The sequence below is a fragment of the Spermophilus citellus genome (assembly GCF_964194105.1).
Source record: "Spermophilus citellus genome assembly, chromosome: 1".
NCBI classification, from domain to species: Eukaryota; Metazoa; Chordata; class Mammalia; order Rodentia; family Sciuridae; genus Spermophilus; species Spermophilus citellus.
In genome coordinates, this window is record NC_138182.1 from 39105454 (window position 1) to 39176837 (window position 71384).

Consider the following 71384-nt stretch of genomic DNA (forward strand, 5'->3'; position numbering starts at 1 on the left):
AATGCAGGTTCCGTGGCAGCCAACCCACCTGCTCTGGCTACTTGTACCAAGAAGGATAGTGGCACATACCCAGAGGCCATCAGGGAAAATCACTCATAATGACGGCAAATGTGTCCAGATGATACTCAAATTTGATCTTGAAACCTCTCCCTTTTATTGAACTTACATCTCCCTTTATGTGACCACTTGTTGCTCCATTCACACTTGATAATGAGCTATTCAATGAAACATGTTGAGGGTTTTCTTTTCTTATTAGAGTACCATTATTCAAAGAATAAAATTGTTATTCAAAGATTTTCAACATAAATACCACTGAAAATGAGTCCCGAGAAGAAGAAAGTATCCTGTTGGAGAATAGAAAGACTTCTGGTTTGATAAATGGAGCTGAAGTTGCTCCAGGATTAGCTGGTTCTTCCGGTTCACAGGAGCCAAGATAAGCCGCTCTGGCCTGGTCAGGATTTCTTGTGGTCCCTGTGCCCCGCCCCACCGCCTCTGAGCTGGAGACACAGGCGGCTGCGGGATTTCAGCAGAGCCTGCAGGCTCTTCCAGGCCTCGGGCAGCCCCTGGCCAGTGAGGGCGCTGCAGGCCCGGAGATCCCAGCCGCGGTCTGCGAAGCACTGCAGGCCCAGCCTCCTTCTGATCTCCCGCAGCGGGAGGGCGTCTGGGGCCTCCTGCTTATTGGCCAGCACCAAGAAAGGGACACCCGTCATGTTGGGGTCCTTCAGGACTTCTTTGAGCTCACCCACCGCCTCAGGCAAGCGGGCTTCATCAGTGCTGTCCAGCACATACACCAGCACCTCAGTGCCTTCCAGATAGTCCTTCCAGCTTGCCCTGAGCTGAGCCTGGCCCCCAACGTCCCAGAGGATCACTGACTTATGCCCAGGAGCTTCAAGAGGCTCCACATTGAAACCTATGGTGGGCAGGGTCTCCACTTCCTGGTGGCCCTTCAGTTTGTACAGGAGGGTGGTCTTGCCTGCCCCGTCGAGGCCCATCATCATCACCTGGGCTTCTGCCTTGTGACTTCTGAAATTCACAGACCCCATGGTGGCCACTGCTAAGTCCCAGCGTGAAAGGCTTTATACTTTCTGAAGGAACACAAACCCACACAGGCACGGAGATGAGCTTCTGCTCTCCAGGAGGACCCAGGTTGAAAGGGCCAGGAAGTGAGGGAGCCTGGGTCCTCACCAGCTGGCTGATGGCTGGGGCCTGCTTCAGAGGAGAGTGTGAGGCCTCCTAGAAGACACAAAACGTGGGCTCACGTTCCTCAGTAGTTAGAGCAAAGAGGGGAAATGGAGTTCCACTTAGACAGACCTAGTTCAGACGAAATTACAGAAAGAGGACTTCAATGTCTGCTAGTCTGTGGCCTCTGACCTCTCTGCTTCCTTTAAGCCTAAACCCGGAAGTGACAGCTCTGTGGTTTCCTTGCAAGGTGGAGAGGCCCAGCTAGGCCTGCTGACTTCCTCTACCTTGGACACCCCCGCCCCACAGGCCCAGCCTGGTCCTGTCAATAGTGACTATTTATAACCACTATCTGGGGGCAAATTTATGACTCGGCTGCCAACTGGTTTCCTCCACTGACTCACCCAGGCAAATGCCCTCCAGAACACTCCACCTGTTTTTAGAAGAACTCACCCAAAGATAGGAGACCTGTCCCTGAGTTAGGAGAAACATGGGTAGGATAGGAAAAGGGACATCTCACCTCTGAGAGTGTGTATTAGTGGCCTTGGAGGAAAATAAGATGCCTCTCTTCACTCCTGCCAAAGGGAGAAGAGTGAAAATTAAAATTACCTCAGTGTTATCTTTAGATGGCGGCAGAGTTTCTCCTCTGGAGCTCTCTTCTACCATGGAGCTGCTGTCTGCTGGTCAGGCATGTCCCAAGAATGAGACATGAAGGAAGTGCTGTGGCTATTGCAATTTCTCCTTTTTCTGCTTCCTTTCGCTACTGGGGACATGCCACAGAGATGTCTGCAGCTCTTCAGCTCTTAGTGGAATCAGGCCCAGCCACAAATAATGTTTCATAGCAACTCAGATCCTATGCCTGAAGAAGTCTGTAGGTTCAGCTGCCTTCCTATTTATTTAGTTATTTGTTTGTTTATTTTTTGTGGCTCTGAAGATTGAACCCAGGGACTCATACATACTAGGCAAGTGTTCTACCACTGAGCTACACCCCCACCCCTTTTCAAAATTTTACTTTATTTTGAGACAGAGTCTAAGTTGCCCAGGCTGGCCTCAAACTTTGCAAAACTCAGCCTCCTGGATAGCTAGGATGAGGGAGGTGTCCCACCAGGCCAGGCTTCAGCTGCCTGCTTTTGCTCTTCCCCTCATAGTCCTGTGATCTCAGGGAGAGTTCTGAAAGTCTCTCTTCTTCCAGAATATGCATCAGTGTTTATCTGGTACCTGGAGATTCTTCTATTTGCTTGGGACTGTAGAAGTTGTCAGAATCAAAAGGAGTCACTATTGTCAAGACTTAACCATAAATAAATAAATACATAAATAGACAAAGAAGACAGAATGTCTTATCAGACATTTATGCTTAAATATCTGAGAAGAAATATTCACACACACACACACATATACACACACACACACCACCGCCACCACCAACAAAAAACTGCCAGAACCACAAATTCACACACACACACACTAAAAAAAAATAAAAAACAAAACAAAACAAAAAAACTGCCAGAACCACAACCTTACACAAAAAAATACTTCTGCAAGGACAGATCTGCCCAGCAACTATCTACTTAATCTTTGACACCATTCTTATTATTGGTTCTTGCAAGTTTTCTTATTTTAAAATATTGTATGTAATCCTCTGCAGTTTTGCCTTTAAAAACTTCTCCTTGCCTCAACTTGCTTGAGTAAGCACATAGTTTACCATGACACATGTGTTCCCATTGCAATGATCAGCTATTCCCAAATAAATATTGGTATACTTTGAAGAAGCTCTTTCTGTGGACAGAGTTGGAGAAGCTTTCTCTTGTCATCTGCATTTACAGAACCATACAAGCTTTAAAGTACTGCATGAAAAAAAAAAAATAGGCACCGAAGGTAAATCATAGAAATTAAAAGGTAACATTAATGTGGTGGAACTGTGGTGATTAAAATTGTCGCTTAGTTTTTTTCTTGAGTAGTAACATTATGTCTCCCTTGCATAATAGATGACTCTGCCACAAAATAGAATTTAAAAAAAAAATCAGTTACTCAGAATCCACCGAGAGAGCAGAACCACACTCCAAAGATTCCAGGGGCCATATAGACAGCCTACAGGGTGTTGGGAGGTCTCTTTGTGGCATTGATCTTGGAGTCTTAGGGAGGTTCTACCCTCCAAGGGCTAGACAGGCATTCAGAGGGAGGAGCTGGGAACACTGCCGTGGAGATCAGGCCTCCCCAGGTGTGAAGGAGCTTTCCTGAGACCAAGATCCTACGTTAGGCAAGGAAGATGAATGCTAGGAAAGCAGTGGTTACTTTTACCCTGACTCCAGTTGTTCCCAAAATCCTGTGTGGCCTGAGTTCCTGTGTAGAACCAGGCCTCAATCCTTTTAGCCCAAGAAGGGTGGACACCCCCATCTGGGGAGCCTGGGGAGGGCTGCTTCTCCGGGGAGACAACATGGAGCCCAGAATAACAGTGGGCCTTGATCTTGGACCACCTGGGGTGTACATCTGGCCTTTGCTACTTACCAGCTGTGTCACCTCAAGCATGTTCCTGAGTTTCTCTAAGCCTCACCTTCTTACGTTATAAAATGGGATTAATGGCTGTAACAATATACCTAACTTGAGGGTTATTGGGAGGATTAAGTAAATTAAAGCACAAGTACTGAGCCCCAAACCTGGCACTTGGCCCTGGGATGGTACTATTCAAGAAGGAACAGAGAGCCATCAAAATCAGAGTGTGGCTGGTACATGTGGAGTGTGATCACCTTTGAGGGCTTGTGACTGCGGCTTCCAGATCTGGAAAAAGAAAGGCGGGGCGGGGCAGGGGTCGCTGGGGTTGTGGCTCAGTGGTAGATCGCTCCTCTAGCATGCATGAGGCACTGGGTTCGATCCTCAGCACCAAATAAATGTAAAATAAAGATATTGTGTCCACTTAAACCTAAAAAATAAATACTAAGAAAAAGAAAGAGGGGCTCTGAGGGGTTCACTCATACCAGGAGAGACAAGGGTCTTGGGCCCCACCTCTAGTGTCCCCAGGGCATCCCAAGAAGGTCCCCGAGTAGAGAGCCTCATGGTTCAGAGTATGAATTTATAAACATACTTTTGTCAATTCTCATATGTAGCCAGGCCTTTGGCCAAGCCATGACCACCCCGACACATGCACAAAGCAGTTTATAACGAAGACTGCTACTTACCACATCTCCAGGGATCTGTTTGGCTCAACATCTGGGGCTGGTTTTCTGTGCAGTCTACCTGGAGGAAAGGAAGGAGGAGCAGGTAGAGGAGCTCACAGGTTATTAACTAAGTCAACTGTGGAAACCATGTCTGAACAGCTTGTTTGGAAATGATGGGAAGTTAGTGGTTTTTTAAGAGATTATTTATCATGGGACAGAACCCAGTGATTACTTTTATCTTCTCTATAGATAGGTCCAAAAGAGAAGAGTGCAAGAACAGGAACTTTGTTCCCCTGCAAAGTGGTGGAGAAATGCCCACAAAGTTGTCTCGTTCAGCCTCCTTTTCCTGAGCTTCATAGCTGCCCTCACCTTTCTGTTCCTCTTGTGACCACATCTTTCTCTGATCTCTCACTTTCTCAACTTGCAATGCTCAAATTAATGGCTTTTCCCCAAGGACTGTGTCTGTTATTTATTTAAAAAATATTTTTAGCTGTAGTGAGACACAATACTTTTATTTTATTTATTTATTTTTATGCAGTACTGAGGAAGGAACCCAGGACCTAACATGTTAGGCAGGTGCTCTACTGCTAAGCTACGGCCCCAGCTCATTTTACTTATTTATTTTTTATGATGAGCAGGGTAAATGATTTAAGTTTGAGATGTTTGCGGTTGAGAAATCCAAAATACTTGAGAAATACTAGGATAATGATTATAGTTCATGCTAGAGTAGAATCTTGGGTGACAAATTTTAAACAGTTGTCAGAGATGGGCCACACAAGTCTAGCTGATATAAAGCATTACATTAGCTGTGATGGGTGGGTAATTGTGCATAAAAACCTGATCAGTTGTTTATTGCTGTATAACATACTACAAAATATAATGGCTTAAAGCAAAAACAAAAAAATATATATTATTTTCTATTGGGTTTCTTGAATTGCCTAGGTTTAGATGGATGCTTCTTTTTTAAAATATTTTTTTAGTTGTAGATGTCCTCGATACCTTTATTTAATTAATTAATTTATTTATTTTATGTGGTACTGAGAATTGAACCCAGTGCCTCACACGTGATAGGCAAGCACTCTATCACTGAGCCACAACCCCAGCCCCAATGGATATTTTTTTTCCTTAAGTATTTATTTTTAGTTGTAGTTGGACACAATACTTTTTATATTATTTATTTATTTTCCTGTGGTGCTGAGGATGGAACCCAGGGCCTCACATGTGGTAGACAAGTGCTCTACCGCTGAGCCACAACCCAGCCCAACGGACACTTCTTGATTGGAGCCTTTCATAACCCTGTCAGTTGAAAACTGGAACAAGATTTCCAAGGTTGACATGGCTGAATATCCAAGATATTTTCCCACTCACATTGCTGAGAGTTCACCTTGTTTTGACTGGGAGCTCAGTTGGTCTCTCAGTGTGTCTTGGCATTTTCATCACTTGATAGCTTGGTTCTGAGGATATTTGTTGGTTTCAGGGGTTCAGTTCAGGATCAGCTGGCTCCATGGTGTTGGGCCTGAGGTAAGACAGAACATCATGGCAGAAGGGTACAGTGGAGAAAAGATAGGCTGCATGGTTTAAGACAGCCAGGAAGCAGAGAGAGAGAGAACAGAACTGTTTCTTTGAAAACTCAGATTTGATTTATTTATATTTCCAGGCTATCCATACAAAATTCAAAAGATACTAAAGGGTATAGTATCAGGGAAGTCCTTCTTACTCCCGTGTTCTAGCCATGCGGGTCCTTTCCTGGGAAACCACCAACATTGTTGTTTTCTTAGGTGTTTTCCCCAGAGATAGTCTATGCACATAGAAGCTAACAGGAGGCATCTATTTTTCATGGTGAATCCATGGAGGAGGGCAGGGGAGTGATAGTCAGCAGCCCTGGGAACCCCCCAACTTTCCTACCTCCAGCAGCTCCCCAGTGAGTGAATCAGGGACAGAGCCAGGCAGAGCACATCAAAGTTATCTTTCAAGGGTTTTGTGGGAAGAATTAATGCTCCAGTCATCCTAAAGGTTGAAAAATCTCTGAGAATTTAACTACATCTGTGATTATAATTTCTTAGGAAACCTGTGGAGCCCTGAGACATATGTCTGAATTTGGCATGGTTGTACAGGTGCCTTGTGGCTATGGATGACTGTTTACAGTGCTTTTTTTTTTTTTTTTTTTTGTACCAGGGATTGAACTCGGGGCACTCTACCACTGAGCCATATTCCCAGCCCTATTTTGTATTTTATTTAGAGACAAGGTCTCACTGAGTTGCTTAGCGCCTTGCTGTTGCTGAGACTGGCTTTGAATTTATGATCCTCCTGTCTCAGCCTCTCAAGCTGCTGGGATTACACGCACCACCATGCTCTGCGACTGTTTACAGGTTCTTATGTCTATTGTGAGGTTTTTCCTGGGTGGAGAAAAGTGGGGAAAGAGCACAGGTTGACTCAGCTACTTAGCCCAGTGGTTCTCTCAGGCTTAGTAGCTAAAAATACTCACATACTTTGAGAGTATGATTAGAGCAAGCTCTAGGAACTCTGGGGCTGGGGGCAGGGATTCTAGACATCTTATAATGCCCAGAAGAATTCTGCACAGTGAATGTTTCTTGACTTTTAATTCAACTTTTGAATGTCCCAGACATTTATGTGATTTTAAAAAAACACTATTTAAAAATTACCTGATTCCAACCAGGCATTGTATTGTGTACCTGTAGTCCAGTGACTCAGGAGACTGAGGCAGGAGGATCCCAAGTTCAAGGCAAGCTTGGGCAATTTAATGAGACCCTGGCTCAAAATTAAAATAATAAAAAGGACTGGGGGTATAGCTCAGTGGTTAAAGCACCACTGGGTTCAAACCCCAGAACAAAAAAAAAAGAAAAGAAAAGGAAGAAAGAAAGAGAGAAAGAGAAAACCTAGTTAGGTACAGTGATGCACACCTGTAATCCTAGTAACCTGGGAAGCTAAGGCAGGAGGATCACAAGTTCAAGGCCAGCCTCAGCAATTTAGCAAACCCCTAAGCAAAGCCTGCTTCAAAGGGCTGGGGATATAGCTCAGTGGTAAAGTGCCCCTGGGTTCATTATCCAGGACCCCTCCCCACCAAATCTGATTTTAGAATCAAATGTTCTTTTATACCAGTACAAACTATTTTCCACATGATTTTCACATATACTATGCTTTACAGAAATGTACTTAATACATCATCTTAGTCCATTTTCCATTGATATAACAAAATACTTGAGACTGAATAGCTTATGAAATAAAGATGCTTATTTGATTCACATTCCTGGTAGTTGGAGGGTCCCAACAGCATAGCACTTGCATCCTAGTGAGGGTGCCCTGGCTGCCTCACAAGATGGCCAGAGGAGTGGAAAGGGAAATGACTGTGTGTAGTCTTGTTTTATAACAACCTTTTCTTTTTTTTTTTTAATTAGTTACACATGACAGTACAATGACCTTAACATATCATACATTTGAATCAGATGGGATATAATTTCTCATTTTTCTGAGTGTACAAGTTGCAGAATCACATTGGTCATGCAGTCACGTATATACACACAGCAATAATAATGTCTAGTTTATTCTGCTGTCCTTCCTTTCCCCCCCTCCTCTTCCCTCCCCTCCCATCACTTCTCTCTACCCAATCTCCGGTAACGCTATTCTTTTTTTTTTCCTCCCATCTACATACATGTATTTGTATAACAGTGAGGGTCTTGTTGTACAAAATACATGTATAACCTTTTCTGAAAGCACTGCTGTAGTCATAGGAGGGCTAGAACTTCAGCAAGACAGCGTTAATCCCCAGGGCCCAATTACTTCCCTCTAGGCTCCACCTTTTAAAGGCTCCACCACCTCCCAACATCACCACCAGGTTGGGGACCAAATGTCCAGTACATGAACATTTTGGGAGAAAAACCACAACTAACCTGAAACATATGTAAATTGTGGAAATTTTGCACTTTATTTGTTTGGAGCTTTACTGTGGACTGTTCAGAATATCATATCATCAACAGCACCACTTTGAACAGAAGCATGACATTTAAGCTGCTGGTAAGATGCTGCAAACCGGGCTGGGGATGTGGCTCAAGCGGTAGCGCGCTCGCCTGGCATGCGTGCGGCCCGGGTTCAATCCTCAGCACCACATACCAACAAAGATGTTGTGTCCGCCGACAACTAAAAAATAAATATTAAAAATTCTCCCCCTCTCTCTCTCTCTCCTCTCTCACTCTCTCTTTAAAAAAAAAAAAAAAAGATGCTGCAAACCCTGTATTGGGTGCATCATGCTCACATGGGTTCTGCCTTTAGATGCTTTATTAGATGCTTTATCAGTGCAATTGGGTCTGAGCATTTACATATAGAATTATGTGTCATCTTATTAAGTTACTTTCCTCTTATTTGTTCCTTATGTTACATCATTATCCTGATTTTTTTAAAGATTATGCAAGTACTAGGTAGATTCTATCCTTTACAATTTGCATTTCTAGATTTAAGAAACAGACATTGTAGAGTTGGGGGTGTAGCTCAGGTAGGAGCACTTGCCTAGCATCTGTGAGGTTCTGAGTCCAACCCTTCCAGAGGGTGAGGGAAGGATGAGGAGGAGGGAGAAGAAATAGGGGAAGAAAAAAGGAAATGGACATTGTAAAATATTTGTTTTAAAAAAAAAAGTGACTTGCTCTGTTTTAGGGCCCAACAATAGAGGAAGACATAATTGGGGGGAAAGAAATTAATAAGGGACCCAAAGTTGTGGGAGGACAGAGACCCCAAACCAGAAGCCATCCTGGTGACAGCCAGAGGTCCATCTTCTTGCCCTCCGAGTCAGTGAGTTCTGTTTCTTCAAGGCGACATGTGGTCTTGTTCATGCAGGGAGGCTGCTCCTACCTGCATCCTGTGGGCCATCGGGGAACATGACACTGCCTTGGCGGTCTGTGCCATGGTGGGTGGCATGGAAGCAGACAATGGAGAATTCATGAAAACCATGCAAGTCAACTACCAGCAAGAACTCCACGTTCACGATTGAGTCAGAATGTGGATGTATGAAGACCTAAGTTGACAGTCATGGGATGTAGTAGACAGTTGATTGTAAATATATGTGACTTATGTTTACAGTATGCTGTAAAGAACCCTGTGAAGAAAACCTGTGAAGAGGCGAACAAAGGACAGACACACACACACACAGTGTAGAAGCAGGCAGACAAAGGTGGCCGCTTCTCTCTCCTGCTGCATTTATTAACCCCCCAAAAGTTATATATTACCCATCACCATGACTACATTCTAACTAGTATTCCTTTAACCCTGAGTGCTAGCTAACTGAGATAAGGTCCAGGTTAATACAAACACAGAGTCCCCTTTCCTTCAAGGACATGACCATGGAAATCAGATAGTGCACCTGCATAGTTATCCTAATAGCTTCAAGGGGAAGCTGCTGGGCATTCCGAGCCTGGGAAACAGGCTCACTCATGAAGAGCATTGGTAGAGCGGCCAGCCATCCCAAGCTTTTGCACAGGAGTTTCCCAGTAGCCAGTGTCCCATGTTTGCACAGAAAGTTCCTAGCAGTCAGGCATTCTGTGGCTTTGCACAGAGACTTCCTAGTTACCAAGCATGCATGTCACAATCACGAAGTTAGACCCCAATCCTAAACACAGAAGCCCTACAGTATGCAAACATATATTTATCTTATTTTTTAACATGCTTTTCAAACACGTGTTTGTGGTAGCTGTGTGCCTTTTCTAAGGTAATTGGTTTCATGGGCTAATATGTGGCCCTCCAGAGAATTCCTTTAAAGGACAGAAATCTGTCTGCTCATGCTTTTCTAGTACTCTGGCCATACACAGTATTCATAGAGAGTAGTCGATAGGAAACATTCTACCAGAAATATCTGCCCAGCAAAAGCAAGGGCAAGGATTCCTGAGTTCCCTCCCTCCCAGGTTTCAGAGGCTCTTTGCTTCCTCACGGTGTCTGCGGAGCTGGTAGCCTTTGCAGTACATCTTCATGGCTGCCTGGGTCATGAGTCCTGGGTTTGGGGCTTCTGCCTCAGATGCCTTCTCTGGGTGCAGCTTTTTAGGTGGTGGGACCATCGGTCCCTTTGCTTCCCCCAGCACCTCCAGCTCTGCACTTGGCTGCTGGGCTGTTTTGAAAACCACTAATAATCTTAGTAAAGAGAGAAAACAGCAATTGGCAGTCCCTCATTTCCTGTGTTCCAATGCCCTTGGTGCCAATTATAGCCAGCCTAACCGCAGCCGTGCTCCAGGTGGTGATAAGAAGAGTGTGCGTACACTCTGGTATTCTGATTGGATGTATTTTTCATTTATGTCAAAAATGACATCGCCTTACTCCTACATAGTCTTTAATAAAAATTATTGTGTTGGCTTCATCATTCCACTACTTTAAGGGGAAATGTTTTGGTTTCCCCCTTGTCAAGTCTGCAAAAAACTGCTGAATTAAAGATTTTGTGAATCAACTTTTTTCCTTTTCACTGGGTTCATTTCTGTTGGCTGGGTTGGCAGAGTTGGGATTTCTAGGATCCAAGAAATGAACGTTTTACGGCTTGCTTCCATCTCTCAGGATGTTATGTTGCTCTATCAATTATGCTTCAATCTCACATGATTTCAATTTTCTTTTCCCCTGTGGGCTGGGCCTTTTGGCTCCCAGGCCTAAAGCACCCATGGCTGAGCTCCTCAACACATAGAGAAGATAGGAGCTGGGTGTACTGTCCCCAGGCCACTGTCGTAGGGGAAATGTGCCAGCTGTCACAGAGAGATTGACAGAGTGCAGAGGACATTCCCACTGTTGAGGATTTATCATAGTTATCATGCTTACAATGTTAGTAGCGGCCATTTACTGAGTTCCTTTATGTTAGGTATTTTATTATTTCATTTCCTCCTCACAACCACCCTGCCAGGTGTAATTGTCATCATTTTATAAAAGAACAGAGCTGAGACTCAGAGAGGCAGAGTGAGGATGCTTTGGGCTGGAAGTTAGAGAACACCCAGCTGCAAGGGCAGAAAGAAGGTTTTCTCATTCTCCCAGGACAGTGAGTCTGCAGTGAGGTAGATCTGGGTTGGTCTGCAGAGTGTCACAGAGGAGCCCATCTCTTTCCATTCTCTGCTTTGGCACCATCAGTTTACAGGTGATGTTTCCTTCCCTGGTGTAGCAACACCAAACATCTTATCCTCGCACAGCTGAATTGAAGAGCAGGAAGAAGGGAAAGGTGTGTTCTTATTGTGTGTTTGTGTGTGTGTGTGTGTGTATCTATTTAATCAAAAAGGAAATATCTCCCCAAAGCTGCCAATTTCCCCTTTTATCTCATTGACCAAGAGAAATGAAATTCCTTGGCATGGCCAGGCTGGGTTCAGTTTCTCTGAGAATGTTACCCCCAGTATCTGGATAAAATAGTGCTAGTCTTAGTAAGAAGAAAGCAGGGATGGTGTTGGGTGGGCAACAATGTCTGCTGCAATCCCATTCACTGTGTTCCATGACAGAAGATTCTCTGTACAGGCAATGCTGTATTCCAAGAGCTTTGTCTTTGAACATGGGTTAACAGCATATGTGTGTCTGTCTGTTTCTTTGTGTATGCACACATGCAGGTATATCTCATATGCTCAATTTTTTTTTTCACATCAGATGGGTAATATGCCGAAGTTGTAACAAGGTTTAGAGGGAGGCACATCTCACACAATAATGTGACCACCCAGTCATCACACTCATGAACCAAAGGATCAATTCTCAAAATTTTTGCTGCTGGTGTTGCATGGTCATCAAGTAAAACAAACACACACACATTGAGAATTGAACCCAGAGGCGCTTAACCACTGAGCCACATCCCCAGCCCTTTTTATTATTTTTTTACTTTGAGACAGGATCTCACCAAGTTGCACAGGGTCTTGCTAAGTTGCTAAGGCTGGCTTCAAACTTGGAATCCTCCTGCTTCAGCCTCCTGAGCCCCTGGGATTATAGGTGTGTGCCACCGTGCTCAGCTATCAAGTCCAAAATTTTAAAACCAGAGGGAATGCTGCAGTAATTCCTACCTGCTATCTTACAAATGAAGCAGTGTGGTTTTATCAGTAAATCTTCATCATAAATTAGGAAAAACACAGGTTGAAGAATTAAGATGTGCATTTTAGCCCCAGATCTGCTTCTTTCTCTCTGTGTTATCCCGTGTCTCAGTCCTTTTTGTGTAGCTATCACAGACTACCATAGACTAGCCAGGCGTGGTGTTTGGTGCATTCCTGTCATCCCAGCAGCTCAGGAGGCTGAAGCAGGAGGATCACAAGTTTCAGGTCAGCCTCAGCAACTTAGAAAGACCTTATCTCAAAATGATAAATAAAAAGGACTGGAGATGTAGCTCAAGTGGTAAAGCACCCCTGGGTTCAATCCCTAGTACCAAAAACAAAACAAAAGAATACCATAAACTAGGTAATTCATAAAGAAAAATAATTATTTGGTATACTTTCCTGGAGCCTGGGAAGTTCAAGAGCATGACGTCAGCATCTGGGGAGGTCCTTTGTGCTGTATCAGTCAATGGCAGAAGGCAGAAGGGCAAGAAAGTAGCAGAGAGCAAAGAGGCCCAAACTTATACTCATACTAACCCATTCTCCTGATAGCCAACATTGTTCCACTCATGACGGCTCTGCCCTTGTGTCCTAATCACTCCCACAGGTTCCTCCTGTCAACACAGTTGCACTGGGGATTAAGTAGCCAACATGTGCACTATGGGAGACAAAATCGGAACCTAGTAGTACCTGGGATAATTTATTATTTAATCTATTTTGTTTTGTTTTGGGGTACTGAAGTCTGAACATCCTTGCCTATGCTAGGTAAGCACTCTAGCACTGAGCTACATCCCCAGACCTGCCCTCAGCTTTATTATTATTCTTACACAGGGTCTCATTAAGTTTCTCAGATTGGCCTTGAACTTGCCACCACACCAGCCTATAATGCAATTTTTATCGCACAGCTATGAGAAATACTCTACATACTCTGTCACATTATTTCTTTTACAATTGCTCAAAATGCATCTCCATGTTGCAGAATCAACATTTTTTTCCCCATTTTTGCCATACTGGGAGTTGAACCTAGAGCTTCATGCATGCCAGGCAAGCACCCTACCACTGAGCTACATCCTAGCCTTTGATGTTCTTGTGTATGAAGACTAGAATACCATGTAACAGTATTCAACATAGATTAAAACATAAGCAGATTATAGATCCTTCTTAAACATCCTAGTTTGCATTAAAATTGTACTTTGAGCTGTCACATTAAGTGCCTTGTGTTTTCTACTTATAGCACAACTCATCTTTCAGAACTTTCCTGCTATTTGCATTTCCTATTTTATTGGTGATGATATTTTTATATAACCAAGTGAAGAACATGGCAAAACTGGGGAAAGTTTTTATGCCTATCTTTTTATTCTCTCTCCCCATCTAGGCAGAAATATCTTGGCACTGGATCTTTTTCTCATCAATAATGAAGGAAAAAAGGAATTGGCAATGGATGGATGATCTACTTCCAGCGTAAGAAAGATCTGGAGAATGTTAACTTTGCACTGAAGTAGATTTTCTAGTATTTGCAGGAAGTTTCCTTGCACTAAGGGAGGAAAGAAAGAGTAGCAAGAGACTTTCTCCTAAAACTATGCAGGCAGGACCATGTGGAGGCCAAGACAAACTTGTGTGACGGCTTCAGGCTTGCTTCAAAACAGGAGCTGACACAGCGAGCTTTAGGTATTTTTCTTCCAAGGTTGGTTTCAATATGTAAAGTAGGCCCTCAGCAGCAGCTGCTATTCAATCAGCCGCATTTCCTGAGTTGGATAGTGTATTTTTAGTTGGCAGGAAAAAGAAAAACAAAACACCAAACCTCCAATTTGATTAGGAAGGATGTTGTAAGGTCATTGAGTAGTTTAAAAAAAAATCAAATCAGCACTTAGAGTTTGTTAGATTTCCCACAAAAATTTACCATTAACATGTGCAACAATGTGCAGCATTTAATTCAATTCTCTTCCTTTGTTTGAAAACCCTGGGTAAGTGTTTTAGCCAGCTTTTATCACTGTGATCGAAACACAGGACAAGAACATGACAAGAGAAGGAAAAGTTTGTTTTGGCTCATAGTTTCAGAGGATTCAATCTGTTGTCAGCTGGCGCCATTCCTTTATACCTGAGGTGAGGCAGAACATCGTGGTGGAGTGGCATGTTGGAGGAAAGCTACTCAACTCATGGCAGCCAGGAAGCAAAACGAAGAAGGGGCCAGGGACAGATATAATCCAAGGTCACACCCAGAGACCTACTTCCTCCAGTCAACCTTGTCCCACCTGCCTAGAGTTACCAGCCATCAGTCTGTTCAAATTATTAATCCACTGATGATGTTAGAGCCCTCATGATCCCATCATTTCCTAAAAATCCCATCTCTGAGCCTTACTGCATTGGATGCCATGCTTTCAATGTGAGCTAAGGGACATTCTAGATCCAAACCATAACTTTAAGTAAGGATGAAACATGTTGCTGTATTAGAGTCAAACAACATAAATGTCTGCAGGGCAAAAATTCCTAAATTCACCCACTACATAACCTTTTCCCTCCTCATAGGTAATGAGGATCAACAGTTTGATGTACTTTTAACAAAGGGCTGATAATTTGGCTGGGTATGAAATTCTAGAATGAAAGTCATTCCTCCCTAAGAACTTTGAAGATATTGGTCCATTGTTTTCTGGCTTCTACTATTGCTGCTGAGAATGCCAAACTAGACTGAGTCTAAAATATAAATATATATATATATATATATATATATATATATATATATATATATATATATAAAAATTATTTTTGGATGTTGATGAACCTTTATTTATTAATTTATTTATATGTGGTGCTGAGAATCCAACCTAGTATCTCACACATACTAGGTCAGTGCTCTGCCACTGAGCCACAACCCCTGCCATTTTTTTTTTAATATTTATTTTTTAGTTGCACACAATACCTTTATTTTGTTTATGTATTTTTATGTGGTGCTGAGGATCGAACCCAGGACCTTGCCCATGCTAGGCGAGTGCTCTACAGCTGAACCACAACCCCAGCCCCAACCCCTGCCATTTTTTTTAAAAAAATTTATTAGTTGTTGATGGTTCTTTAATTAATTAATTAATTAATTAATTAATTAGTTAGTTTGTTTATTTATATACGGTGTTGAGAATTGAACCCAGTGTCTCCCATATGCTTGGCATGCCCTCTACCACTGAGTCATAATCCCAGTCCCTGGATTGACTCTTAATCAGTGACTATGTCATTTTTCTCTCTGGAAGATTATAGAATCTTTTCTTCCAGAAATTCTGAAATTTTATATTCCTATGTCTTGGTTGGTATGAAGTCTGTTTTCATCCATTGTGTAGGACACTTAATTGGCCCTTCACTCTGTTACTTACTACTATGAGCAAATTATCTTGAATTCTCCTCTCCATTTTTTATGTTCTCTTTTTTCTGAAACTTCTATTATTTGTTGTTGTACTATGATTTATTCTCTAATTTTTAAAAATATATTTTTCCTTATATGGTAAATTTTTTTTACCATTGCCTTTCAATCTTTCCATTAAGATGTTCATTTCTGTTATTGCATTTCTAATTTCCAAGGACTCCTTGTTTTCTAAATTTTAAAAAATGGCATCCTTGTGCTGAGATACAGCTCGGTGATATTGAACTTACCTAGCATGCACAAAGCCCTGGGTTCAATCCCCAGCACCGTAAAAAAAAAAGTCATCCTTATTTCATTGTGTCTCTCTGAGGATAAATAGAACAATGTAATAAATAGGACATAGGAATCAGAAAGCATGATAAGATGGAGAGTTCATGTTCTTTTGTTTGTGTTTTGCAGCATTGGGGATTGGACTCAGAGCCTTGCACATGTCAGGCAAGAATTCTACCACTGAGCCACATCCCCAGCCCTTCAAGTTCTTATTCTTCAAGTAAATGAAATCTGTCACCTTCAAGGTAGCATGCAATCTATTTCTTAGCATGGAGGCTGCCAGCCTTTTCTAGGTGGGTCTTATTTTCCACATTGGAACAGAACACTGCCTTGTCAAATAGGGGTAAGATCAAGGAGCATAGAACATTCACCAACATAGACCATGTGCTGGAGGACTATAAAAACAAATCTTAATAATAATAATAGTAATTGGGGGGGGTGCTGGATTGGAACCTAGTGCCTTATTTTTATTTTATTTACTTATTTATATGTGGTGCTGAGAATCGAACCCAGTGCCTCGCACATGCTAGACAAGCACTCTACCACCAAGCCACAACCCCAGCCCAAAAGATCATTTTTATTGTACACTAAGCTCACATATTTAATTGGATATATGTGGGTTTGGATGTTTCTGCATCCTTCATTTTATTTCATGATTCTAAATGTAGATTTTTCTAATATCATATTAGTTTAATGAATATCTTTAATGTTACTGTATCCGGTAGAGAAAAGAAAACTCCTATTCTCTGCATTTTACCCCTCCCCCATTTTACAGCCATTCTTATGCACTTTCTCTCTCTCTCTCTCTCTCTCTCTCTCTCTCTCTCTCTCTCTCTCTCTCTCTCTCTCCTCCCTCCCTCTCTCTCTCCACTGAGCTACAACCCAGCCCTCCTTTTTAAATTTTTATTTCTCTATTGAGATTCCCTACCTCTTCTCTTGGCAATACCATACTTTCATCAAGTTCTTTTTTTTTTTTTTTTTGGTACCGGGGATTGAACTAAGGGGCACTTAAACCACTCAGCCACATCCCCAGACCTTTTTTCTTTTTTATTTTATTTTGAGACAGGGTCTTGCTGAGTTGCTAGGGTCTTGCTAAATTGCTGAGGCTGACTTTGAACTTTCGATCCTCCTGCCTCAGCCTCCTGAGCTGCTGACATTACAGGTTTGCACTACCTTGCCCGGCCAGTTCTGTCTTCTGAAGGCTGACTTCTCTCTAATTTCTGCTTGTTTTTTCATTAGGCTTCCTGAGGTCTCTTGTGTGTCTCTGTAGTTTAGCAGTCACAGGGATTTGAGCACTTTATACTCAACTTTTGGATCTCAGACCTCCTGTGGCTTTCATAGATTTCCCCACTTAAATATCCATCTCTTGTGCTGCTCAAAATTACATTCTCTGATACCTTGAGCCAGTAGGGCTGTTTTTCTGCCACTAGAGCTGGAAGGTGTTTCACTTAAGAAATAAGAACTCTCAGTTCTCACCTGATGCTGTAGCATTCATTCAAGAATAAACTCTTGGGCTGGGGATATAGCTCAGTTGGTAGAGTGCATACCTTGCATGCAAAAGGCCCTGGGTTCTATCCCCTGCACCACAAAAACAAGCAAAAAATACCACAAAAAATACTGCTTCTAGTATTTTATTATTAAATGTAATATTTTCTGTAGGTTTTTTAGTTTGATGACCCTTCAGATTAGATTATGAATAAATAGAAACAGCAACTGTCATTTATTTGTTTTGGGTTTTATTTTTATTTTTTGTCCTGCTAGGGATGAAACCAGGGCTTTGTGTGTGCTAGGCAAGCACTCTACCCACTGAGCAACATCCTCAGCTCTGTATTTTGTTTTTCTTACAGACAAATTAATATGATTCACAGAAAATAGTTATATTTTTTATTGCCAGATTTTTGAAATTTGGTTACACATGAAATTTGCCGCATGAGTGCATGTAGATCGTAAATTCTGATGTTCCTTCAGTGAGGATGCTTCATCCATTTTTGAACAGTCCTTCATACTACCTATGTGTGTGGTTGGGAATTCTGCCTTCTCAGAGGATAGGTCCTACTAATTGCTGAGTTTTTGTCCTCGTTTGTGAAGCACTGACACGGTTCTTTCGTGAATGTACTTCAAATATTGGTCAGTCCTGCAGCAGATTTGGAAATACTGCAAGAATTTTACAGTCGGAGGAAACAGCGTATCTTGACATTTAATAAAAGTATTTAAGCCTATAGAAATACCCTAGCTGAGTATAAATTTCATCAGGCAAAATTGAATCTAAAGTGATTAGTAAAAATTCTGGTGACAACAAAACAAACCGGGTTGAAACATTCAATGGATGCTAGATCTGGGCCCACACCACATGGTGGCAGGCTCACTCTGCATAGCAACGTCCTCTTTCTCAGGGCAAAAAAAAAAAAAAAATCAAGAAAAAAAAAAACTTAATGCTTGCATTATTCACCAAATCTTAACACTTGCATATATTAAACCATATAGTTTAGGAAATTAACTATTAGAAGGATGACACGGGGCTGGGGTGTAGCTTAGTGGTAGAGCACTTGCTTAGCATGCAGAGGCCCTGGGTTTGATTCCCAGCACTGGAAATAAGGAAGGAAGGAAGGAAGGAAGGAAGGAAGGAAGGAAGTTAGTTCACAAAAGGATGACCTAAGTTATTAGGTTGTCAAGATTATATTTTCACTAAAACAATGTCACTTTTCCTTGTATGGTACTTGAACAGCAATAATTTGACCTTCACTCAGACAGTCTACTTCTCAATCTCAATTTCTTCATCTCTAAAAGATGGGTTGATTGAATTACAGTCCTTAAATTGTCATACCTCTCTCATAACTAAGGAAAACCTGAATATTCTTCTTTAGTAAAGAATATCAGTCAGACTGCAGTTAGCTTTGTTAGGAATATGATTTCCAGAGTTAGGGTACCTAGTTTGAATCTGAATTCTGCCATGTATTAGTGAGATATTAGGTAGGGAATTCAGTCCATGAAAATTTTACTTTCCCCATCTGTAACATGGTATAACATATAGTATATATTTTATGGGTTGTTAGGGTTACATGGAAAAACATGTATGTATGGCAAAGATTGGCTAACAAGTTATCAAACTGTTTCTTTTTCTTCCTTAGCAAATAGCTAAACCACATGTCCCATCTTCACTAGCAGTTAGTTGTGGCCCTGTGACAGAAGCTGCTTGCCACCTCTAGGCTTAGTTCACAATCTCCCATTGTGATTCTCCTTTTTTTTTTTTTTTTTTTTAACACTTTGCAAAGACTCTGGGAATCATTTTGTTAAAGATGGTGGAACCACAAAAGGGAAGGGCACTTGGTCCCCGAATCGTGGCTTGGAGGAGTGCTTCATGCCTATGAGTAGCTCTGTTAAGATCATTACTCAATATTACAAACCAAAAGCCTAACACACAACTTAAAACACAAGCAACAGAATGGTGATTCTGTCTTGCAGTACACATGATTTGGCCTTTTTCTTTTTTCTTTTTTCCGGTACTAGGAATTGAACCCAGGGGTGCTTTACCACTGAACCACATCCCCAGCCCTTTTTATTTTTTCTTTTGAGACCGAGTCTCTCTAAGTTACTTACTAGGTCCTTGCTAAGTGGCTGAGGCTGGCTCTGAATTTTCGATCCTCCTGCCTCCATCTCCCGAGCTGCTGGGATCCCAGGCTTGTGCCCCAGCACTTAGCTGATATGGCCTTTTACTCATTTATTTATTTCTTAAAATTTTCTAAAGCTAGAGAAAGTACAGGAAATAAAATTGTAGATGCAGTGAAAAATCTGAATTATTCATAGATATAACTTGTAGAAAGTTAATATTTTGTATTTATAGCTGCTGCATTTAAAAAATCAATGGGAGATAAAAGAAGGAAAATCAGATAAAAATTCAAGGTAGTGTCATCTTGAAAATTGCATTTAAAATTACTCCTTCGTGGTTTACTTCAGCCCTTTTTATGATTCATTCAATGGTTCTTCTCAGTATTTTCCACAATGCTTATTCAGCTGTCTTGTTTCCTGACTCCAGAACCTTTTGCTGTTTCAGCACTTTTGCTCATGCCAATCCTCAGTTTTCTCTGACTAATGAAACTTTACCTCTGAAAGCCTAGACTAAATTTCATGTAATCTGCGAAAGCCTTCCAAGACTTTCCCAGCGCCACTGAACCAGAACACATATACCAATCCCAGATTCCTATCATTCTCTCTCCTGGGCTAGCTGTTATTTTTCAGGTATGTTTATAAAGCTTGATTTTACCTACTCAGATTGTAAACTCCCTGGTGACAGGGCCTGTGCCTTTTTTTAAAGTTTGTGTTGCTCACAGGAAATAGTGGAATTCTTTGCAAATAGTTATTGATGACTGACTCATTTATTTAAAAGCCCCAAGTCAATGAGATTTTCCCTAACATCTTCATATGTATCTTTCTTTCATGAAGTTTTATAAGAATAACAAGAAACAGCTCTCATAAAGTTTTCCCCATCAATGAATAAGATTTTACAATTAAGGAACAATAGTGACTGAGCTGGTATTTTATAGTCAGAAATTTTAAGAGAACAAATAGTGCCTGTTTTTCCATATTGAAATGAGGATTATTTTATATGTACTACCAATTAAACTAGTTTTGCTTTTAAAACCTCTCCTCAACCATTTGTTCTTCTCTCTCTCTCTCTCTCTCTCTCTCTCTCTCTCTCTCTCTCTATATATATATATATATATATATATATATATATACTTGATTTAGATGTTTTCCTTAAAAATATTAAGTTATAGCTGCAAATTTTAACATTAGGACTTAGAATGTTTTAATTTTGAATTTTGCCTTTCATCTTCTATTTTATTATCATTTATTGTTCTAGTTCTATCTTGTGCTTATCCTCTAAAAATTAGTCACTTTTTATGGGCAATGTACATTTAGATTTTCCAGTGTGTCTACCCATGTTTTGCTGGTAGTACATTCATTGACCCTTGTTTCCTAATCTTTCCTGCTGAGATTATTTTTCTTCTTTCTAAACTACATGGTTCAGAATTTCTTTCAGCAAGGATCTGTGAGTGGGAAATGCTTTTAATCTTGGTTTAAAAATGTCTTTATTGGGCCAGATGTGGTGGTGACACTGTGATCCCAGCAATTCAGGATGCCAAGGCAGGAGGATTGCAAGTTCATAGTCAGCCTTAGCCATTTAGCAAGGCCCTAAATAACTTAGGGAGACCCTGTCTCAAAGGAAAAAAATTAAAAGGGCTGGGGATGTAGCTCAGTGGTAAAGTGCCTCTGGGTTCAATCCTGGTACCAAAAAAAAAAAAAATCTTTATTTTTTATTTTCACCTTTGAATGCTAATTTAACTGATTGTTAGATTAACAAATATTTTCCCCTATCATTTTGAAGGTGTTATTCTGTTATCTTCTGGCATCAATGATTTGCAATAAGAAGCCAGCTTTCAGTCCACATTGTATCTTTGTAGGTAGTGTGACTTTCAGATCATCCCTAATATTTGTAAGACCCAAAACAAAATTTCAAATGGTGTCCATATACCATCTATCTAAATATGTACAAGTTAAAGATCAAGCTAACACCTTGTTAAATAAAATATGTCCTATCCTCCTATCTTAACAAACGAAGCTTTATAATGACCTGAATAACCTAACTTCAAATTTAGACTTTTTGAAATCCAATGGGTTCCATATTAGAATTTGGAAGGGGAGTGAGTGACTATTATCCTGGCACCTGCCTCTCAACTCATCCCTGTTCTTTCTCAATTCTTGTTTTATCTTGTATTGTAAGGGGCTTCACACACATGCTTCTAAACACTCCATTTCCAATTCTGTCCACATTCCCCACGGAGTCAACTCCCTGGGCACTCATGGTTCAACATTATGTAATCTGTCCTTGGGGGATATGGACCTAGGGAAGAGGCCTATGCAGGTCTTGAAAGTTGATCGGAGCTGTCTCTGCAGGGAATTCCAGGGTCCTGGGCATCAAGGACAGGGTTTGGAGGGAAAGAACAGATTTTGGTTGGGCATCTTTTATTGCTGCTGCAATAATCTCCTTAATGGTCTCCTCTTGTCCACTCTATTGTCCACAGTGTACCCAGAGAGAATTTATTTTATTTTTTTAAATTTTGTGAATTGTTTGGTTACACAGAATACCTTTATTTTGTTTATTTATTTTTATGTGGTGTTGAGGATCGAACCCAGGGCCTCGTGCATGCTAGGCGATAGTGCTTTATTTCAGCTATGGTTTCTGTTGGTGGCAGATTGACTATTTGTTCAGGGCAGTAGACTCACACTAGTGGGCGGAGGTCATGCTGCTGGGCTCATGTATAGCCTCCCTCTTTGCTACTATGTCTTCTCTGTTTATTAATCCATTATGCTGAAGAGGGTGGCTGATGAAATGAGTCATTCTGCTTACTTATTCATGGCCTCTCAATGGTCATGGCTCTCAGGACTTGTAGAGGAAAGAGATGGGAGCAAGAGTGGCAATCTAGTCACAATCAGGCCCCAGCCCATCCCAGAGGGAGTTCCAAAGCTGAGATGAGTCTTTAGAGTTGGCCCCTGTTGAGGGAGTTAGGTCTTAGCCTTATGTTGCAGGCTGTCCCTAGAAGGGGAATGACTTTAGGTAAGGCAGCCATTTTTTTGTGTGTGGTACTAGGGATTGAACCCAGGGCCTTGTGCATGCGAGGCAAGCACTCTACCAACTGAGCTATATCCTCAGCCCCAAAGGCAGTTTTCTTTAGCCAAGATAATCACTGAAAAGAGCTGTCAGAAGCTTCCCAGAAACTGAGGGAATAAATCCTTTCATTAGTCTTTTTTTTTTTTTTAAATCAGGGATTGAACCAAGGGGTACTTAACCACTGAGCCACACCCCGACCCTTTTTGTATTTTATTTAGAGACAAGGTCTTGCTGAGCTGTTTAGGGTCTCACTGAATTGTTGAGGGTGGCTTTGATCCTCCTGCCTCAGTCTCCCAAGCCTCTGGGATTACAGATGTGTACCACTGTACCTGGCTAAATCATTCAGTCTTAAAGGAGAAATTGGGGGAAGTGGTACAGCACCCACAAAAGAGACCATTATTATTTTATTCACCCATGTAAAACCAGAGCTTAATACAGTGGGTAGCATGTGATACAATTCAAAAGACCTTTTAGAATAAACAAATTACTGAAATGTCCTGCTTTCTCACTTTGGAGTATATAGGTCATATTTCATCCTAAGAACTTCGAACCTTTTAGTAAGAAAAATTTCAAAGTTTAAAGAACACTGCAAAAAACAATTCATATATTTAGCAATTGTTAACTTTTCATCATTGTACCCTTTCTTTATGAATATGTATAGTATTACATTTTTGGTTATATTCTGTCCTTACATACTATTGCCATCTCCCCAAAATGAGGACATTTTCAAAATTACTATCATACCTAAAAGAACAGTAATCCCCAAATAGCTTCTTTTTCTTCTTTTTGTTTTTGGTACCAGGGACACTTACTTAACCACTGAGCCACATCCCCATTTCTTTTTTTTTAAACTCTTTTTTATAGCTTTATTTTATTTATTTTTTTATTTTTATGTGGTTCTGAGGATCAAACCCAGTCTCACACGTGCAAGGCCGGTGCTCTACCACTAAGCCACAATCCCAGCCCCCTCCTTTTATTTTTTATTTTGCTACAGGGTCTTGCTTGGTTGCTTACAGTCTTGCTAAGTTGCTGAAGCTGGCTTCAAACCTGTGATCCGATATCTTCTAATATCTAGTCCATATTAAATTTATCTTTCTTTTTTCTTTTCTCTTATTTATTTATGCTGCTCTGGGGGTTGTATATAGGGTCTTATGCATGCTAAGCAAGTGCTCTATCACTGAGCTATATCTTCATCCCCATATAAGTTTCTGTGATTCTCCACAATTATGGCTTTTTAAAAAAATTTTTTTAGTTGTAGATGGACACAATACCTTTATTTCTTTTTATTATTATTTTTTTAATTTTATTATTTTTTATTGGTTGTTCACAACATTACAAAGCTCTTGACATATCATATTTCATACATTAGATTGAAGTGGGTTATGAACTCCCAATTTTACCCCAAATGCAGATTGCAGAATCATGTCGGTTACACATCCACAATTTTACATAATGCCGTATTAGTAATTGTTGTATTCTGCTACCTTTCCTATCCCCTACTATCCCCCCTCCCCTCCCCTCCCATCTTCTCTCTCTACCCCATCTACTGTAATTCATTTCTCTCCTTGTTTATTTCCCCTCACAACCTCTTATATGTAATTTTGTATAGCAATGAGGGTCTCCCTTCATTTCCATGCAATTTCCCTTTTCTCTCCCTTTCCCTCCCATCTCATGTTTCTGTTTAATGTTAATCTTTTCTTCCTGCTCTTCCTCTCTACTCTGTTCATAGTTGCTCTCATTATATCAAAGAAGACATTTGGTATTTATTTTTTAGGGATTGGCTAGCTTCACTAAGCATAATCTGCTCTAGTGCCATCCATTACCCTGCAAATTCAATGATTTTGTCATTTTTTATTGCTACATAGTACTCCATTGTGTATAGATGCCACATTTTTTTAATCCATTCATCTATTGAAGGGCATCTGGGTTGGTTCCACAGTCTAGCTATTGTGAATTGTGCTGCTATGAACATCGATGTGGTAGTATCCCTGTAGCATGCTCTTTTAAGGTCTTCAGGGAATAGTCCGAGAAGGGCAATAGCAGGGTCAAATGGTGGTTCCATTCCCAGCTTTCCCAGGAATCTCCATACTGCTTTCCAAATTGGCCGCACCAATCTGCAGTCCCACCAGCAAAGTACAAGAGTACCCTTTTCCCCATATCCTCACCAGCACTTGTTGTTGCTTGACTTCAGAATGGCTGCCAATCTTACTGGAGTGAGATGGTATCTTAGGGTGGTTTTGATTTGCATTTCTCTGACTGCTAGAGATGGTGAGCATTTTTTCATGTACTTGTTGATTGATTGTATGTCCTCCTCTGAGAAGTGTCTGTTCAGGTCCTTGGCCCATTTGTTGATTGGGTTATTTGTTAACTTATTGTCTAATTTTTTGAGTTCTTTGTATACTCTGGATATTACGGCTCTATCTGAAGTGTGAGGAGTAAAAATTTGTTCCCATGATGTAGGCTCCCTATTTACCTCTCTTATTGTTTCTCTTGCTGAGAAAAAACTTTTTAGTTTAAGTAAGTCCCATTTGTTGATTCTTGTTATTAACTCTTGTGCTATGGGTGTCCTATTAAGGAATTTGGAGCCCGACCCCACAATATGTAGATCTGAGCCAACTTTTTCTTCTATCAGACGCAGAGTCTCTGATTTGATATCAAGCTCTTTGATCCATTTTGAGTTAACTTTTGTGCATGGCGAGAGGAGGGGATTCAGTTTCATTTTGTTGCATATGGATTTCCAGTTTTCCCAACACCATTTGTTCAAGATGCTATCCTTCCTCCATTGCATGCTTTTAGCCCCTTTATCAAATATAAGATAGTTGTAACTTTGTGGATTAGTCTCTGTGTCCTCTATTCTGTACCATTGGTCCACCCGCCTGTTTTGGTACCAGTATCATGCTGTTTTTGTTACTATTGCTCTGTAGTATAGTTTGAAATCTGGTATCGCTATACCGCCTGATTCACACTTCCTGCTTAGAATTGCTTTTGCTATTCTGGGTCTTTTATTTTTCCATATGAATTTCATGATTGCTTTATCTATTTCTACAAGAAATGCTGTTGGGATTTTGATTGGCCTTGCATTAAACCTATAGAGAACTTTTGGTAATATCGCCATTTTGATGATGTTAGTTCTGCCTATCCATGAACAGGGTATATTTTTCCATCTTCTAAGATCTTCTTCTACTTCTCTCTTTAGGGTTCTGTAGTTTTCATTGTATAAATCTTTCACCTCTTTTGTTAGGTTGATTCCCAAGTATTTTTTTTTTGAGGATATTGTGAATGGAGTGTTTTTCCTCATTTCCATTTCAGAATTTTTGTCGCTGATATACAGAAATGCCTTTGATTTATGTGTGTTGATTTTATATCCTGCCACTTTGCTGAATTCATTTATTAGTTCTAGTAGTTTCTTTGTAGACCCTTTTGGGTCTTCTAGGTATAGAATCATGTCACCCGCAAATAGTGACAATTTAAGTTCTTCTTTTCCTATTTTTATGCCTTTAATTTCTTTCGTCTAATTGTTCTGGCCAGTGTTTCGAGAACTATATTGAATAGAAGTGGTGAGAGAGGGCATCCCTGTCTTGTTCCAGATTTTAGAGGGAACGCCTTCAATTTTTCTCCATTCAGAATGATGCTAGCTTGAGGCTTAGCATAGATAGCTTTTACAATGTCAAGGTAAGTTCCTGTTATCCCTAGTTTTTCTAATGTTTTGAACATAAAGGGATGCTGTACTTTGTCGAATGCTTTTTCTCTGTCTATCGAGATGATCATATGGTTCTTATCTTTAAGTCTATCGATGTGGTGAATAACATTTATTGATTTCCGTATATTGAACCATCCTTGCATCCCAGGGATGAATCCTACTTGATCATGGTGCACAATTTTTTTGATTTGCTTTTGTATCCAATTTGCCAGAATTTTATCGAGGATTTTTGCATCTAGGTTCATTAGAGATATTGGTCTATAGTTTTCTTTCTTTGAGGTCTTTGTCTGGTTTCGGAATCAGGGTGATGTTGGCCTCATAGAATGAATTTGGAAGAGCTCCCTCTTTTTCTATTTCCTGAAGTAACTTGAAAAGTATTGGTATTAATTCTTCTTTAAAGGTTTTGTAAAACTCCGCTGTATACCCATCTGGTCCTGGGCTTTTCTTGGTTGGTAGTCTTTTGATTGCTTCTTCTATTTCATCCATTGATATTGGTCTGTTCAAATAGTGTGTATCCTCCTGACTCAGTCTGGGCAAATCATATGACTTAAGAAATTTATCGATGTCTTCACTATCTTCTATTTTATTGGAATATAGGTTTTCAAAATAACTTCTAATTATCTTCTGTATTTCTGTAGCATCTGTTGTGATATTGCCTTTTTCATCCTGTATGTTAGTAATTTGAGTTCTCTCTCTTCTTCTCTTCATTAGCATGGCTAAGTGTCTGTCGATCTTATTTATTTTTTCGAAGAACCAACTTTTAGTTTTGTTAATTTTTTCAATAGTTTCTTTTGTTTCAATTTCGTTGATTTCCGCTCTGATTTTAATTATTTCTTGCCTTCTGCTACATTTGCTGTTGTTTTGCTCTTCCTTTTCTAGGGCTTTGAGATGAAGTGTGAGCTCATTTATTTGTTTATTTTTTCTTTTTTTGAGGAATGACCTCCAGGCGATGAATTTCCCTCTTAAAACTGCTTTCATTGTGTCCCATAGATTCCGATATGTTGTGTCTGTATTTTCATTTATCTCTAAGAATTTTTTGATTTCCTCCTTTATGTCTTATGTAACCCCTTGATCATTCAGTAACATATTGTTCATTTTCCATGTGATGTAGGATTTTTCCTTCCTTCTTTTATCATTGATTTCCAGTTTCATTCCATTATGATCAGATAAAATGCATGGTATTATCTCCACCCCTTTATATTTACTGAGGGTTGCCCTATGGCATAATATATGGTCTATTTTTGAGAAGGATGCATGTGCTGCTGAGAAAAAAGTATATCCACTTGATGATGGTTGGTATATTCTATATATGTCAGTTAAGTCTAGGTTATTGATTGTGATATTGAGTTCTATAGTTTCTTTTTTTTTTTTTTTATTCAGGAATCTTTTATATTTTCAAAATATTTAGGAATATTTTAATTAGGAAAATAAAGGCAATGGGATTTCTATCAGATTCTAAAAGTACCCATGAATTAAATCACTCATATCCCCCACTTAAAAAAAAAAAAAAAAAAACCAAACCAAACCTTAAATCACATTGCTATTAAGCTTTCTTATAGTAAGGAATAAGACCAAGCTATGCTAAAGTACAAAAACCTGAAATTCTGAGCATGAAAATAATTTATTGATTAGACATCTGATTTGTTCAAGCAGTAGGCCTAATGAAGACAGAATTAACACAGCTCATGGAATAGAAAAAAGATTCCATCCAGCACCTGCATCATTTCATATTTCCTGGGGACAGATTATGCATTCTGTATCACAGCCTCACCCTAAAGCATCCACATGTGCTTGATGTTGATGAACTTGAATTGGATATAAGAAACTTCATGTTTGGCAAGTATCATTAATGATGTTACTTTCAGAAACAATTCTTAGGCACTAGAAATAGCACTGCCTGCAGTGAGTCTTTGAAAACCAAAGAAAAGAATACCATCAAATATAATCTTAAAAACAGGAAGGAAAATATATGCATTTTCTGTGAATGAATTGTTTTACATATCAGGAAAAAATGTTGCAATGAGGTTTTCTTTCTAGGAGAATAAAAAAGTAACTTTTAATTGATAGGTGATTTTTGTGGTATGAAAAATCAGAGAAAAATAAAACCAATTTAACCTAAATGGAATTTAAAAAGAAATGCAGGACTAGTAATATGCACTTCTTTGGCTAACTTATTAAAAACTGCTAATTAAATATTTTCAGTCAAATTTTATTAAAAAAAAAAGCAGCAGATCAACATTACAATTCAAGAATCTAATCTAAATATGCACTTGACAATGAAGCACATCTGAGTATGGAGTGAAAAAGGTTTTCCAAAAAAACCATCAAATATATTATCTCCAAATACCCAAATTATAAACCACTCCTTGAAAGCCTTTTGTTAAATGAAATCATAAAGAACTGAAGATTTATTGCTGTGAAAACAAATCTGTAGTACAGTAGTATGAATCTTGGGTATTAAGCATAATCAGCTGAATCAAGTTAGGAAGGTGAAAATGTGGTAAGAATGTGTGTGTGTGTGTGTGTGTGTGTGTGTGTGTGTGTGTGTGTGTGAGACAGAGAGAGAGAGAGGGGGCGGGGAAGGGAGAGAGAGAGAATGAGAATGAGAGAGAAAAGGGAGGGAGGGAGAGAAACAGACAGAAGACCGAGACTGTAAGCCAGTTGACCCAAGAACAACTGAGATATCTAACTTGTTCAGTTGAGACCAGGCATCATGTTAATTCTCCATTTTTTAGAAGGCAATTAAAAGTCAAAATTCCAACAGCCCACAAATCAAATAAAAATATTGTAGAAAGAAATTAAAACTATGTTCAAAGAGCTTTTTCTCCCAGCTCATTTTCAGCACCCCAAGGAAAATAAAAGCATCCATGACTATCACAGATGAAAATAAAATGAACGTCATTGGAATCAGTTATTTTTCCCCACTGAGGTATAAAATCTATATAGAAATTTGATACTATACTATAACAAATTGTACTTCTCATAGTTCTGTTTTAATTTTGTTTAAACCCTGTTTAATATAGTTTTTTTTTAATGTAAAAATGTTGTTTTCATGATTCTGTATCTGGTTTCAGTTCTTTTTCATTTGCTTTTATGTCAATGTTTAATATACTGGCTACCAGTTCTAATCAGGAAAAAAATCTTGGTAATCTCTTCATTGACAGCACACTCAGCAGAAATTACTGATGTGCAAGCAAACCATAAAAGGTGCAGCTCTCCAGAAAGCACATTTTGTTGACTGTTTCACTGTCTGAATATTCTTTTCCATGATTCTTGATGAAAGACTCTTTCAATCTTGTAAACATCAGTGTGCACAGTCTCACTACTATGCATTTTCATGTCCTTGGACAGGAAGGCTGGTTCACAGCTAGTGAAAAGCTAGAGGAGTCTGAGTTTTAATGGCTGATAAATCTTACATCCCGCAGAGGAGGAAAGCACTTTTCCTTTTTTGCTACTTAAGAATGTGGCAGAAACGTATGCTGAGGTAGCCCAGTCAATCCTTATTTTTTTCTTTTTTTAAAAATTTGGTCTCAGAATATTTCTGGAAGGGTGACATTTCGAAGAAGCCACTGCTGGGACCGGCTTCCACTGCAGTCTCTAATGCTGGGCACCTGGCTGTCCTCTTCCGTGGCTTTATCCAGGCACTGATTACTGTTCACATGCTGCAGGGTTAATTTCACTGGGTCATACTCCCAGAGCTGGTTGCCTTTTAGGTGATGGCACTTGAGCATGGTAACTGGGCCATTAAGTTTGGAAACATCTAAGCAAAGGTCATCTGTTCTAATTTCTTTATTGGCAGTATAAGAGAAAACCTGATTGCCTCCCATACCATGACAATTAAAAATTCCAACTTTTTCATTCTCTTTTCTAGCCATGTTATCTAGACACTGATTTGTTTCCACATTTCGTATCTCTCCCAATGAAAAATAGTGACGTGGAATTTGAGAATCAGGGTAAATATTCTCTAGGTACCAAGAAAAAGGTTTGCATTGTAGTTTGTGTCTTAGACCAAGTCTTGATGATATATCCCCATAATCTACCTTTGTAACACCTGGAGAAATTATATAGAAGAAATTCTTGAATTCATCCATCCATACTTCTGCAAGTCGTCTGTTATTTTTATTGATAATTTGCCCTGTGCCTCCTGGAAATGTGTATGGGGTAGCCTTCCGAAACACATGTCCAACATGTGAGCAAGTGACAATTTCCAAAGTTCCTCCACACTGCCAAATCCTAAAGGAAATTTCTAAGTTTTCTCCTCCCCAAATATCCATTCCAGCATCATATGTTCCAATTTCCTGAAAGTAATCTCTGTCTATTGAAAAAAGGCCTCCTGCCATTGTAGGTGTTCTGACAGGAAGAGTCCTATCACCTTTTCTTCTGTCCATTTCTCTCTGGGGAACAGGATACCAGCGAAAATTAAGCTTCCAGTTGAATCCACCATAAGTCATATCAGAGCCTGCCATGTACTCGAAAGTATCATCACTGATCACATCAATGATAGGACATACCACTGTTCTCCTGTCATGTTTGATCCTTGCTAAGAGAGGCTCCAGCCATCCCACTGTGCACTCACAATGAGCATCTAAGAAGGTGATCACCTGGCCTTTGGACACTGCAGCTCCTTTCAATCTAGCTCTGATCAATCCAGAACGCTGTTCCATTCGAATTACATGAACTGGCACTTTGAGTTTCTTCACATAACTCTCTAGAGGTCTTTTCAAAAAGTCTCTTTCACTGGCATCATCTACTAGAACAATTTCTTCTATCATGTGTCTTGGTGAGCGATTAATGACACTATGGACAGTTCGCAGAAGTGTGCTCCAAGCCTCATTATGGAAAACAATCACGACACTTGTTGTAGGAAGATTATCTGGATACACCTTTGTTTTACACCCTTCTAACCTAACATCTGGTAAAGATCTGTTGAGTGCAATCATCTCGCTTGCCATTAAATTGAACTGATTGATTTTAAACATCTCTTTCATCTTTTCTTGATCCTCTTTAGGAATGACAACTGGTTTCCCCATTTCTCTAGGACCTTCATGAGGTTTTTGTACTGGCTCTAGAACATCCCCAGCAGGAAGTCCTCTTTCCTTTTTCTCATCACATTTGTTGCATTCACTGAAGTAAAGCAGCAAGAACATATCCAACAGTACCCAAATTAAGGAGGTGGCTAGGACCACCTTGCAATATGCAAATTTTCTCATGGCACTTTAAGTCAAATGCAAAATTTTAAAATATATATATATATATAAATATACAAAGATCATGAAAATTATTCCAATCCAGTTTCATCAGAAATCACATTCACACCCCCAAAGCAGTTTTTCAAATGAATTAATATTCCAAATCCACATGTCCCACATTTCCTCGCTCTGCGCGCGGCGGCGGCGGCGGGCGCTCCTCCGGGCCGGCCCGGGCGGTCGCGGCGCGGTCCCGCGGGCCGCAGCGCGGGCGCTACTCTGGGGCCGCCGTCCGCCGCGCCGCCTCCTCGGCCACTGCCGCCGGCTCCCCCGGCGGGCGGGCGGGCCTGGCCTTCTATAGTTTCTTTATTCAACTTTTGTTTGGAGGATCTGTCCAATGGTGAGAGAGGTGTGTTGAAGTCACCCATAATTATTGTGTTGTGGTCTATTTGATTCTTGAACTTGAGGAGAATTTGTTTTATGAACGTCGAAGCACCATTATTTGGTGCATAGATATTGATAATTGTTATGTCTTGTTGGTGAATGGTTCCTTTTAACAGTATATAATGTCCTTCCTTATCCCTTTTGATTAACTTAGTCTTGAAGTTGATTTTATTCGATATGAGGATGGCCAACCCTGTTTGCTTATGAGGACCGTGTGCGTAGTATATTTTTTCCCAACCTTTCACCTTCAGCCTGTGTATGTCTTTTCCAATCAGATGTGTCTCCTGGAGGCAGCATATTGTTGGATTTGTTTTTAAAATCCATGTTACCAGCCTATGTCGCTTTATTGGAGAGTTTAAGCCATTAATGTTTAGAGTTACTATTGATATATGGTTTGTACTTCCAGCCATGTTTGATTATTTATCTCTTTTTTTTTAAATTTAGTTTGTTTCTCCGTGATTAGCTTTCCCCCCGCCCTCTGTCTTTACTGAGGCACTTCCCACTGATGGTTTTGGTTATTGTTTTTCATTTCTTCCTCGTGTAGTGTTTTGCTCAAGATGCTTTGCAATGCTGGTTTTCTGGCTGCAAATTCTTTTAACTTTTGTTTATCATCAAATATTATTATTTCGTTGTCATACCTGAAGCTTAATTTTGCTGGATACAGAATTCTTGGTTGGCATCCATTGTATTTCAATGTTTGAAAAACATTGTTCCAGGATCTTCTCGCTTTCAGCGTCTGTGATGAAAAATCCATTGTTAACCTTATTGGTTTACCCCTGAATGTAATCTGCCTCCTTTCTGTTGTAGCTTTTAATATTTTCTCTTTGTTCTGTATATTGGATATCTTCATAACAATGTGTCTTGGTGTTGGTCTACTGTGATTTTGTATGCTCGGTGTCCTGAATGCATCTACAATGTGTATATCTGTTTCCTTTTTTATTTCTGGAAAGTTTTCTGTAATTATTTCATTCAGCAGGTTACTCATTCCCTTGGTTTGAATCTCTATACCTTCCTCTATCCCAATGACTCTTAAGTTTGTTTTTTTTATGTTATCCCATATCTCTTGGATGTTTTTCTCGTGATTTTTTACCAGCCTTTCTGAGTTGGCTAGACTCTTTTCAAGATGATATATTTTGTCTTCATTATCTGACGTTCTGGCTTCTACTTGCTCCACTCTGTTAGTGATACTCTCATTTGAGTTTTTAAGTTGGTTTATAGTTTTCTTCATTTCTAGAATTATTGCTTGATTTTTTTATAATCTCTATCTCCTGATAAAGATGCTTAACTTCTTTTTTTTTATCTGTTTATGTAATTCATTCTCAATGTGTTCTTTCACTGTTTGAATTTGCTGTCTCATATGCTCTTTAAGGTTCCATTCCATCTGTCTAAGGTATTCCTTGAGTTCTTTATTTGACCATTTTTCTGATGACTCTAGGTCCTCCTGAATACTTAGGCTGTCCTGCATTGTTTGTACTCCTTTTCTTCCTTGCTTTTTCATGCTGCTCATGTTACTTCTTGTTCTGTTTGACTGCTGAGTTACTGTTTACTCCTATAAATTTATTTGATGCTTGGGAGGAAAGGTATTAGAAGGGAAGGGAAGAAGTCACTAAAGAGAATGAGAGTAGGCAGGTAGAATTCAAGGAGGGGGAATAAGAAAATTGAAAAGAAATGAAAAGACAAAAGAAAAAATAGAAAATAAAAAAAGAAAAAAAATTTAAAAAATTAAAATTAAAATTTAAAAAAAATTTAAAAATTTAAAAAACAACAAAAAAATGAAAATGAAAAAAACCCCCAAATTTAAAAAAAATTAATAAATGCAGTCTTAGAGTTTGATTAACTTCTCTTCCAGTAGGTGGAGCTGTGCCCACCAGGCCAAGCTTCTCCTGTCAATACGCGGGAACCAATCACTGTGCAGCAGCTCCTCCTCCCAGACTGGGTGGGTCTCCAATCCTCAGTGCCTAGGGCCTTCTCTTGTGTCTAGTCACTTCCCCACTTTTCCTCAAGCCAGGCCCCACTCACTGGTGACGTTCACCACAATACTGGCTACACATCAGGTCTGCTGCTTCCAGGAGTCCTGTTTTCATGAACGCCTGGGCACACTCTCCCTGTTTGCCATTCCCTCAGACCCTAAGTTTGTTGAGCTTGGGGCTGAGAACCCTCAGCGAATTTTGCTTGCCCTCCGGTAGCCACGCCCCCGGTAGCTGGTGCAAGAGACCTCAGTTGTTAGCACTTGTGGGAGCGGTAGAAGGGAGTTCTGCGCCGCGGGTCCCGCGCCACTTCTGATTCCCTCGGTCTGGTTATCGAGCTCACGGGAGAGCTGGGGGGGGCCCTTACGGGAGAGCTGGGAGGGGCCCTTAAGGTTTCCCCACGGTGTGGAGAGGGATGGCTAGGGGATTACACACCTGTTGCTGCTGATTTCAATGAAGTTATCTCCTCCGCCGCAGTCTGGTGACGTCAGTTCTCTGCCATGATGGTATCCGGGTGACCAATGCAACGGGTGGGTCCTGACTGGCTCTCCCAAGCCCCGTTTCAATCCTGTGGCCACTGCCTATGAAGGCTCGGTTGGCCTTAACCTCCGTAGGTTCAGAAGGCCGACCAGTTGTTTCAGCGGGATCATTTAGTGCTGAGTCACAGCAGTTTGTCTGCGAGAAGCAGGCGAACGGGAGCTTGAATTCAGCCGATCCGGGCTCGGTGTGTGTTCTGAGAGGCCCAGACTGTTCGCCCCAGATCCACGTCAGCTCAGCATTGCCTAGTGATCCTGAGCAAACAGCATTTAGATGGTTTAGGACTCCCTATGCCTTCGCAGCTGAAGAGGTCAGAGACTTGATCTCTCCGGGCCTGCCACCATGTTGGATCTAATCTTACTCTTTGAAGAACCAAAGCCAAGAGAGTTCTTGTCCTTCATTCTGTATTTGTTTGACTCTTCATAGAGCCATCTAATTTGTCCCATTTTTCTGCCTTGGGCAGGGGGTGGGGGAGAAGATGTATGTTAGCATCCAGAGGACCAGTCCTGGTTTAAAGTCACGTGCTGTAAGAACTCCTAGTTTTCAGAAGATTAAAGACCTCCTGTCCCCTACCAGAAGCTGATTGCTTCCTAAGGAGCTTTGGTGCCGTCATAGCTAAATGTAGGTGGAACAGGAACTAAACAGAGGATACTGAATTCTTTTATGTATAAAGGTGAACTTATGTAGAAGAGATATTAGGTAGTCACAAAAGGTATGTTGGTTAGAAGGGTTTCATGCTTAAATTAGGGAACAACATAGGTTTATCTCTTTATGCTACCTCTTCTGCACAGGATCTGCTTCAGTGCAGTTGAAGTTATCAGTCAGAGTAATCTACTTCAGCCAGGGCTGGCTGAAGATACTTATTTGATTATTTAATGTGTTTGCATGGCCAGCAGAATGAATTCATGTACTTCTAGGGGTGAGGGGGAAAAAAGGAATTAGCATGAAAGTTTTTTTCCAATTCTCTATTACTTCTCCTAATCTGCTCCTGTTTATGCAATGTTTATTTATCCCAACTATAAACAAAAGTTATTACCAGTGTAGTTTGATTGATAATTAAGACTGTGAAACTTACTGAGACAATCATGTTTACTTTTTGGCTACACTAACAAAATCAGAGTGGAATCTCTCTACATATAGATTCTATATTTCATTACATGTCTAAAAATCCTAAAAAGTTGTTATTCTCCGGTTGGGGTTATGGCTCAGCGGTAGGGCACTCGCCTAGCATGTGCCAGGCAATGGGTTTGATCCTCAGCACCACATAAAAATAAATAAAATAAAGATATTTTAAAAATTATAAAAAAGTTGTTATTCTCAATTCTCAAAATAATTACATTGTTTCTGAGACTATCATAACAGATATCCTGGCTATATTACTAAATATTACAAAATGTAAACAAAAATGTTCCCTGTTTAGAGTTGCCTGGTAGTCTACTGGCTTGTCTCCATCTTGACCAACCCCAAAAGGAGGGAAAAAGTAGAGAAAAAAAGGTAGATACAGAAGACAATCTGGGTGCTCCCAACTGTTTTCATTCTCTTGGAAGAAGTAGTATTCAAGTCTCTGAGAAAGACACCAAAATTCCTTTTAATTCAGCTTGCCCAATATCAAGAACCTTCCATTGACCTGTGAAAAACAGGGGACCTTGAGAAGATATTCTTGGCAAAGATGGTCCAGTTGAAGGAATTGGGATTTTCTACCCAAATCATCACAGAGGAGACTCACATGCACGAAAGGAATGAATGAAAGAGGGTGTTCTGATTTCCATTTATTGAGAGATTAACCTTTGAAATGAAATTCTAAGCTCTCAAGGGTGACTAAAATCATTCCTCTATTTCCATGCCATCTTAAACCTCACATTATTTCATTAGGTTTGTGAAAGATACTTTTTACCATTGTATTATATATTAGTATTAAGTAGAGTGGTTCCCCTCTATCTCTGGGTTCTGGAGGTACAGCCCCATTTCTTTCTTAAGTTACTGCTTGTATATTGAGTTCTTTTATCATGTAGAAGAAATTTATAGGACACTAAAATAATCTTCTCTGGAATAAGTAATTTTACTATTTTTAGCATAACAATCATAGAAAGCTTTTGGAGCTTGGGGTGGGTTTGGGCAGGGGGAGTAAAACAAACAACCTAGCACTACCCTAGGTCAATTTCAGATGAAGAACCTATAATCTGTCTGATAAAAGTTATTCAGTCCAATAAATAATACTAATAGAAATAAATGTCATTATTTCAAGTACATACAAATTAGCCAAATTAGGTTTCCTTTTCCTGGAGGTAAATGAAGTTACCAAGTCCATCAATACAGGATTACTTTTTTCCTAAACAAATAATACCGCTTCATGTCTTCTTTGACATGAACATATTGCTTACTCCTGGAATGTCCTTCCCTCACCTCTTCATCCACTACTTGTCCTAAAAATTCACCTTCCTAGGAAATTTTTTCTGACCCCTAATTTGTGGTCCCTCATTTGTGTTCACTTAGCATTTGTATCATGATACTTTGCACTGGAATAATGAACCAGACCTCACATTCCTGGAAGTCAGCAACCATGTCTCATTCAACTTTATCCTCCAAAATGCTCCAAGGATGGCATCAGACACATAAGCAGTGAGTGCTCAGGAAATACTCCAACCCCAACCCCCTATTTTGTTTTGGTCTCAAACAAATATATTTCATAGATGTTCTTTTGAGATTTTAGCCAAAAGAAACTGATTTCTCTGAGTGAAATAAGCCTCTTAAATTCACTGACTACAACTACTTTGGTCAAGTCACTTTATTCAATGAATATGAATATTCATGTCCTATATACTGTTCTAAATCCAAAGAATCCTGTTTCAAAGAGTTTAGAAGATGGCAATAGTCAATTCACCTCTTATAGAAATATAGCACATTTCCAGGCAATGTGAGATTAGGATATGTACAGTATTGTGAAAATCAGGAAAGAAGTGCAAATGATGCTGTTTAAATGAATTTGAATTGTTGAAGTTCAATCAGGAAGGAGGATGCAGAGAAGGAAAACAATTAGTAGATAAATAGCAGATGGCATTTGATGCCTGCTTTGGGGTTGTCAAAGAAAACCAGAGGCAGCCTGGTACAGAGGTGCACGACAGTGATCCCTGCAACTTGGGTGGCTGAGGCAGGAGGATCACAAATTAGAGGATAGGGCTGGGGATGTGGCTCAAGCGGTAGCTCGCCTGGCATGCATGGGGCCTGGGTTCCATCCTTAGCACCACATACAAACAAAGATGTTGTGTCCGTCGAAAAAACTAAAAAATAAATGTTAAAAAATTCTCTCTCTCTCTTAAAAAACAAAACAAAACAAATTAGAGGATAGCCTGAGTTATTCAGCTAGACTCTGTTTTAAATAAATAAATAGGCCAGGGAATGTAACTCAGTGATAAAGCACCCCTTGGCTCAGTCCCCAGTATAATGATGATAAAATTAATAATAATAATAATAATAATAATAATAATAATAATGCCAGCCCCAGACAGTAAAGTGGTAAATCATGATTTATGAAGGAACATGAGACATTAGGATATAGAACCGGGCTCAACCGCCATATCACAAGTTTGTGAATAAAACCTGTTTTTAAGGAAAGATAGGAGATATCTCTTGAAAATCAAAGGAAGATCAACAGAGGAAAGGAACCAGGGGTGGGAGATCAGGAGGGAGGAGGGAATTGCTGGGGAGTGATACTGGCCAAATTATGTTGTTCTGTTGTGTGCATGTACGACTATGTAACAAATTCCATCATTATGTACAACTAAAATGCTCCAATTAAAAAAAATGGAGAAAAAAAAATCAGTTTTTAACTCTTTACCCCCACACTACGTCCCAGGGTGATTCAGGACTTTTCAGATAGAAGAATAAACAAACGCAGAGTACTAAAGCAAGTTGGGGGGAAAAGAAACTAACCCAATAAAAGTTGAGAAGTCAAGGCAAATAATTCCCCGTAGGGGGTTAAGTGGCAGATGAGGAAAGTAGGTTTCTTCTAGTAATTTAGTGGGGCTATTAAGTGATACTTGGAAAACAAAATGTTTTTATATTTTTTCATGGGAGCTCAAGTAGGAAAGGTAAGTTTCAACAGGATTGTTTAGAATGCTATGTCAAATTTGGACTTAATTCTGCACATCTCACTGGGAGTCTGGGAGCTGTAGAGGATTTTAGGTCTGACTCTATCTTTGTATGTGACAAGCATGCGCAGCACCAAGCATCTCCTCTCCGGACTGGAGTATAGCCACTTCTTTTAAGAAATGGGTTGCGTCAGATGTCTGCTTAGGTCCCTTCCAACCCTGACTGTCTGCATCCGAGGTACTCTGCCGGCTTCTCTTCCCCCGACCCTGTGCCTCGTTCCCTTTCTTTTTATCTTAGCCCAGATACCATCCTCCCGACCCTTCGGCCTTCCTCGGGGAACTTCAGTCCAGAGCAGGCGAGGGGCGGGAAAACACGTGCCCAGGTAAAACATCTCCGCGGCCCAACTTCCCAGGCAGCAGCACCACCTGGGCAGTGCCCCGAGCCGGATCCGCCCTAGAGTGGGCGGGGAGCTGAGTTTCCGGGTCGCTTTTTGTCCCAGTTCCCTAGGGGTGGGAGTCCGGGCCCTCCTCTGCGATCTGCCGCGGGAAGGAGAGCCGAAGCCCGCCCCTCGCGCGTCCCGGGTTTCCCTAAGGAACAAAAGCGTGAGACCCGGCCGCAGCCACAAAGCTCTATCGCGACACAGGACTGGCCTTTGAAAACCGACGGACTTCTAGGGTGCCCCCAGCCCTGCGCTCCGAGAGCTTTAAGAGCCGGGAGCCGGGTCAGGGGGGCGGCAGGCGGCGGCGACGGCGCGCGAGCCGCACCGGGTCACGTGAGGCGGCCGGGACCACGTGACCCGCGCCCTCGTGCTCCGCCCCTTCGCCGCCGGTCGGCTTCGGTATTCTCTCCAGCTTCTGAGGCTGGCAGAGCTTCCGAGACCCCAGTGGCGTTCTGGGAGCTTGGGCCCGGCCGGCAAGGCGGCGACAGGCCTCGCAGGTAGAGGTGGGTGCGGGTCGAGCTCGCGAGGCCTCCTCCGACCCGGTCCTTTCCCCGCCTCCCTTCCCCGCAGCCGGGCCGGGTGTGCCCCGTTACTCCTGCCCTCTCCCACCTCCCTGCCTCTCCGGTTCCCGGGCTCGCGAGGCGCCGCGTTGCGAGCCGGCTCTGTGGCACTTCAGCTGTCGTTTCTTCCTGCCGAGAGGAGGCAGGGGTGGGAGAGGAGAGCGAAAGTTTTCTTTACTGCTCTCTGTTTGGAGCCGCACGGATGCGGGTATTTTTGTTTTGTTGTTTTTGCTCACAGCTGAAGTGTTGTCACCGCGCTAGCGCAGTTTTGCTGAGAGGGGACCTCCCTGCTGACTCTCCCCTTCTCCACTTGGTCCTTCCCCAGATATTCGCATCTCCTTCGCGCGCGAGGGTAGTGTTGTCACAAGCTGTAGTCTCGACTTTTTCCTGGCGACAAGGAATCCACAAAAGCGGGGGCGGGGCGACTTATTTCACTAGGGACATTTATCCTGGAGTATTGGGGTAAACTGAGGGAATGGAATTTATCTGTCCTGCGTCTGATAAAAGCTGCCTGCTTTATTTTAAGATGACCATAGAAGAACACTCTGTTCTCTTTACGATGTCTCACCAGCAAATAAGTAGGTGAGACAGCTGCAGAACTCATTGCAGCTGGGTACAGTCTTGTTACCATGCTTTCGTTTGCCCTGTTCGCCTCATTAGGATTAAAGTCTATAGAGGGCAAAAATTGAGTTCTGAAGCTGATGTGTTTTGTGAATTGTTAACATCTGAACCTCAAAGTTCCGAAGGCACGGACATAATGCCCGGAGGCATGGAAAAATTATTGAACCCTGAGGGCAGTTTGTAGTGTGCTTTAAACTTTAAAGAGTGGCTGTTGCACCGGGTGAATTTCACCCCTTTGAACTGTTTTCAGGGTTGAGTATGTAACCATATATTTAGATTCTATTAATACAGCAGTTCATCTGTGGCATGTCTTTCAGTGCATTGTGTGAATACCAGTCTGTGTTAGTACTTCTGGCTAGGTCCTTTTTCTTCTATCCTCTAGGCCATTTCTCTTGGAGAGGAAGTGTGTTAACCTTTAAGGAGTTTTCTGCAAGTGATTTTTATGTCTGTGATTCAGGTGATCAAGTTCTAGAAATTTAAAATAAGGAATAGCTATAAAAACCAAAGCTATCGATCTTGTATCTTTATTCATTTTAGAAACGGGGTTTCACTGGGTTGCTAGATTGGTCTCCAACCGGTAGGCCCGTGGGATTCTCTTCCCCTCACCTGCCCCAGCCTCTCAAGTGGCTGGGATTGCTGGGATTAAAGGTGTGTGCCACCAGTCCCGCTAAACTTGTAGTTAAAAAAAATTTCTTGTAAGGTTTTTAAAATTAGAAAATGCCTGTTGTATGTTCCAGCCAGAGCTTGGCCTTATCTTAATTTTCAGGAGCTCTACCATTGACCCAGTCCTTTTTTATTTTGCCACAAGGTCTCATTAAGCTGCCTAAACTGCCTCAAAGCTTGCAATCCTCCTGCTTTTTAGCCTTCAGAGTAGCAATGATTACAATTGTGTGCCATCATGCCTAGCTTTATTCTATGATTTTTTTTTAAATGTTGTATGTTTTGTATGTGTTGAGTAATGCATAAGAGGGATATGATGGGTATTGGTTGAATTTAACCTGAATAGACTTCCTAGAAGGGATCAGTTAGTAATTATCTGTCAATTATATATTTGACCCACAACATGAATTTGTTGTGGGTCAAATATAGAATTAAAAAAAATTAAGTTTTCAAGAACATTTAGTCCACAATACAGTCTTACTTTTTAAATTTTGCCAAGTAAGGGCTGGGGTTAGTTATAGCTCAGTGGTAGAGTGCTTGCCTCACCATGTGAGGCACTGGGTTCGATCCTTGGCACCACCTAACAAATAAATAAAGATATTGTGTCCATCTTAAAAAAAAAACACTTTAAAACAATAAATTTTGCAAGCAAATAATGGGAGAAAATTTAGAAAATACAAATAAATATAAAGAAGAATGTATATGGTCTATAATTATACTACCTAAAGATAAGTTAATATTTTAGAATATGAGTACTTTTTTTTTCTATACACATTTTTGGGTTGCAGAGTTCAGATGTTGAGCTTTCAGATTATAAGGGATTTGGTGATATCTAAATCCAGCTCATTCTTAAATCTAGGAGAGCCAGTAGCAAGAGTTTTGAAGCTGGGGGCTGAGGTGGTGAATCAGTGGTAGAGTGCTTGCCTAGTTCATGTGAGGCAGTGGGTTTGATCCTCAGCACCACATAAAAATAAAGTTATTATGTCCATCTACTGCTAAAAATAGTTTTAAAAAAGGAGTTTTGAAGCAATCCAAATCTATTTGATTCTTAAATTTTTTGATAGTTTGGATAGCAGGAGTTTAAATAGCTAGGGATGCTTGTATATGTGTGTTAGGTTCACTTTTAAAAAGGAGATCATATGAATAAAAAGATCATACCTTTTTATTCATGTGCATAATAAATTGTAAGTTATGAAAGGACTTCAGGAAGTGATGGATCTCATCCAGGAAACCACATACTCAGACCATTTCTAAAAGATGGTGTCTATCCTTCCCACAACCCCAGAAAAGAAGATTCCGTGGTTTTCCTGAAATTAGCATTCTACATGGTCAGCTTTTTGCTGGGATATTCTTTCTGAAGCTTAAAAAGTGAGTAGTTTTGGAAATAGACAGTCTGTACCTTCTCAAGTGCTTCAATCCTGAACTCAGTACGGTGGAGATATTCTGTGGTATTGTTTACAGCTGGAATATATTGTTTGCAAAGATGACTACTGCCTCCAACTCTTCTCATCACTGTGCTTGACTGCCTGCTCCTGCAGTCAGAAGATAGAGGCTGTTTTTGCTTCGTTTGTATTGAGGCCAGCCACCTGACTTGTTTTGACCAATAGAAGGTGGTGGAGGTTATACTGTGCCAGTTCTGGGAATAGTCCTTAAGAGGCATGGCAGCTCTAGCTTTCATTGCCTTAGAAGCCAGTCAGTGTTTATAGAAAAGCTTGGTCTAGACTAGCTGGAAAGAGAAAGACCACTAGAATGTGCCACATATGTGAACAAGGCTTGTTTTAGTTCTAGTTAAATTCCCACTGCCTGTGACCTAGTGAGTAACTCCAGCTTCATACACTCAAAATTCATTTTCAAGAGAAATGCTATTATTTTAAGCCACAGTTATGGAATGGCAAGTTACTCAGCAATAGATAATTGAAACAACAACATCTTTTACCATAAAACCCTTGCTATTAATCTGGATCACAGTACAAGTTAGTCCCAAGATGTGAAAAAAAAATTGTGGTCAACGTATGTAATAGTATATTTTGGTGATACATCTCTAAATCTTTATATCATGTAGCAATGTACTTGTGGATTAGTTAAATCAAAGACTGCCTATGCTCTACATGGTAACTGGTTGAATAAAATCATTTTCTTTTGTGTTACTGGTTATTGTATATGTGATTTTTGTTACTAATTTAAGTAAACACTTTATGATATGATTATCTGCAGGTGTTTTGAAGAAGTGACCTACTATTGTATATGTGCTGCCGAAGGGAGCACAGAATGACTCATTATTGAAACGATGGATGTGTGATGTTTCTCTTGGCAGTTTGCCATTTGATGAAGTTAGCACTGTTTGTAGTTAAATTTTTATAGTAAAGTTGTCAGATCTGTAGTGAACTTGTGTTTGAGAGATGATTCATTTTCAAAGTTTAAGAAGAGTGAATCTTAAGCAAAGTGTCATTTCTGGTGTGACTTTAAACAAAATGATAAGATTTTTCAGGAGCATTCTGTTACTGCTTTTAAATGAAAAAATTCTTCTGAGAAGTTATTCCAATTCTGGTTAGAACAACTTTTAAAGAACTCTTGGAGAAGAAAATCTCTACAGGACATGAGAGGGTACCTCAAGCCTGTGGTGGTGGTCTTCTGGGTTGTTCTTGCTTGGTGACTGCTTTAGACTTCTGCAAACATTTTTTTTTTCTTCAGGTTGCTCCTTTTCTTCCTTGCAACAGAAAGCCTTACTTCTTTCTTCAGAGGGAAAAATAATTGACCTCTGAAGAGAATGCTCCCAGATGCAAATCACAACTGCACTAAGATACCATCTCAAACTCTGGAGTGACTGTAATGTAAATAGACAATGATAAGGGTTGGTGAGGGTATGGGAAAATTGGAACCCTCATGTAAAAACCCGTGTTACTGGTGGGTATGTAAAGAGAGAGAAAGCACATGATCATGTGAATGAATATGTCTCCAACATTTGGCTCTGCAGCCTTTAAAGTTTTTCATCCATTTCCATCCTTTCCTCTTCCTCTTCTGTTGGATTGGAAGACTTTCTGCAGCTTTTATCACATCTCTGCTGCTTTCTCAAGAACCTTACATACTTGTTTTATCTTCTTTTATTGTGCCTTTTTTTTTTCTCTCTACTAAGGATTGGACACAGGGGTACTCTGCTGCTCTGCTATATCCCTAACCCTCTCCCCTTTTTTGTGCTGGGGATTGAACTCGGGGCCTTGCACATGCTAGGCAAGCACTCGACCACTGAGCCACACCTTCCCAGCCCTTTTTAATTTTTATTTTGAGACAGGGTCTCACTAAGTTGCCCAGGTTGGCTTCAGCCATGCACTTTTCTTGCCTCAGCCTCCCTAGTTGCAGGGGTTATGGGTGTGTACCACCACACTTGGCTTCTTTTATCTTTGGTGTTTCTACTGGCTCCTTTCTAGGTATTGAACATGTTTAAAATAAGATTACCAAAAAAATGTCTCTCGGGGCTGGGAATGTGGCTCAGGTGGTAGCGCGATCGTCTGGCATGCGTGCGGCCTGGGTTCGATCCTCAGCACCACATACCAACAAAGATGTTGTGTCCGCCGAGAACTAAAAAATAAATATTAAAAAATATTAAAAATTCTCTCTCTCTCCTCTCTCACTCTCTCTTTAAAAAAAAAAATGTCTCTCAGCTCCATCTTATTTCCACAGCTACCACCTTGGTTCTCTAGTTTCTTTGACAGTCATATTTCTGGAACATGTTTATGCTCATTGCTTTCCTTTTTTTTTTTTTTTTTTTTTTTTTTTTAGCTTTCACTGCTCAACCTGCTGCAATCTGGCTGCTTCTACCCACAGCCTTACAGATTCTACTCATTGGGGTCATCAGGAATTCTTGTTAGAGCTGTAAACATTCTCAGCTCTTACTTTGGTCTCTCAGGAGCACGGGTGCTGGCATACCTCCTGCTTGTGATGCTCAGTTTGTAGTTCATGACACTGAACTCTGCTGGTTTTCTTCCTTCTTTGTTCCTCCTTTGTCTCTACTGTGGGGTTCACCCTGTCCCTTTCCTGTTAGAGTTTCATCACTTTTTGCCCATGATTGTCCCTGCTTCTTACTCCACATACTTTTCCCTGGGTGAATTCATCCCACTAGTCCCCAAAATTTAAAATGTCCAGAATCGAGCTCCTTATTCCTTGGAACCTACTGTAGTCTCCATTAAGTGAGCGGTATGAGGTGCACTCTCATACTCAGGCCAAGCATCCAGGCTTTTCCTCTCACCCAGTGCCTGCTTCCCATTTAGTCACAGAATTCTTTGAGTCTCCCTCCTGTTGGGTGTTCTTCCTTTCCCTGGCGTACCTTCCATCCTTTATTTCCTGGCTTAACATAGCCATTTAGACTCCCTTGGAGCCCTCTTCCTCACCCCCTTTAGTCTCCAAGTTCAGACAAAGTAATCTTTACAGACCTGCATCTGATCATGCTCTGCTTAGACTCTTCAGGGATTACATGTGGCTACTAGGATAAAGCCTGAGTTGCTTGCCTTCAGCCATGCTCACTTTCATCAGACCTTGACCTGGCATATATGCTCATTTTAGAGGTGTCACCTCTCTCCAAGAGGTTGAAGCACATTTTCCATTTCTCAGGCTCCTGAAGCCTCTGAAGCCCCACATCCCACCATCAGAGCAGTGGCATTCTGTCATGAGCGTCTCTTCTGTGTCTAGATGTTCCCACCGCATGTAAACTCTGCTGAGGGCAACCTCTGGGGTTAGCTCTGCCTTGTTTACCTAATGACATTCAGTAAACATTTATTGAATGAATCGAGTATGGTTCTGCCTGTCCATTGCTGGACTTTGAGTTTGGCTTTCATTTATTGCAGGGTACAATTGGGTACTTTTCATTTGGCTGGAGACTAGTGGACAAAATTACTTTCAGAACACTCCCATAGGAAAGCTTCATGAAACCATAAATAAGTTTGAACTCAACTCCTCCATCCCAGCCTTGAACTTATTAGAAAAAATAAAATGAATACTGTGTTCTGTCCATTTTCCATTTCTTTAACCTTTTAACATCTATTTTTATGTGGTTTATCTTGTTATGCATGTATGTTTGCAACAAAGAACAAAGCCATAGAAAAGCATTATCATTGAGATTTCTTTCCTGGTTTTCATTTGAAAATAAAACTATCCTGTAAAGGTAGTACTTTTATAGGACCACAGCTTCACAACCCTGGATGTGTTATTCTTTATGGTGTTGATATTGTGGCTACTTGGGTTGCTTGTTATTCCAACCTGAACACATGATTTCAGTAGAATTATTTCTTCACTTACAATGAGCTGTCAGATTCCCGTGTCCTAGAATTGCTGAATACTGGACAATGAGGTAAAAGCAATTCCTTGCATGCTAGGACTGAAGAAATGCTTCTACAGGCCATTACTGCAAGTTGTACTTCAAGTCAAATAATTTATTGTCTGTTGGGAATTGACAGCTATAGATACTTTTGTTTTCCTCTTAAATAAGAGTATTGATTTTGAACCCAACTAATGAGGCAAAGGGTAATCACAATCAGTGTTGGGAAATTCTAAGACAGCAGTCATGTTGTGTTTTAATGGAGGTAGGAGGAGGGTGACTTTTAGTCATCTGTACTTTGATTCTTGGTATCTAGGATGATTGTTTCAGCTGCATCCTTATGAATGATGACAAACTGGAGTTTGGAGAAGGCTACATTCTCAGGTTTACTCTTGAGGAATTTGTTGAGATTCCAGACATTCCTTCCCTTTTATTCTTCTCAGATATGAGCCTGCAGAAGAGAGAAGTGGAGGGCAGCTGTTCTAGCAGCTGAGGCAGTAATTATTGTCTCAGCCTATCTTTGAAACTTTACATCTTGTTCGAAGTCCTCAAACCATGCAATGGGTATGATAGTTTTAAAGTTGTGTTTTAAAATGTTCAAGATTGATTCAATCTCAGAGTCTAATCTGAACCTGGGAATAATATTTGGTGTCCAAATCAGACGTGTAGCATCTGCTCATTCTCACAAGGCCCATCAGAACAGGTTGAAAGAAACTGGTGTGAGTAGCATCAGACTCTTCTTTAACTCCAGAGGCTTTTTGCATTGCTTTTGCTAAAGTTAGACGGATGACATTAAGTTGTAAGATTGTACACAAAATGTTTTCTCCAAACCCTAGAACTCTTTTATTTGAAAGTGTTCCTGGAGGGCTGGGGTTGTGGCTCAGTGGTAGAGCGCTCGCCTGGCATGTGTGAGGCCCTGTGTTCGATCCTCAGCACCATATAAAGATAAGAAAAGGTATTGAGTCCATCTACAACTAAAAATTATTAAAAAAAAAAGAAGTGTCCCTGGAGTTGAAATAGACTGTGCTCAGAAATGGAGAAAAAGATGGTCACATCCTTAAATCTTTTATGCTCAAATGAGAACTCCAGTTGGTCAAAAAGGAAGAATGCTCTGAGGAATACTTTTTCTTATAAGAAACCAGATGCCTTTTTTTTGGTAGTGGGTGTTGAACTCGGGGGCACTCAGCCACTGAGCCACATCTCCAGCCCTATTTTGTATTTTATTTAGAGACAGAGTCTCACTGAGTTGCTTAGCGCCTCGCTTTTTCTGCAGCTGGCTTTGAAATCTCAATCCTCCTGTTTTAGCCTCCCAAGCCGCTGGGATTATAGGTGTGCACCACTGTGCCTGATGCTTTTAAGTGAGGAAGTGCTTTACATTTTATCATCTGCTAGAATACTGAGAATTTTATTTTTAGAATTTTGTAAAACAGTTTTCTGGGATATATAATTTTCATATAATTGTCACTATTTTGCATGTATTTTTTCCATTTAATACATTAATATGTGTCACATGTACTGTTTACTTATGATACATATTAATGTATTAAATGGAAAATGTTGAATCCCATTGTTTGCCTAATAATCCAGTAGTGTTTGTATTCTAGGTTTCCACTCGCTTAGAATCTGACTTTCTGTTAGCTCCTCAGAGATCAAGATTGTTATCTTTTTTTTTTTGATGACCCCAGCATTCTTGGTATCTAGGGTGATTGCAGGAGAATTAGTAATATGTGCTATTATTTTATTCACATTATCATATGGTAGTGCTTTTTTTTTTGGTGTGGCACTTTAGACTTCATCAGTAACTGATTAACTATAAATTTTTATTGTCAGGCGCTTAACAACTTAAATTGATAACTAATTACCCATTCAATTTAGGAAGACAAACTTCTGTTAGGAATTTTCATTGTACATGTAAGTAATTAAAACATTTTGTAATTAAAAAAAAGAAATAATTTTGCATATTTGACCTTGCTTTTTTAAAATAGTCTAGACCTGACTCTAAGCTGGTATGCTGAAGAGCATTTCGGCCATTTAAAATGGATTGGGCTTCTGGGGCTGTAACTTGGTGCCAGAGCACTTGCCTAGCATGTGTGAGACACTGGGTTTAATCCTCAGCCCCACATAAATAAATAAAATAAAGGCCTGATGTTCCACTATATAAATTTTAAAAAAAGTTAAAAAAAAAAATAAAACAGGGGCTGAGGTTGTGGCTCAGTGACAGAGCGTTTGCCTTGCGTTTGTGAGGCTCTGGGTTCGCTCCTCAGCACCACATAAAAATAAATAAACAAAGTAAAGATACTGTGCCCATGTATAACTAAAAAAAATTTAAAAAAAAGAATAAGATGGATTGGTCCACATTCAGAGTCTTAGTGTTTCCCCAAGAATCAGTTTTATAGAGAATGATGTAAACTCATATCATGTTCTACAGATGACATCTGAAGAGGAATCAGAATCTTGGTGCTAACCAGTTCTGAAGAGTTGCTTACTTGATTCTCACCTGTTTTCCTTAGAAATCGTTTAGGTCAGCAGAAGACAGGTCCAGAGGTTAAAAAGTCTTGTTCATCAGCCTTCTTGTATCAAACATTTTGGATAGAATGGGGGAGGGGATTTGAGATCTGTGTGAAAGTCACATGCTTAGAGAGCATCCCTAATATTTATTTTATATATATACATTTATATATATATTTATATTTATATATATATAAATAAAATCTTTAAGTGTTTATCTTTTAGTTGTAGTTGGACACAATACTTAATTTATTTTTATGTGGTGCTGAGGATCGAACCCAGGGCCTCGAACTTGCTGAGCCACAACCCCAGCCTCCTAATATTAATATTGAGACCATATTTCATCAGAAAGTTTTCCTGTTATATTTATCTCTATTGCCTGTTTCTTAAACTCTGTAAACATATTCAAATATATATATTTGCTAGGTCAGTAAAATAAAATACTTCCCCATTCTCCCTTAATTACTTGATTCCTAGGGGAAAGTTGCCCTTACAGGTATCAAAAGATTGGTTGCTATTCTACTCCTTCAGCCCTCCAGTTCTAAATGTAGATTTCTAAAATTGGAAGTTCTCTGTCCTCCTGGCTGAATTTGCTTTTTAGAGTATAAAATAAAATAACCTTTCTTACCATCACAAATTCTATGAGGGACAGCACAATAGATAGGAAAAGCCACCCCTGGGAGTGGGATATTGATCTTTAGTGCTAATGGACTTAGAGCAAATCTGGGAGGAAGGGGACGCAGGATGTATTTTCCAGTGCCAAAGAAAATGTGGAGATCCATGTGGGTAGAGGGTGTTAAACTCTCCTACCTCTGCTTGTTTCTTTTTTTCTTCTCTGTTTTACCTCCATGCAATTTTAAAAAAAATCACTGATTCACCTACTAACTATGCACAAGTGACAATTAAGGACCGAACATGTTATTTTTGAGAAAGTATTTCCTAGATTAAATATAGAAAAGACTAGCAAAAATAATTCTTAGTACATCAGAAGTAACTCTTTAATAATGATTTACATGCTAATTATAGCTCATCATTTTTCTGATTATCAAGCCCTGGGAAGACCTGTCATCTTGTAGTTCACTGGGTCTCGTTTGAATTGATGTATGTGCTGGAAAATTCTAAGAAGCTTTATTTAGAGTCAGAAGGAAGTACTGTTGGAGAAGTTTAGCTATTGGGAGGTCAGGGCTGATGTTCCCTATAAGAATTATAGGGATGAGAGTGCATCCTGACTGTGCACACTTTCTGTGATACGACCTTGGCCAGTTATTTCACTTCTGGGCCACAGTTTCCACATACTTACTCCATAAGAATGAATTATTGTCTCCTTACAAGATTTTTGTGAAGATTGAATGAAATAACGTGTGTGAAGCAATCTAACTGCAGAAAGGCAGATTGTTGACAATGGTTACTTTCTTCCTGCTCTTCATTTGCTTTGCCTGTTTGTGTTGCTGGGAGAAATTACTTGCTTGGACAACATTTTTGCCCTTGTTCTTGTGCATTTAAGAAACTGTCCAGAGCTGCTTCGTTACATCTTGAATATGAAATTACAGATTTTTAGATGTAGCAGAAATTTTTGGGAAATTAAGGCTTAAAAAATTTAAGTACATGTTACACTGACTAGTTAAAAGTAAATATGACCTGTGTACCTACATCATGTACAATCAGATGAATGAGAAGTTATACTCCATTTATGTCTTATGTGTCAAAATGCATATTCTATTGTCATGTATAACTAATTAGAACAAATATTTTAAAAAGTAAATGTGAACTAAAAATCAGGCCTCTGTGCTTGATCCCTTCTCCTATACCAAGGCCTTGGTGATGCTTTTTTTTTTTTTCAACAATGTAACTCTTTTGGGGAGGTTTGGGAGATTGAATTTAGGGCCACTGAGCCACATCCCCAGCCCTGTTTTGTATTTATTTAGAGTCAGAGTCTCACAGAGTTGCTTAGCACCTCACTTTTGCTGAGACTGGCTTTGAACTCACAATCCTCCTTCCTTAGCCTCCTGAGCTACTGGGATTACAGTCATGTACCACCATGCCTGGCCAACAATGTAACTTTTTTTGTTTTTACTATTTTTTTTTTAGATGTTGATGAATCTTTATTTTATTAATTTATTTATAGGTGCTGAGATTCGAACCTAGTGCCTCACACATGCTAGGCAGGTGTCTACCAGTGTGTTACAACCCCAGCCTGGTGATGCTTTTTTTCTTTAGGATAAGTGTGCACACGTAAGATATATGAGCTGGGTTTTATATTGGCTCTTAAATTACTTTGGAGAAACACCTTGTAAAATAAAACTTCAAGTAATTAGTTATGGGTAAATTCAACTCATATAATAAACGGTCATTATGAAGGTTAGCTTCAACTTGCAGATTACCAAACCCTTAGGGCAGAATTCCATCTGATTAATGGTTTCAAAATAACTGTACCATTGTCAGGAAGTTATAGTTTTGAATGGTATCCCTTTGGTTGTAATTTAAAAAGTGGTGTGAGTCTTATATTTTTGGTTAATTCTATATCATGTAAAATTTTAAATGTTGAAGGCTAATTTAATATGGTTCATAGTCTAATATACATCTGGGTATTCTTGAAATTTATCTGTTGCTGATAGGTTTTTTATATTGTTTGTGACTCTCCATTTGTTTTGTAAGAGACACAAGGCAAGCCATTTGAGAGAGATCTTTTTCTTTTAATTTTAAAAGCTTTTAATATAATTAAAATTATATTATATCAAGGGTAAAATAGCCATTAGACTTTGATACAGCAATTCAATTTGGGGGAATTTTAGAAATTTATGTATAAAATAGGACATTTAGACAATAAATATGCAAACAATAATTATAGTATTGTTCCAGAAAAAGACTGGAAGTGACTCAAAGACCTCTCAGTAGGAAACAAGTTGTTAAATTGTATACTAGAATTGTATAGTACCATTGAAAGAAATGAAGTAATTCTACACATGGTAATTTGGAATGATTTCCATGATGTGCTGTTAAGTAAGGGGGGAAACTTCCTTTTGTTTTTGTTTCTAAAGTACACACAGGCTGGGGGGGGGGCAGGGGTTGTGGCTCAGTGGTAGAGTGCATAAAGATCTATCAACAACTAAAAATATACATATACAAAAAATTACTTACATATATATAATGCTTGAGTGAGTATGCACTATCCTTGGAAGGAATTGTAAACAATTGGTGACAATGGTTGCTTCTGAGGAGAGGTCAGAGAATATTGGTAAGAAGAGTTACTTTCCTATACTTTTGTACCATCTGAAGCAAAATTTTATTTTTTTACTATGTTTATGTATTTTTATTTTCCCCAAATCCTTTGCCTGTCCTTATTAACAAACAGCATGCATGTGTGCAGGCACATGTATACATAGCCATGCATGCACACTTGAAAGAATAGTCAGATATTATTTGATGAGTCTGCTGTGTAGTGATAGTGGGTATTTAACCCTCTCTGAACATGTGGTATGATGCTTGGGGCTGATAAACACCTGATCCTCATCATCCAAGTGCTAATGGGAAAAATCTCTGTGGCTGGTGGGAAATGAGGCATTGGTTAAGTATGCTTGAGCTCCCAAGCACTCTACATGTGCTGAGGGAGGTGCTGGAGCCATAAAGAACTTGATCTTGAGCCTGCCTCTCTTGGCTGCTGTTAGAGTTCTAAGAGGGTGAGTAGGGGGCTGGGGATATAGCTCAGTTGGTAGAGTGCTTGCCTCACCTGCACAAGGCCCTGGGTTCAATTCCCAGCACCACACACACAAGGGTGAGTGGGAAGGAACCTCAAGAGTATTGCCCTCATTAGGAAACTCTGGTTTTTCTTCCATTTCAGTTTCTAGAGGTAAGAGTCAAAATGGAAGTTCACTTGCATGATAGGATCTTGTACAGCTTTTGGAATTTCTAGAAATTCCCTTTAGGCTCACAAGGATTCTTTGCATAAAATTTCTTCAGTAGAATAAGTTCCCTGCACCCTCTAGGGTACCATTTATGCTAATTGTGATTTGCTTGAAGGCTGTAGTGGTCAGTGCCTAGATTGAGGTGCATTGCCTTATCTTGGTTGACATATGGTTTGTATGTAGACAGTTTGGTCAAAGAAATTAGAACCAGAATATAATACTTTCTTTTATGGTTTCATCTGGTAAACCTTGGGCAAGTGCACCTTAGAATGTTGCCCATCCCGGCGCTAAGGATGTTATATTCCTGTCATTAAACAGTGGCTTCACGTGGCAGTGATTTTCTACAAGGAGTGGGGTGTTTCAGGTACCCTAGGAGCGGGAGTTCCGGGGGGGGGGGGAGGAGCACTGCTTCTGATTTTTGTAACAGCCACACTCACAACATTAATTCTCTGGGTGAAAAACTAGTAGACAATTCTCTAGTTGATTGTATAATTTAGTTGATTATCTCTCAACTGAAGAGAGGCCTTGGTTCTGTACAGTTAGCCTATCTTCATTACCTGTTTGACTCTGTAACACCTGTGGAACACATGAGTCTGACTAGTAAATGGGCAAGACAAATGCCTGGTTTTAGTCTGTTGTGCTTTTGTTACAGGAAAAGGCCTAGGTTTGAAGGTGGACAAGGATTGGACACCTTGCTGGGGAAAGCAAGTGATCCATTTAACCAAAGGTACTTCATTAGCTTTGATTAATAGGTCTGTCTTGTCTTTTTTTTTTTTTTAATTAGCAGTTGTTTAATATTTTTATGGAATCCTTTCTGTTTGTTCCAGCAGAGATGTCAGCTTATTTTTAGGTTGCTTGAAGCCAGAATCATGGTGGATGTAGGAAAGTGGCCCATCTTCACTCTGCTCTCCCCTCAGGAAATTGCGTCTATTCGGAAAGCATGCGTCTTTGGCACTTCAGCCAATGAAGCACTCTATGTTACTGACAATGATGAGGTAAGACTGAGAACTAGAGTTCAGTTTTGGGACTAGGCTTCCGAGGGTGTGGTTTGAAGACTGAGATAAGATTATGGGATAAAGAAAATCTGAAATTCAGGAAGACTAGGACTTTGATAAAATTTCTCTTTTGTTTTCTTGTTTTAATATGCCTCTGCCCCATAGAATTGACAAAAGTTGTGAAACTTAAGTAATGTTAGCAGAGGTTGAATATTTCTTAGCAAACTTATCAGTCTCTTCTTACCTACTGAACTCCACTCTCAGGGTGGAGAAAGGTGCTTTTAATATAACTTGAAAAGTGTGCATGAAAAAAAAAATATAACTTGAGGCCAGATGACCCAGACAAAACTATTTGTTTTCTAGGTCTTTGTGTTTGGACTGAACTATAGTAACTGTCTAGGGACTGGCGATAACCAGAGTACACTTGTACCCAAGAAGCTAGAATCTTTATGTGGAAAGAAGATTAAAAGCCTTAGTTATGGGAGTGGCCCCCATGTTCTTCTCAGCACTGAAGGTAAAGAGGGGACAAATATAGTTTTTCAGTTTGTGGGAAATTAAGCAGTTAATTCTGAGCCAAAGGGGAGGAAGGACTGTATTAAAGAATTGATTTTTAAATTTTTAAAAAAATTTCTGAGACACTGTATATGAAGCAAGTGGAAGTTAAACATTTCAGGCCATCTTTGAAATAGCCACAATGTCTTGCATGTTGGACATGTTGCTTAGACTATTTATAGAAACTAGTGGAAGATTAGCTATAGCAAAGGAGATCCTTGCAACCTGACTTTTCATTGGCTTTGTAGTCACTAGGCAACATTTCCCTGGTACATTTTCATAAACCCAGATGATAATTTGGTTTCATTTCTTTGTGTAGATCTTACATCTTGAGAAATCTCGGTTTATTCTCAGGCATTCATGGGGGTGCCATATTGAAAGAGTGGGGGATGTGGTTGGAAAGATTCTTGTCCTTTTTTCTCTGCTTCCCCAAAATCAGTAAAGGAGAGTAGACATTTTTCTGTGCTATGGGGAACACAACAAGCTCTGAAAGTTTGTTACATATGATCTAAGTTCTTCCTTTTGTATTTTGGGCCCATCAGCTCTTTTCTTTCTTCCTTCCTTTTTCTCTCCCTCTTCCTTCTTTCCTTTCATTAGGGATTGAACCCAGGGGTGTTGTAAGTTGCCTTGAAGTTGTGATCCTTCTGCCTCAGCCTTCTCAGTTGCTGTGATTACAGGTGTGCGCCACTGCTCCTGGCCCTGCCCATTAGCTCTCACTTCTGCAGAGATTCTCAGCTTTTTGTTGGATGATCCTCTAAGGTGGGCTATGGGAGACAGATTTCATCCTGCCTTTCTGTGTCTAGACTGGGGAATACCAGCTTCCTTGGATGCCACCATGTGCCTTGGCCTCCTGCCTTCTAATTGCCAGCAGCTCTCAAGCTTGAGCCAGATCGGAGCTGATCCTGCAGTAGGAGCGGAACTGGTGTGGAGTGTGTCTCACTTCTGCTCTGTGTAGTCACACTTTCTGGCATTACTCTATCTTTTTCAAGCAGTACTGTTTTACCAGCTGGTTCAGCTGTCATCCAGCGTGACCTAACGACTTAAGCCTTTCCTAACATATCAGTTTTAACTTGACCTCGATGTCAGACATCAACACCAGGGCATATTTTTTATTTATTTATTTTTGAGCAGACCTCGAAAACATACATTTCAAATTCTTATTTTTTCCCCCAAGTGACAACCATAAAACATGATAACTGTCCTGTTGGAATTATTTTCAAAGTCTAGATTATGCAGTTTCAAATATCTCAAGTGTTACATTTATGCTATAAATTATTACTTTTTGTGGGAATGTTTTTCTTTTTGCATTTAATTTGATTTTAATTTTTTTTAGAGAATTTTTTAATATTTATTTTTTAGTTTTCAGCAGACACAACATCTTTGTATGTGGTGCTGAGGATCGAACCCAGGCCGCACGCATGCCAGGCGAGCGCGCTACTGCTTGAGCCAAATCCCCAGCCCTTGATTTTAATTTTTATAATACATTTTACATAGTATGCATCGAACATTCTGCATGTTGTATGCCATATTCTTTTTTTTTTTAAAGAGAGAGAATTTTAATATTTATTTATTTTTAGTTTTCAGCGGACACAACATCTTTGTTTGTATGTGATGCTGAGGATTGAACCCGGGCCGCACCCATGCCAGGCGAGCGCGCTACCGCTTGAGCCACATCCCCAGCCCCTGTATGCCATATTCTTATGTGTTATATATGTAGTTTAAATAGTTTTAAAAATAATTTGACACTTTAAATCATCTAATGGTTTAGATTTTGAGTGAAAATGAAGTGCCCCTACCTCAGCTCTGCTCACCCTTTGAACTTTTTTAGGAAGAGCCACTTTTGACTCTTCCAGGTGTATCTTCTAGAATTACTCTCGTATTTTTAAAATAACATGCTTACACTTCAATTTCTAAATTTTAGATATTATCTCTTTACTTTGTTTCATGGCAGAGAGAATTAGCTCTCTTCCCCTGCCTTCCCTGTCTTTGTCCTTTTGATATCCTGATAGCACTGTTCTATTTAAGTTGGTATTCATGTTTACATTGCTGGACTGTATAAGTGTTATTTATAGTTAAGCTTTCTCCTTTTTTGTACAACTGTTTGTTTTCCTAGGGTTAATAACTCCCTCAAGGTTTTTCATTTACTTTTTTATAATCTGTCATTAACCTATACCCAAACTCTTCCATTAAATAGTATATTGCTTCTAAGCAAATCAGGTAATCTCTAGAGTCCTCAGTCCCTTACTCCAGTGTGGACTGATCACTCGATAAGCCTACTGCACGTGTCAACCTGGAGCATTTATTCACCACTATCCTTGAAAGTCCTTCACTTTTTCCTTTCTGGAGTCCGTATTTTTCATGTTTTATTTTGTTCTTATTTTGGTGAAGCAGTTCTCTCGGAGCCTCCCAAAGAAGGGATGTGAGAACATGCTAATGTCTGTTAGTGGTTTGACCTGCTTCTCAGGTTCTGTTTTTTTCTACTGTTTTCCTTCTTCTTGAGTGTTTGTCTTTCTGCTCCCCACCTTTGCTATCATTTCAGTAGGACTTGGGGAAGAGTAAGATAAAAACCTGTGTTCATTTCTCCATACTTCACTGGCTTTTGCAGTATTTTTGAAGAATGTTTTAGGAATATTTTGGTTAAACTGAACATCCAGTTCCACTTGATGACTACTTTGAAGTTCAATATTTGTTTGATATTATACTTTACATACAGATCTTGGGCTTGAGGATTTCTTTTGTCTTCTGAAACAATATTAAATTAGTTTGCTTATAAAATTGTTTCTAGCTCCTTCCCCAGTTCATTTTCCATTCCCTGAAGACTAAATTCAATTTCCTTAAAGGTTAGAAATTCATGGGTGCTCTTTGCCTCCCTCCATGCTCTCCTTCCCCCAATTCTCCTTGGGGGATATCATGTCCTTGGACAATTTTTGCTCACCTCTTAAGCCTCAAGTGATCCTGAAATTTAGTCCTGGGTTTGTTAAGAGATAGTATGTCTAGAAAGGGCCTAAGAGCCCTTTTGTTTCCTTAGGACATGCTAATTCTCCTGTTGGAATTACTTTCAGAATCTGGATCATACAGTTTCAAATATCTCAAGTGTTACATTTAGACTAAGGGACCAGTTCTGAAGCAAAAGAAGTGCAGCAGTGTGTACTAAGGATCAGTACACCCTAATTTGGGACTAAGAGCCATCTCACGATGGAGTTCACCTTTCCTATGCTTCATCAAGGGAAGAAAGTGTGCGTATACTCCTTTACAATAATGACTGGCACCTGGTTTGGATAGTTTACCTGATTTGTGATTCAGACTCATCCTTGAGGGTTCTGAGCCCCTGGCTATGGTGAACTCTGGCATGGCTGCTGCACATTTCTTTCCACTCTCATTATTAGGCAGGCATACAATATGACTTGCAGATGTGACCTGGGTGCCAGCCATATTCCTCTCTGCCCTCATAACAACAGTCCTGCCTCTCTTCCTGCCAGGACTGTGACTTCTCTTCCTTTTTTTTTTTTTTTTTTTAGTACTGGGGATTGAACCCAGGGGTGCTGTACCACTGAGCCATATCCTCAGCCTTTTTATTTTTTGAGACAGTTTCTGAGGCTGGTTTTGAACTTGTGATCTTTCTATGTCAGCCTCCTGAATTGCTGGGATTACAGGCATGCACCACCACCACCACCGACTTCTCTCTGTTCTTGCTTTTTGGCAATTCCCAGCAGCCACAGCTCACAGTTCAGTGGGACTCCCTGTGGTCCTTACTGGAACCAGGGTTTCTAAACCCATGGAACTTAGAATTGCAAGCTCAAATCCCCCAAGTTGGTCATGAGGGGTGATGGTTAGTAGGGACACTCATATATCCATTTTTTGGTACCTGGACCCATGTATTCTGCCTGTTAGGAACACAGCACCAGAAAGCAGTCCTTAATTTATAGCAGATACTTCACTTTGGTGGGCTGCATCCCTTCCCTGCTAGGTAGCATTTCCTGGCTGATGCCTCACCTATGCCTCTGGTCAGAGCATCCATCCATCATGCACTCTGGTTGGCAGTATGATCAGGTACACACCGCTGCACTTCTTTTGCTGCAGAACTGGTCCCTTAGTCTAAGATGTTTTGGGGAATCCCATATCAGTGGATTAAATACTCCATGAACCCCCATTAGTGGTTCTGGCTGAGGCCCTGTGGGCCAGAAACCAATACCTGGGCTATATGTTTCTGTTGATAGCCCATTCCAGGGTCAGTTGTAAATGTCCTGCCATCAGCTGGCTGGCTGGTGTCCTTGAGGGAGGTGCTGAGTTGGGGGGTCAGCACAGGTCTCTGTTAATGGCGTAGTGGAGATTTGGCAATGGTAGTAGCTAGATCTGCCTTAGTGAGTGGGAGCTGGGCTCTTGTATAAAGATGTTATCTATTTTTTCATATGGTTAAGAGTCACTGTATTTCTTTCACTGAACTGTCAATTCATATTTCCATAGGTTTTGGTCTTTTTTTTTTTTTTTTGTATTTTTAGGAGTTCTTTTGTATATGGGATTTTATATACTCAGTGGTATATATTGCAAATATTTCTTCCCAGTATTTAATTTTTTCTTTGCTCATGGTTTTTCGTCATTTTCCACATAAAAATTGTGTGTTTTTTAAATGTAACTAGATTCAAAATTAGTGCTTTTTCTGTTGCTTTTGGATTCTTGAGGTATGAAAATTTTCTTTACTCCTGGGTTAGGGAGGAATTAACTAACTTTTCCCCTCTGCTTCCTATATGGTTTTTATATTTCAAATTCATTTCAATCAGAAGTTACCATGATGTATAGTATGAGGAATGAATGTAATTTTTCAAAATGATCATGCAGCTGTCTCAACCCAGCTTGTTTCTCCAATTGATGTTGCATTTCTGGACCCTCAATTCTATCGCATTGATCAGTCTGTTCATGTCCTAATATTAGTTTATAAATATTTTATGGTTCTTAATAACTGGCAGAGTTACCATTTTCTTTTTTTTTTTTTTTTAAATATGGTTTGTCTAGTTCCAGAAGGTAACTTGAGGGATTTTATTGCTATTGTTTTTATTTTACAACTTATATAGGAAAACTGTCATTTTTATGATACTGTTTCCTGAGAATAAGGAGTGTATTTCTCTTTCAGGACTTAAAGCCCTCCTAGGCTATTTTTTTTTTTTACCTGCTATAATCTCACCATAGTGTTGTGGGTCAGTTTTTAACTCTTTCTTAAACCTTCAGTTGTGAGTTGCATACTTAGGATGAAATGCCCCATTTTTGGTTCTTTTGTTATTTCTGTGGGAAGGAGCGCCTCCTGAGAAGCATGTCAGAGGTTCTCTAGGTCGGCCTTGTACCTGCCAGAGTAGTCTAAGTTTGTGTGGGCTGCTATTCAAGACAAGACAACCAGAGGCCTGTTTGGATGTCACTACCCTCCCCTGCTTGCTCGGGACTGTCAGCCAGCCAGCAGTCTAACCAGGACTTTTGATTTCAGTTGTTGTCTTTGAATGTCGTCAGGTCTAGTGTCCTGCATAAGTCAGGATGTTTTATTACCATGGGAAAACACTAGAGAAGAACACCAAATTTGGGAAGACCTGCTCTTGATACTCAGGCAGACTGTGGGAAGAAATGCATGAAATGATAATACAAAACAAAAAAGTTACCTCTGTCAGAATCACAAAAGCATAAAGTCCGTTTAAAAAAAATTCAGGCAGGGGCTTGGGATGTGGCTAAAGCTGTAGCGCGCTCGCCTGGCATGCGTGTGGCCCGGGTTCGATCCTCAGCACCACATACAAAGATGTTGTGTCCGCCGAAAACTGAAAAATAAATATTAAAAAAGTTCTCTCTCTCTCTCTCTCTCTCTCTCTCTCTCTCTCAAAAAAAAAAAAAAAAAAAAAATTCAGGCAGAGGAGCTTACTGGTTGTTGACCCTATCAGGGAGCTTGGTGGGAGTCGGGTGTTGGAAGCTCTATACCCCTCCCCCACTCTGCCCTGTGTAGCTTTTCTATTTGGCTGTTCCTGAGTTGTGTTCTTTATAATACACTAATTGTTCTCTCCAAAGATAGCCACAGTGAGAGTGAAGATGCCTTTTGGTGATGGCCAGCCCCTGGGCATTGAGCCATCCTGCTTTTCAATCTTCCTGAGCTCACATAGGTCATGAAACAAAGACTGGCACCTCAGTGTCCCCTGTCCAGATTCCTGACACACAGAATAAATGAGCATAGTAAAACAGTTGCTTTATAAAGCCTCCCCTCCCAAACAAAATTCAGTCAGATTTCATGACACCAAAATACTCTTGAGAGAAGCTTTGTGATTTTTGTTTCCCTAGCAAACAGCATTCCTTTTCCCTCTGTTCATTGGGAGTGATTGACACAGCCCTCCTCCAGGGGTTCCCTGAGGCTTGATTTTTCGTAAAGTGATGTCAGTGTTGGTGATAAACTTTTCTGTGATTCTACCTTTTGCTTGGTACCAGTCATACAAACTACTGCCATGAATCAGTGTTTAGAAAGTCTATAGGTTTCGTATACATTAAGATTGGCTTCTGACCATAAAACTGATCTTCTATGTTGGTACCAAGTGCTTTCATTTAAGCTTTTTGCTTCTTTCTGACCTGTTCTCTCATCCCTCTTTTTCCTCTTCCACCAGTGGCTACTTTATAGAGAAGAGAGGGCAATGTAGGAGAAAGAAGGTTTAGTGAATGAGGTGTACAAACTCTGGGAAAGAAAGTATCAAGGCTACCACTTCCTCTTAGCACTGATTCTGTGTGTGCCCTGTGTGTAGATGGAGTGGTTTATGCCTGGGGCCACAATGGATACAGCCAGCTGGGGAATGGAACCACCAACCAGGGCATCGCTCCCATCCACGTCTGTACCAATCTCTTGATCAAGCAGGTGGTTGAAGTTGCTTGTGGATCACATCACTCAATGGCTCTGGCAGCTGATGGAGAGGTAAGTGTGCTGTTTTTATTCTTTTTAAAAATTGTGGTAAAATATACATAACATAAAATTTACCATCTTAGTTTCTTTTTTTGGTGGTGCTGGAGATTGAGCCCAGGGCTTTGCCCATGCTAGGCAAGTGCTCTACCACTGAGCTATATCCCCAGCACCCATCTTAACCATTTTTAAGTACAGTTCAGGGACATTAAATCTATTCACATTATTACTGCAGTTGTCACCGCCATCTACACCCAGACTCTTTATCTTATAAAACACACTGTATCTGATAAACATTCACTCTCCATCCTTGCTCTCCCAGCTCTTGGCTACTGCATTCTACTTTTTGTTTTTATAACTTGGACAACTCGTGGTGCCTCATAGAAGTGAAATCATACAGTATTGTCATTTTATTGACTCGCTTATTTCATTGAGCATGGTGACTTCAAGTTGACAGAATTTTTAAAGGCTGAATAATATTCCTTTTGAATGTATATATCATGTTTTGTTTTTTATGTTCATCTGTTATTAGATATGTTGTTGGATATATCTGCTTTTCTATTGTGAAATTTTTCTATTTAAAAAAAGACCATATTTGTACTTGGCATAACTTGTAGCTAAAATGATTGTGGGAACACTCTTCTCCAGCATAACCTGTGTCATATAGTCAGAGGACTTCCCTTTTGGTAGAAGAAATTAATCTTGTGTGTGTGTGGTGCTTTGCACATACACATGGCTATAGCAGCGTTCTACCACTGAGCTACAGCCCCATCCCTAGAATTCAGTCTTAAGGGTGAGTGTCATACTGTTTGCCAAGACCACAAATCAGGGGGCTGGGATTGTGGCTCAGAGGAAGAGTGCTCACCTCGAATGTGTGAGGCATTGGGTTCAATCCTCAGCCCCACATAAAAATAAAATAAAGATATTGTGTCTACCTATAACTAAAAAAAAAAATACTTAAAAAGACCACAAATCAGATATGTATAATGGTGTTCTGGACTTTTTTTTTTTTTTTTAATGACCTTATTCCTCAAGATATGTTTTGTTTTTTGGTGTATTTGTAATGATTCTGGAGAAAATAACTTCCCCAGCCTGTAGTAGGTGTTATACCTCTTATTCATCCCTGGATCCATGCTTGTCTTAAAGTTACTGTCTTGCTCACTGTACCACACTCTAAGCACTCGTTTTTTTTCCTTTTCCCTTCTCTTGTAGGTATTCGCTTGGGGCTATAACAACTGTGGCCAGGTGGGATCAGGATCTACAACAAACCAACCAACTCCTCGAAAGGTTACCAACTGTTTACATATCAAGAGGGTGGTTGGCATTGCCTGTGGTCAGACCTCTTCCATGGCTGTGCTGGACAATGGTGAGGTGAGCCTTCACTCCCTTCCTGGTCCATCCCCTCTCAGGAATTGTCGTTGGGAGCAATGAGCATTGGAGGGAAGAGGGCTTTGTGTTGTCAGCTCCATTGACCTCTAACTGATCATGAGGACTGGCCAGAGGATGTTTGCTCCTCAGAGCGATTTCTTTAAATCCCAAAATTTACCTGCAAGTAAAGATTCTGGTATGGTTAAATTTTGTTTATTGCCTAATGCTTATAAGTATTTGTGCTTAAAGAATTTGGTATCAAATTTCTTTCCTAGTGAAAGTCAGCTGTGCTTTCTTTAGTCAGCTGATAGTCTTTGTAGAGCTACTTACTGCTTCTTGAATGTTTGATCATAAAAGGAAGCAACTTGCTAGGGCGGATTTTTTTGTCCTGATTGTTGTTGGCTACTTTAAAAAAACATACCCTTCAGCTACCCTCACCTTTGAGCTGATAGTTATGTCTATGAAATTATTTTTGATTGTTGTTTCTACTTTAACTTGCCACTTATTGATTTCTTAGTGCATGAAAATTATGCAAAAATACTTCTGTAGACACAGATTTTATAGCATCATGCAGTGGGGCCATAGAGTGCTTTAGAATTTACTGAGTTCTTATCTAGTTTATTTAATTTGAGGTGGGCAGGTACCAGGGATTGAACTCGGGGGTACTCAAATACTGAGCCACATTCCCAGCCCTATTTTGTATTTTATTTAGAGACAGGGTCTCACTGAGTGCCTAGCACCTCGCTTTTGCTCAGGCTGGCTCTGAACTTGCAATCTTCTCGCCTCAGCCTCCCGAGCTGCTAGGATTACAGGCATCTCAGATATGTCCTTTGCCACTTTCACCTGGCATTTTCCTTCTAGTCTTTTGTCACTGACTGAGGTGTGTCCAGCCAGGCCTACCACCTTGTCTTCTGTCTCTGTCTCTGACACACTTCCAGGCCTTCTGCCTGGATTGCTTTTGGCCCTGTTCATCCTTCAGCTCTGCTCAGGTCTCTACTTTCTGAAGTATTCCCCAAACTTTCTAGGGCTAAGCCCTTGCAAGCTCCTCATTATCCTATGGTGCCTCGATTATCTCTGTTTCAGCTCTTACTGTCTACAGAAAATTTGCCTGTATCTACCTCCCATGTTAAACCATTACCAAAGACTTAGATTCCTAGTACCTTTCACAGCGTCCTGACATACATAAGTGCCTCATAATTGTTAATGATCCTCAGCTTCTTCATCTATAAGACAGGAACCAAATGACTTCTCCAAGCCTTCTCAAACCTAGTAAGTCATGGAGTGAGAACTGATGCCAAATTCTGCCATTCTTCACCCCCAAAATATCTTCTGTTTGGAGATCAGTTACAGGATCACCTAAAGTAGAACATGGGTGTTAGAGTACTGATTTATTTAGATGGACTGGATTTAGATGGATCCAAAGCCCCATTCTCTCTTTTTTCTCTCTGCTCTTAGGTGTATGGCTGGGGTTACAATGGCAATGGTCAGCTGGGCTTGGGAAACAATGGTAATCAGCTGAGCCCCGTGAGAGTGGCAGCTTTGCACAGTGTGTGTGTGAACCAGGTACGTTTGGGAGCCTCTTGCTAGCTGGTGTCTGTCCAACTTTCCTGTTCTGACTTGGAAAAATATCGGAGGTTTACTCCTTTTCTTTTTTTCCAGGTTGGGGGGAGGTTTGCCCCTTCCCCTGCCTGGAAATTTCCAGTTCTCTCACCTTCCCTATTTAATATTACATCTTCCCTAAATTCCCATGAGGAGGAGGCACATGGTGCTGGCATATCAAGTGACAAACTGGTGGTAAAATCCAGTACTCTAAGGTTTAGGCTTTCCTAATGCTTTTTAATGTTCTAGCAAATGTCAGTCCACACCTGACGGTGAATTGGCGTTCTACAGAAGCTGGCTGTAATCTCTGAGATGCTTTCCCTGCCCTTCCTGTTGTCCTCCTAATGGTAATGATTTATGTTTACTTGCAGATTGTCTGCGGCTATGCACATACTCTAGCACTAACAGATGAGGGCTTGCTCTATGCCTGGGGAGCTAACACGTATGGGCAGCTGGGAACTGGCAATAAAAATAACCTGTTAAGCCCAGCACACATCATGGTGGAAAAAGAAAGGTAACTTGGCTGAGCTAGGTCTTGGGACTGTGTGTGTGTGTGTGTGTGTGTGTGTGTGTGTGTGTGTATATGTATGTTATGGTCTTGGTACTGTGAGAGGCAGAGCTGTGGTGTTTGGCTTTGTGACTCTTTCATTTTATTAACATTCTCATTTGGAGGAAAATGGTTTTGAGTTCCAGCCAGAATGAACATGGAGTTGGTACGATTCTCATGCAGCTTTCTGAAATAACCACCTGTGATTAATATGAATGCATCTTGGCATAATTCTGACAGATTTGGTGTTACCCCTGGAATAGGGAAGTAAAATGGGATCTGTGATTATGTTGAAATTCAAATTGTACAAACTTTCCCTGTTTGCCAACTAAATGCACTTATAAATAAATAAAATCTCTTAAAAAGACATTATCTATTTAAATATTAATTTGAGTTAATGTGTCTTACTGGAATGATGCTTAGTGAACCAGGTTGTGAGGTCTCATCCACTCATTCCGGAGTGTTGACTTGTGGTTCTGGGACCCTGCCTAGGAAGTGTGCTGTGAAATGCAGGGCGAAGCCTTAGTCCCTTCGGATGGGAATGTTCAGAGTCCATGATCCTTTGCCCAGTGTTTATGAGCCTGATGAGTGTTCTGAGCTCTGGTAGAGGTGGGAGAGAAAGCCATAAGGAAATGGTTTATTGAAGATGTTTGTTTTTACTACACTTAAATTCCCCAGAATAGTCAGGACGTTTTTCAGTGTCTACTTTCCTTCCTTTTTCTTTGGTTTCTAATCTGCTTTTCTAAGTTTTCCTTAACCGTACATATTATTTATCCTAACTTGGGATTCTAATTTATCTGAAGCCATCAGGAAAGGAGAGACACAGGGCTCTTTTGGTTTTGTTGATGTGATATGGCTGCTAGCATTTCTGGGTCTTAGGCTGTTTTTTGAGGTGTTCCAAGCATAAACTTTTAAATTTTGTGTGTCGGGTGTGCTAAGGGCTTCTGTGGTAAGGAAGTGACATGTGTTATTCTTAAACTTTTCAGGGTAGTGGAGATTGCAGCCTGTCACTCCACCCACACGTCTGCCGCCAAGACCCAGGGAGGGCATGTGTACATGTGGGGCCAGTGCCGGGGCCAGTCAGTGATCCTGCCTCACCTCACCCACTTCTCCTGCACTGACGATGTGTTTGCGTGCTTTGCCACTCCTGCTGTTTCTTGGCGTCTTCTGTCTGTAGGTAAGAAGGCTCAGGGCTCCTTCCACCAAGGAAGAATGGTACTGTCCACTGACCACATAGCAGTTCCTGCATGTGTGCTAGTTGTGGGCTCTTTTAGGTTCTAGAATGTTTTATTTTGCATTTGCTTTAATGTTTTTCCCCAGTGATAACCACATTTAAGGATGTCATTAAATATTCCCATAGATTCTTTTTTCCCTCCCTAAGTGCTTCCTTTTAATTGAGATCAAATTTACATAACATAAACTGGACACGGTGGCACATACCTGTAATCCCGGCAGCTCTGGACTGAGGTGAGAGGATGGGGAGTTCAAGGCCATCCTGGGAAATATAACAAGATTGTCTGAAAGAAAGAAAGGAAAAAACCAAAACAATAACAAAAAAATCTTACATAACATAGTTAACCATTTTTTTAAAGTATACAATCCAGTTGAATTTAGTATATTCATAGTGTATATTTATCATTTCCATCAAGTTCTGAAATGTTTTCATCATTCCAAAAGAAAATCTTGCACTCAATAAGCACCACTCTCACCTCACCCCCATTGTCATGAGGGCAAGAGCACATTTAGGACAAATTAAGCTGCAGCTCAACTTAATGTGAACTAACTGAACATTTCCTTTAAATTCATTTTGTCAATGTCTTTAGTGCTCTCTCTCCCTCCCTCCCTCTCTCTCTCTTTCTCTGTGTGTGTGTGTGTGTGTGTGTGTGTGTGTATCTCGACACATGATTAGAAAAAATTTAGTTTGCTGAGTGGGACTGTTTGGCTCTTATCATACACAGGTAGCATGTGTAGCCTAAGTGCAGCTGTATAACATGTCCTGTGATTTCTATACACTGCTCACTGGACCTATTGATAAAAGGCTTCCTCTGGTTCTTGCATCTTAAGATGGCCTAGACATCCTTTTCAGAACAGTGTTGTGACATTTTCAGTGTTAGGTTTGGAAAAAATGTGGTTGCTGATTATTTCAGTCCTAGATGACTTCTTTCCCTTCCAGCCACTAAGTCAGAAGTGTTTTTTTCCTTCTAGGTTTTGATCTCAGCTGAATGTTAGGAAGAAGGTCAGATGGTGAATTCAGATCTCTGGGGAATAATTCTTCTCTGAAAGGTGCTATACTTGTCACTGGAAACAAAGAAGGGGTAGGGTCATTTCCACCCTGTGACAGATGCAGAGGCGGCAGCACTAACCAGAGTTTCTGTTTAGGATGGTGACGTAGCCATCTCCACCTCTCCACTCTGCCCATCATAGTCATTTCCTGTCTTTGGTCCTATAGTGATCCAGGCTTAGGATCAGGGAAAGACTGGCTTTTGAGAAAGTTTCCACTGTTCGTCCTCAGCCAGGAGGGCTCTGCATTGTGGGGTTGAGGCAGAGCTGCAGGTCAATGTTAGAGGGCTAGGGCAAACCATATTTCCGTCCTCATTTATTAAGTTAAGCCTGGGTTTTAGCTGAGCTCTTTGGTTAAGCCACTGTTCTCAGCTTGTGGGCAGTTGAAACCTTTCTCCAGTGTCCATAGCAGCTTTTTTCAATGCTCGGTGAGGACCTCTGGAGTTTATTTCTGTTGTCTGCCTTCTTTCTTTTTCCTTCCTTTGTACATGTGAAGAACGTGTTTCATGAGTTCACTCAGGAGCCTTACTTTCCTTCAGGATAGTGCAGTTCTGCTTATATGGCCTCATCACAGCAGTTCTTGTTTTTTTTTTTTTGAATGCTGATAACTTGAAAAATAAATAAATAAATAAATAAATTTTATTGGTTGTTCAAAACATTACAAAGCTCTTGACATATCATATTTCATACATTTGATTCAAGTGGGTTATGAACTCCCATTTTTACCCTGTATACAGATTGCAGAATCACATCGGTTACACATCCACATTTTTACATAATGCCATACTAGTGACTGTTGTATTCTGCTACCTTTCCTATCCTCTACTATCCCCCCTCCCCTCCCCTCCCATCTTCTCTCCCTACCCCATCTGCTGTAATTCAATTCTCTCCCTTGTTTTTTTTCCCTTCTCCCTCACATCCTCTTATATGTAATTTTGTATAACAATGAGGGTCTCCTTTCATTTCCATGCAATTTCCCTTCTCTCTCCCTTTCCCTCCCACCTCTCGCCCCTGTTTAATGTTAATCTTTTCCTCATGCTCTTCCTCCCTGCTCTGTTCTTTGCAATTCTTGTTGAGTGATGTCGCTTGTAAAACTGCACCCATGTTACTAAGTGCATCTGCTTAGTTTCTAGGTTGTGAGGATTGCTTATACATTGATTTTTAGGGTTAAGAGGAATGTTTAGATTTTAGATGATTAGGAAAAGCCATGTCTCTGCTTAAGAACCTAACTGCTTAGCATGACCACTTGGTAAATTTGTTTCAGGCCTCCTTGATTTGAATATTGCCACTTCAAAAAAGAGCAGAGATGTTCTTAGTCTTTCACTCAAAGAAAATTGTCATATTCTTAGTCCTAGAAAAGAACCTCCTCAATTGTGAGGGATTTACTATAGCCTTTTGAACCCTGTAACTGGATCTTTTTTACACTCATTTCTCATGACTAAGCATGTAGGACTGGTATTTGGCTTATCCAAATACTTATTGTTATGGTAGTTTGTAGATGTAGGACACTTATTTTAATATTGTGAAATAGATTTGTCAAATAACTCTCTTGAACAAAAATTGAATTTAGCCACCATGCTGCTGCTGCTGCTGATCTTTTGGAAGTCTTTCAGATCTTAAGTCTGTCTCCTGAGCTTTCTATATTAATAGTGTGTTCGTTGCCTTCAGAGCATGAAGACTTTTTAACAGTTGCAGAGTCACTGAAGAAAGAATTTGATAGTCCAGAAACTGCTGATCTCAAGTTTCGAATTGATGGAAAATATATTCATGTCCATAAAGCTGTTTTGAAAATCAGGTATTTTTCAATGAACTTAGAGACATCAATAACTTTGTTTTCTTTTTGCATTTTCATTTATTATTCCACAAAACAGATACTACAAGGAAGTAGTCTTGGCAATAGAAATAAATGTCACAGCTGAATATTTTTGCAGATGCTTATCAAATTCATTTATTATCAGAAAGTTTCATGTATGCTCCTACAACTTATAGGAAAAGTGTATTGGGGGAGTGTTAAGTATTTGTCTTTTTTTTTTTTTTAAATTAAGGATCTTGGGCTGGGGATGTATTTCAGTGGGATAGAGTGCTTATATAGCATGCACAAGGCCTTAGGCTTGATCCCTAGTGCCACAAAACAACAAAGTCTTGAGTATTTGTTTACATTGGAAAATTTGTTTACATATTACATATTTGCTATTAAAAGTTCATTTTTTCCCAGTTAGAAAACTCCCATAGTTAGGACAAAAGTTAAAGAAAAAGTTGTTTAGATGTAGTAAAGGGCAAGAGTTCCTTGTATAAATATGAGGGAACTATGCATTTATTAACATCTGGGCTATTGCTTCTGACGCTACCATTACAGAGAAAAGGTATGTAAAATCAGAACACTAACAGGCTATTTACACGTCTTTTTGGAAATTTAGTTAAAAACCTATTTGCAAAGTAATGCACTTTAGGGGAATTGAAGCTATATACCATTCATTACTAAGGCCAACATAGCTGAACCATAGTATTGGCTGAAAAGATGAACTGGACTTTTGTCTCTGCCAGTGACCCCCGTGTCCTTTCATTGCAGTTTTCTGACCTGTACATTATACCCACTTAGACAACTCTTTCTTTTTAACTTTTCAGATGGAGTAATTATGTAACTGAGCCATTTTTTTAAAGTATTTTGAAAGTGTTTTGAAAGTATTGTTTGCCCTTTGTACCATATCACTTTAAATAATGATTTACAAAAAATGAAAGCATGTTATACTGTAAGAAAATCCAGTTTCAAGAAATAAGTTACTGGGGCTGGGGATGTGGCTCAAGCGGTAGCGTGCCTGCCTGGCATGTGTGCGGCCTGGGTTCGATCCTCAGCACCACATACAAACAAAGATGTTGTGTCCGCCGAGAACTAAAAAATAAATATTAAAAATTCTCTCTCTCTCTCTCTCTCTCAAAAAAAAAAAAAATCAAATCAGTTACTCATGCAGGTGGATCTGTAAATACAAATCAAAAAGACCTGCTTGGGTTTTCTTGAAATATGTGACTGTGCTAGTGAATGTGTTTTACAGATAACATTTATGGCAGGCCTGGGAGGGAAGGAAAGAGTGAGCAGGCCACTCAGAGAAACAAATAGAGAGTGATGGTTGCTTGGAGAGAAGTTGGAGATGAAAAAAAAACGAAAACTATCCTGTCAGATAATGGATCAGTAATCAGTTTAATACAAATCAGTTAACATTTAAACTCCTTTTAAGAGTCAATTAATTACATAAAATTAAAAAATAATCATTTCAATGATGTTAATATGTAGCCAAAAGTTTTGAACTCTCATTTCTGAATTATTTATTTATTTTCATTATTTAAAATGCACTTCTGTATACTCTGTTTTTTAAAAATAACCAATGAGCCAAAAAACTTGATCAGAAAGGGGTTGTTAGGTTGAAACAGTAGTGCTCTTCTACCAGTTTGTCTGACTTCATCACCTTCCTCAGCTAATTTTTGCTAATGTGTTTTAGGTGTGAGCACTTTCGATCCATGTTCCACTCATACTGGAATGAGGACATGAAGGAGGTGATAGAAATAGACCAGTTTTCTTACCCCGTGTATCGTGCCTTTCTCCAGTACCTCTACACAGACACGGTGGATCTGCCGCCCGAAGACGCCATAGGTACCTCAGCCCATGTGGTTAGGAACATGTCTCTTCATGCCTTAGCCTAGTGAAATATAAAAAGTTCCAGGTGTATGGGCTTTTATGTCGTTATTAAAAGAAGTTTGAAGTAAATGTTTTTAAAAACAGTTCTGGATAGTTATCATAGTTAATAATTATGGACAGTTTATAACCGGACTTATATAAAGTATAAGTTACTAATTAACTTTGCATTTTGGAAAAAATTAAGGGAGATTCCGTTTCCCCTCTTCCTTTGTACTATAGAAGAAAATGTGAAATGAATATAGGAGAGGTATGTTTTAGAGGTGGGAGAGTTTGGGAGTAAGACAATTTACATACTCAAATTCAGAATATTTGCTAAGAGGGCTGGGGCTGTGGCTCAGTGGTAGAGCATGGGTGAGGCACTGGGTTCGATCCTTAGCACCACATAAAAAAACAACTAAAAAATAAAGATTAAATTCTTAAAAAGAAAAAGAATATTTGCTAAGAAACTTGTGACTTACCTACATAACTGTTCACTAAAATGTTTAAATGCATATGTTTATAAATTAGGGAAATTTATTATAAACTAGATTAAACCTCTTATACTTTTTACTTCTAGGTCTTTTGGATTTGGCAACATCTTACTGTGAAAACAGACTGAAAAAACTTTGCCAGCACATTATCAAGCGAGGAATCACTGTGGAGAATGCCTTTACACTATTCTCTGCTGCAGTCAGATATGATGCAGAGGTAACAAAACAGTGAACAGCAAACCAGAATCACCTGTAGCTCCCTGTGCTCATTTACCCCCCTTCTCTCCCGTGGCCCAAAGAACAAATGAGTAACTTCGCCTGTTTAGGGATTCCGTTAACCAACT

General features: G+C 40.1%; 4 protein-coding genes across 8 annotated transcripts in view; 1 reads left to right on the plus strand and 3 right to left on the minus strand.

Annotated features, from left to right (window-relative positions):
- Positions 1-257: 257 nt before the first annotated feature.
- On the minus strand, positions 258-1052 carry ARL11 (ARF like GTPase 11). Its single transcript, XM_081279086.1, has one exon. It carries the CDS (start codon positions 1041-1043, stop codon positions 453-455), a length of 591 nt encoding a protein of 196 aa, XP_081135212.1. The 5' UTR covers positions 1044-1052; the 3' UTR covers positions 258-452.
- Positions 1053-28922: 27870 nt separating this feature from the next.
- LOC308642696 (polypeptide N-acetylgalactosaminyltransferase 1-like) lies at positions 28923-31921 on the minus strand. The gene has a single exon (XM_081281884.1). The coding sequence runs from the start codon at positions 31615-31617 to the stop codon at positions 29938-29940; it is 1680 nt and encodes a 559-aa protein (XP_081138010.1). The 5' UTR covers positions 31618-31921; the 3' UTR covers positions 28923-29937.
- Positions 31922-39226: 7305 nt separating this feature from the next.
- Positions 39227-71384, plus strand: part of RCBTB1 (RCC1 and BTB domain containing protein 1) — a 41540-nt gene continuing 9382 nt past the window's right edge. The window contains exons 1-12 of one of the 5 annotated variants that reach the window (XM_081306529.1): positions 39227-39572; positions 53281-53355; positions 53456-53623; positions 53987-54137; positions 60934-61100; positions 62298-62456; positions 63909-64016; positions 64424-64566; positions 65586-65776; positions 68548-68674; positions 70374-70525; positions 71127-71257. In XM_081306529.1, coding sequence (XP_081162655.1) covers positions 53498-53623; positions 53987-54137; positions 60934-61100; positions 62298-62456; positions 63909-64016; positions 64424-64566; positions 65586-65776; positions 68548-68674; positions 70374-70525; positions 71127-71257 — 1455 coding nt within the window. In that variant the 5' untranslated portion in view covers positions 39227-39572; positions 53281-53355; positions 53456-53497. The remainder of the gene's footprint in view (positions 39573-53280; positions 53356-53455; positions 53624-53986; positions 54138-60933; positions 61101-62297; positions 62457-63908; positions 64017-64423; positions 64567-65585; positions 65777-68547; positions 68675-70373; positions 70526-71126; positions 71258-71384) is intronic. The other 4 variants (XM_081306527.1, XM_081306528.1, XM_081306526.1 and 1 more) reach the window with 4 other exon arrangements.
- The window catches only part of LOC308655960 (histone-lysine N-methyltransferase SETDB2-like), a 93323-nt gene continuing 82906 nt past the window's right edge, over positions 60968-71384 (minus strand). Inside the window, exons 25-28 of the mRNA XM_081306464.1 lie at positions 70456-70571; positions 66040-66116; positions 63614-63809; positions 60968-61089 (exon numbers count right to left, since the gene is read on the minus strand). The gene's annotated coding sequence lies outside the window, so the exon portion shown is untranslated. The remainder of the gene's footprint in view (positions 61090-63613; positions 63810-66039; positions 66117-70455; positions 70572-71384) is intronic.

Bases quoted from the DNA above. Each gene is read 5' to 3' on its own strand.
- ARL11 (XM_081279086.1), bottom strand. From the start codon at position 1,043: ATGGGGTCTGTGAATTTCAGAAGTCACAAGGCAGAAGCCCAGGTGATG.
- LOC308642696 (XM_081281884.1), bottom strand. From the start codon at position 31,617: ATGAGAAAATTTGCATATTGCAAGGTGGTCCTAGCCACCTCCTTAATT.